General features: G+C 40.7%; 5 protein-coding genes across 15 annotated transcripts; 3 read left to right on the plus strand and 2 right to left on the minus strand.

The window, feature by feature from the left end:
- Positions 1–3,407: 3,407 nt before the first annotated feature.
- ankrd13a (ankyrin repeat domain 13A) lies at positions 3,408–13,045 on the minus strand. Its single transcript, XM_034200336.1, has 15 exons — positions 12,529–13,045; positions 11,334–11,469; positions 10,845–10,969; positions 10,694–10,739; positions 10,276–10,419; positions 10,003–10,192; positions 7,363–7,429; positions 7,170–7,251; positions 6,988–7,049; positions 6,773–6,903; positions 6,515–6,672; positions 5,915–6,046; positions 5,651–5,811; positions 5,458–5,522; positions 3,408–5,286 (listed from the first exon to the last, which is right to left on the minus strand). Exons 1-15 carry the CDS (start codon positions 12,628–12,630, stop codon positions 5,088–5,090), a joined length of 1,800 nt encoding a protein of 599 aa, XP_034056227.1. The 5' UTR covers positions 12,631–13,045; the 3' UTR covers positions 3,408–5,087.
- A 936-nt stretch (positions 13,046–13,981) lies between these two features.
- Positions 13,982–28,469, plus strand: git2a (G protein-coupled receptor kinase interacting ArfGAP 2a). 11 transcript variants are annotated; one of them, XM_034200325.1, is made up of 22 exons: positions 13,982–14,397; positions 17,061–17,194; positions 17,555–17,667; positions 17,816–17,921; positions 18,030–18,116; positions 18,938–19,068; positions 19,151–19,245; positions 19,586–19,631; positions 19,981–19,986; positions 20,070–20,121; positions 20,210–20,282; positions 20,383–20,480; positions 20,600–20,711; positions 20,805–20,947; positions 21,019–21,168; positions 22,821–23,063; positions 23,896–23,985; positions 25,456–25,538; positions 25,722–25,907; positions 26,149–26,280; positions 26,695–26,758; positions 27,110–28,469. In XM_034200325.1, the coding sequence occupies exons 1-22, from the start codon at positions 14,346–14,348 to the stop codon at positions 27,320–27,322; spliced, it is 2,409 nt and encodes an 802-aa protein (XP_034056216.1). In that variant the 5' UTR covers positions 13,982–14,345; the 3' UTR covers positions 27,323–28,469. The 11 variants fall into 11 exon arrangements, with proteins under 11 accessions (XP_034056216.1, XP_034056224.1, XP_034056218.1 ...); XM_034200333.1 differs by lacking the exon at positions 22,821–23,063; XM_034200327.1 differs by lacking the exon at positions 19,981–19,986 and having other exon boundaries at positions 20,073–20,121.
- Positions 28,470–28,483: 14 nt separating this feature from the next.
- On the minus strand, positions 28,484–35,393 carry tchp (trichoplein, keratin filament binding). The gene is made up of 13 exons (XM_034200337.1): positions 35,233–35,393; positions 34,880–35,041; positions 32,072–32,282; positions 31,915–31,971; positions 31,553–31,621; positions 30,973–31,146; positions 30,783–30,895; positions 30,622–30,688; positions 30,352–30,524; positions 30,186–30,267; positions 29,912–30,097; positions 29,603–29,746; positions 28,484–29,228 (listed from the first exon to the last, which is right to left on the minus strand). The coding sequence occupies exons 2-13, from the start codon at positions 35,035–35,037 to the stop codon at positions 29,196–29,198; spliced, it is 1,467 nt and encodes a 488-aa protein (XP_034056228.1). The 5' UTR covers positions 35,038–35,041; positions 35,233–35,393; the 3' UTR covers positions 28,484–29,195.
- Positions 34,939–43,805, plus strand: gltpa (glycolipid transfer protein a). Its single transcript, XM_034200338.1, has 6 exons — positions 34,939–35,086; positions 36,348–36,477; positions 41,907–41,965; positions 42,071–42,204; positions 42,574–42,724; positions 42,853–43,805. Exons 2-6 carry the CDS (start codon positions 36,375–36,377, stop codon positions 43,033–43,035), a joined length of 630 nt encoding a protein of 209 aa, XP_034056229.1. The 5' UTR covers positions 34,939–35,086; positions 36,348–36,374; the 3' UTR covers positions 43,036–43,805.
- Positions 43,806–44,583: 778 nt separating this feature from the next.
- Positions 44,584–57,039, plus strand: trpv4 (transient receptor potential cation channel, subfamily V, member 4). The gene is made up of 17 exons (XM_034200311.1): positions 44,584–44,797; positions 45,861–45,942; positions 46,550–46,998; positions 47,569–47,744; positions 48,753–48,905; positions 49,574–49,714; positions 51,120–51,418; positions 51,547–51,726; positions 51,921–52,079; positions 52,829–52,921; positions 53,057–53,130; positions 53,486–53,651; positions 53,811–53,877; positions 54,404–54,708; positions 55,141–55,268; positions 55,364–55,485; positions 55,608–57,039. The coding sequence occupies exons 2-17, from the start codon at positions 45,934–45,936 to the stop codon at positions 55,706–55,708; spliced, it is 2,622 nt and encodes an 873-aa protein (XP_034056202.1). The 5' UTR covers positions 44,584–44,797; positions 45,861–45,933; the 3' UTR covers positions 55,709–57,039.
- Positions 57,040–60,419: the final 3,380 nt, after the last annotated feature.

The raw sequence follows: 60,419 nt of genomic DNA on the forward strand, positions 1-60,419 counted from the left end.
GTAAAAGCAGAATGGATCTTTTCACAGTATCATGGTTATTATTATATCCTGTTTTTATTCATGAATAAGTATTTTATTGTTGTGGTTGATCAATGTAGAACAAATACTTGAAATAGGCCTACCTGTTAAAATAAATGTAGTGGAGTAAAAGGCGCCTCTGAAATGTAGTATAGCTTAAAATAAAAATACTCAAAGTACAAATATGTTTTCAAAAAGTACTTAAGTACAATACTTGAGTAAATATCCTTAGTTACTTTCCACCACTGCTGATACTAATCGTTTCCGCTCAGAGACTCGTCGGGCTGCTTCTCAGGTCGATTAAATGAAATCCTTGCTTCCCTCACTTGCGTCGTTTCCCTGCGTTTAGTCCCTCCCACCAGGGAAGCATGGAGGGACGCAAGGAAACCACGAGAAGCAGGGAAATTAGTTTTAAGAGCAATGGGACGTCCTTTCCTCCGGAGCGTCACGTGAAGCGACGTCCGTTTGTGATGACGCTGCACAGCTGTTCGTCTGACAGCAGCCAGCTATGTACCCGTTATTTCCACAAACACCCCCGCCTCTGTTAGTGCACATTTACTGACATAAACATTAGTATCATCTGTTGTAGATCCAAATACATGAAATAAAATAAGAAGTCATTCTCAAAAAAGATAAACGCCATTCTTAAAATGTAAGCGAACAATAGTTTGATTAATATTGATTAGAGTGCACAATAGAAATAAAATAATTGAGAGAAGAAAAAGAGATATGTTATCTATCAAAACCCAGTTAGATTAACATTCATTGGATTGCACACTTTGTGTGTTTGTGTGGATATGTAGCAAATTAACATTTTAATAGCACTTAATGACTGACTGAATGGAAATGACAATAAATGAAAATGTAAAACGAAAAAAGTGATCATGAAAATGTTTCCAAAAAATGAATAAAATGATTTTTGACCACTTTGTTGTTCAGATATATCACATATTTGTAACTAAATGAAACATGAATTGAAACAAAACACGGTATAAACTGAGGAGTGAGTCCCGTGAGGTTCATGTATTTTCTTCACTCTGCTCTCATGTCAAGAAGCATCAGATCAGTGCATGCACTGCCTCGTCCAATCAGTGAGCGATACACAGTAAGGGGGCGGGGTGAGTATCTGAGGATTTCATCGGAGGATGGTCTGGTGGTTCCTCGGTTATCGCTCCTCCATGATCGCTCCTCGCTCCTCGATCCTCGGTCCTCCGGCAGAAATAAGAGCCATGGGACGGTACTCAAGATGGCGCAGGCAAATCAACTTCCGGTGAGACCGAGGACCGAGGAGCGAGGAAATGAAAATAGTCGACCTGAGAAGCAGCCTCGGTAACAACTCTTGGGCTTTAGGACCCGGATGCTCCAGCGGAAGAGAAAAGCAGCACCATCTCCATCCTCCTCCTGCTGCCCCGCTATGATGCTGCACCTCATCCGTCAGGCTCTCGTCATGAGCTTCAGTGTGTTAGTTAACGCACAATCCGAGGACTCTAAACTCACCGAGAGAGCTTATGTTGTTTTGCAGAAGCAGGATTTAGGTGAGAGTTAGCATCAAACTGTGAAACTGATGTAAGGCCTACCGGGCAGTGGTGTTTACATACTGGCTCTGTTGTGGCGTGTGTCGTGTTTTGTCTCTAGATTGACAACTTCTTATAATGAAGCAGGACACTTGATACCAATGAAACCAGTAAATACTTCACCTTACGGCCTGGTTATCTGTTGTTATTGTCGGTTATTTTGTTCTTGTCCTCAGTCACGTGTGGGAGTGTCCTCGCAGTGCTGCTGGTGCTGATGATCATCATGGCTGTCTGTGTCTACAAACCGATCTCTCGCCGGTGAAACTAGCCCGGAACCTGGAGGAGATAAAGACCGAGAGACAGACTCTGTGCTCTCGGTGCACCGACCAGCTGAGCCCCGGTGCCCCGAGCGGCTGAGCCCCGGTGCCCCGGCATATGATGAATTGGAAATGGGGGACCCTGATGTAAACAAGACGAAAGTCTTTCTCTGGTCTGCATCCCCTTAACAATTGTATGTTTTGAGCTGTACTGTACCCAATATACAAGCTGTTAATAAACTTTTCAATCAATCAATCAACACCACCTCCCCGGGACGGAAGCAGACTTGAGGGGGAAGCCGAGCTCTGCAGCCACCGCTACCAGGAGACCCCCAGTGTGCACAATTATATCATTACTGGGGTTTCATTCGTCATGAAATCACGTTATTTTGGAGTAACTACAGGGGTGTAAAGTAACTAAGTACATTTACTCAAGTACTGAACTTAAGTACCATTTTGAGGTATTTGAACCTTACTTCAATTGGTTTGCTACTTTGTACTTCTACCCCACTACAATACAGAGGTTAATTGTGTAATTTTACTCCACTGCATTTATTTAATACCTTCAATTACTTTGCAGATTTTGATTAATGACACTTAAATAAGACTTTAGTTACACCTGGAGTAAATTCACAAGTTTACTTTGTATTACCTATACAAAGTAATTAAAACTAGCTGCACCTTTACCAGCTTTAATAACATCAATAATGCATCAATATTTATAATCAAAACACATATATTATTCTGACATTGCATAATGAGTACTTGAAAAACTATATATTTGATGCTAATACTTTTTAAGTAAGATTTTGAATGCAGGACTTTTACTTGTAACAGACTATTCCTAAACTCTGGTACTTGTACTTTTACTTAAGTACAAGATCTGAGTACTACTCCCATCTCTGAGTTACTGTTTGTTTGGATGCCTCATCAATCACATTTGCCTAATTTGATATGCTGAATATTCTTTATTTAATTTAACACTGTATATTATAAGCATCACATTTAATTTATTCTAATGTATACATGTTGATACATTTTAAATAAAATGCTGTACTAATACTGTAGTGTGTTTGCTTCCTATGTGTTTGAACATACATCTGGTCAGTAAACTCGAGAACTTGGACCATTCATAACATTTAAGTGGGACTATAATGTGAGATGTTGATATTTTCTACATTTGCAGAAAATGAAGTTTTAATTGTGACACGTAAAAAAAAAAAAATGTGTTTGATTTTGTGATAAAGGATCTCTAAAATTTAGATACCGAGAAACATATTGACCGAAAAAACACATCGAGGCAAAACATTTAGAAATCTTGTCTTCAAAACGTACTCGCAATAAAAATATCACTGATGATTTCTATTAATGTGATTCTTCCTACTGCATAATAGATTTGTATCCCGTAAACAGTATGTGTTTGATGCTGAGTTCATTTATACTCAACATTAAATATACTGTATGTACATACCTCTAGTGCATTCAGTATATATATGGATGGAAACATATAAGGTTGTGGTGTCAGCAGTGTTTTTGATAATCAAACACATGAACAAGGTCAATTTAATCCTTATGGAAATAAAGTGCTTTTTATTTTAGAAACATTTTTAAATCGAGACAATGTCTTAACATTTTAAACATTAAAAAAAAGAAATTGCAGCTGAAACGGTGCATTACAAAGACCTGCAGTAAATGAACAAAAGCTAGCCTTTTTAAAGTCGACTGTTCAGCAGTTTGGAAACTTGTTTGTTACATAAGTCGTTTTTCAGCTGCAGCCCCTGAACGTGAGATGCAGCTTCACAGAGAGAGCGCTGATAAGTGGTTGGCTGTCAGTGGAAACAACTATAGTGGTTAATGCATGTTACTCAGCATCACCCTGGTACAACGGAAAACTCTTAATCTGGTTTTAAAAGGTACAAAAAAAGAAATATAACTGTTCAAAAGTTTAGTCTAAGTGGCACCAAATACATTTTCACCACCTCTTTCCCCCACCAAGCATTGTCCTAACAAAGCAGTCCCTTGGCACATGCTGAAGAAACGTATCCTGCACATGGCGGGCATCTCAAGCGTCCGTGCCGTCTCTTCTTTGGCTCAGAGGTCAAGAGTTGTTCGTGGCTACAAAAGGCTAACGGTATGCCTTGAGGAATCGGAATAATCTCTGCAGCATTGGTTTTTAACTGCATGACGGCTATTGAGGTTTTAAACTGAGGTGCTTGAAGCTGCTCAGTGAGTTAACAAAAATATTTCCATTCTCACCATGAAATCTGAGAACAAATTCAATAAAAACCAGGCCGGGAAAGTTAAACCCCCATCTTTTTTGCAGCAGAGATGTTACATTACCATGCAGCTGATTTGACGTTTCTTATAGAAACCCATCTGCAGAGTGTGACTTAACAGAGTACAAGAAAATGCATTTACTTAACAGCCTCCATGAACCCAACCTCTATGTTTATAATGATATGGCAGATATGCATGAGCTTTTTGATTTAGCACCAAAGACAGATTTACCAAGCGGCAACTTCCAATAGATGTACAAACTAACTCCAGAGTGAAGGGAAAATGTGTAAAACTGGAATCCTGAGATTTCCGTTCTTCAGTGAGCTCACGGTCCTCTTCAAAGTGACTCTGTAGGAAGGCTTCACAGCGAGGACACTCAAATCTGTCCCGTTAGGTCCAGAGTAGTAGACGCTTTCTACTGTGTTAGGATTTCATTCTAGCCATTTAAAAACCAGGGACTGAGGCAACATGTACCATCGACATGTACACAGAGCTCTGGATCTGAGTGCCAGCACAACATGAAGACAACTTAGGTAGTCACTTTGTTCACCGGACCTTAATTACACTGATTTGACCCCCCTCGGACAACAATGTGATCTACACACGCACGTTGCTGCTGTTACTCTGATTTAGATAGAAAATAAATAATTAGAAGAACCAACCCAAAATGATCTGAAAGAGTCCATGAATTAACCTTGAGGGTGGAGATGCAATATGCTGAGATAGAAATATATAAAAGATTATGTTCTTACCAAAAATACCTTTTGGAAAATATTAGATAGCGAGAGTCTGACATTGCCTATGCAAGAACGATTAGCTACAGAAAGGAACCTGCACTTGCATAGATGACTACAGTGGTTAGGGAGGAATTCTGAGGTGTGGTAGTTGCTTCAGGATCTGGAAAAGTTGTGTTATTATTATTATTATTATTATTATTATTATTATTCCCTCTTTTTTCCTTTTACTTTTCAGTAAGTGATAGCTGCAAGATCATGGCCAGCTCCTCTTCCTCCTGCTTCCTGAGCCGCTGCTCTTCCTCCTGGGCCCGTGCAGAGAGCTCCATGGCAAGGCGGAGCTCTGAGTCAGCGCTGGAGGCCGAGGGCGAGCTGACGGGGCTCGGGGTGTCTCCAAACTCCACTAGCACCCCCTCTGGGATACTCCTAGAACAGCAGGAGAAAGTCAGATCCAGATATGTTATGTGGCTTTTACTGGGAAATAGAAGAGGTGGATAGATATGTGTCGTCTAAATCCCTGTACGACAAACAACTATCAAGGACTGTTCCTTTTACCACATGTAATTAAGTCATTGCAATGTTACCCTGTGTTCCTACCTGTCACTCTGGCTACTGGGCATGACGTCAGTAAATTCCGCATCAGCATCCTCCGAGTTTCCATCCTTCAAAGACACACACATCATGATCATTAAAAGGATGCAGAGAGATGCAAGTAGAACATAGGAAAATGGTAAGACAGATCTGTGTTTTCTAGGTTTTGGCCAGAGGGTCGAGTGAAGACTGTTCTGACCTCGCCAGGGACCATGCGAGACTCCAGGAGACTCTGATGGATGGCGTACTGCAACAGCTCCTCGTCGTTGTTGGACACGGGTGCATGTCGAGTTCCTCCTCTGCGGTGGTAGGTGGCGGGAACGTCAAACACTGAAGGACACACCTGAAAGGGAGGCATTGCTGCACGGATAACAACAAAAAGAAAAGCGGTTTAGGAATCCTAGACGTGAGATTATTTAAAAAACACGTTCACATTAAATAGTTCAACCTTCTAGATTCCTACCTGCAGCTTCTTCCTCTTCTCCTGAGGATGTTGGCGTGGCTGCTGGTGTAGCGATGGCCTCCTCTTCAGTACTGCATTTATTGACGTTACCAAATGTAATCCTGGCATTCAGCACATGAAACAAGGGAATCTCTGCAGCAGAGGAAGACACAACAAATCACGTTAAAACAGACTTAAGAGAGGGAAAGACTACAAACAAGAGCTTTGGTTGAAAAGGAAAAATAAGTCGCATTTCTTTAACTGACCATCTTAACCTCGAAGAAACAGGTTGTGTAGATATCACACTGCATAAAGACTTGGCTGGGAATGTTGGGTTTTGAAAGCAATTTTTTACAACACAGAAAATGAGTACAGTAACACATTACATGCTGTACAATCCAAGAAAGGATTCCTGTCAGAAACTGATGGCCAAATGGTGCGTTACTTTAAATGTTGCTGCCTTAGGCGTGAAATTGACTTAGATAATTCCTCAAGAACTTATCATGGTTGCCACTTAGACATTTAGACTTACTGAGCAAAAAAGACAATTTGACCACTGACTTGCTCTATGTACTTGAATAATGTGTAGTTTCGAGTAAACTTCATAGGGAGGTCACATACCTATTTTAACAGGAAATCCAGGAGGAAAATTCAGGGTGACGAAGTCTCGCAGACGTGCAAAATGGGAACTGGTCCGAGCCATTAGGTCGATAATGGGGGTCACCTGCTCCACCAGGGACAGGGGATGTTCCTCGCTCATCCATAATGTACCTTTGAACCTGCGTGAGACAACAAATAAAGAAAGATTAATGTGCCGAATGTTCAATGTGCACACAACTTGAGACTTGATGTTTGTTGCCATGAGGCAGTGTTTCTTACTTCTGTGTTCGAATGCTCAGCTCAATGGGTCGGCCGATGTCTCTGTTCCCAAGGTCAAAGTCAGGGTCAAAGTATTCCTCTGGAGTGATGGCAGTGGGATTGGTGGCAGTTGCATACTCAAGCGTCAAGTCCTATAAAGTGGAGCATTCGTATTCTATCAGCGAACAGGTGGGAGAACACATCACCTTTATGTAACTACTGAATACACGGCTTACCCCTTGTGCACTTATGTGCTGCTCCACAGTCCCAAGCAGAGACTCCAATATGTTCCTTTCACCTTCAAACAGAAAACGATGACTTTAGTACTCTCCTTCACGCTCCGTAGATGTAGCTTTGTTATTCTTATGGACAAAAGCCAACTTTAACATCTTAATATAGAAGCATATTTTCCACCTACTTTTTATCCTGGCCTTCTCCTCGTCTGTGAGATGCTCTGTCCTTGTCCGGATTACCACGTTTACATTGTTCACACTGAAAACCTGACAAAACAACCAGAATATAAAGTAATACATCACAAAAGGGCTACACAGTTTAAAGTGGCATTAATCTTTAGTTGTAATGAAAATAAAAAGTATAAAACTTCTGTGAACCTTTGAATCAAATCCATTGACCATTTCAGTTTTGTCAGCTCTCCAGCCCCACATTCCAGACTTGTTCCTGTAAAAGCAAAAGCATTACTACAGGTCAAACACACCATCCTTCAGTTAGGAGGAATAACTTCCATGACAAAGAGAATGCAAATTATTAGACCCCCCATTTCAAATTCGGACCATAACACCGTCCAGCTAATCCCCACCTTGTCAACCTCTTTAACCTGGGACCCAATACACAATAGAAGAATAATAATTGATGATAGTGCTGTGGCCAGGGTTTTCAAACAACTGCATACTAAGAAGGCCAGTGGGCCAGATGGTATTGCGGCACTCCTGCTGAAAACGTTTGCAGACGAGCTCACCCCTGCCTGGAGTCAATTATTCGAGCTCTCTGCTGACTCGGGAAGCATCCCTCAAATATGGAAGAAAGCTGTCATCATACCAGTTGCAAAAAAAACATGCCCACATGACAACAACGACTTCAGACCAGTGGCTTTGACCTCAATAGTTATGAAGTCACTAGAACGGATTATTGTAGGGAACTTGCGAACTGAGGTGCAACACCTCTTAGACCCCTACCAGTTTGTGTACAGCGATGGTAGAGGTACAGATGATGCTCTGACCTCTACAACTCACTTTATTCTAAAACACCTGAAAAATCCTTCCGCTTATGCTAGATTAATGTTCATGGACTTTAGCTCAGCTTTTAATACTATTCTTCCCCAAATGATGTTAAAAAGCTCAAACAGATGGATGTGAACCCTTACTTAATCAGATGGTATCACTCCTTCCTAACTGAAAGACAGCAGCAGGTGAAAGTAAACTCGACCCTCTCTGACACACAGGTCATAAGCACAGGGGCACCACAAGGCTGCGAGGTTAGCTCTCCTCTTCTCTTCACACTCTACACAAATGAGTGTATGAGTCACACAACCACATTATAAAGTTTTCTGATGACACAGCCATACTTAGTCTACTGACTAGAGACTCAGACATTTCTATTTATAAACTTGAGATCGAAGAGGTCGTGAAGTGGTGTGAGGCGCACAACCTGGTGTTAAATGTTAAAAAAACAAAGGAAATGATCTTTGACCCCAAGTCAGTAGGTGATCACAGCCCAGTCCTTATCAACAGGGAGGGAGTTGAGCAGGTTTCACGTTTTAAATATTTGGGGATTTCTTTTGATGCTCAGTTAGGCTGGGCCCATCAGGTGGATCAGGTATGCTCAAAGATAAGCCAGCGCCTGCATTTTCTGCGTCGGCTCAGGGTTCATGGAGTGGATACATGTATCATGTTGATGTTCTACGGGGCAGCAATTGAGTCTATTATTCGTTATGGCATCACAACATGGTTTGGTAACTTGTCAGTTAAATCTAAATCACAACTCCAGAGCTTGATAAAAAGGGCTGGAAAAATAATTGGCGTGCTTCCACCATCCTCTCTTCAGGAGATATTTGAGCAGATGGTGAGAAAGCAAGGCCGTAATCACATGCGACCCCAAACACATCCTGTATAGAGAGTTTGAGTTGCTGCCAGTTGTTGCCTGTTCAATTTACAGTTTGGTAATCTATACCTTCTGCTGAACAGTTAGAAACAATTGTGATTATGCTGTTAGGAGTTGTTGGGAGGTGCAATGTTTACAGTGTAGTTTGTACAATCGAGAAGGTTAAATAGGGGAAGTGCATTATGTGTAAATAGGTATGGACATAATAGGGATATGTGCAATTTGACGGACACTATGCATAGGTGCAATAGGGAAAGTGCTGTACCTGTATGTTTCTTTGCCTTGTGATATGTGATCTCTGTTCTGTGTCTATGACTGATTGACCTGAATGTTTTATGTGTATTATCTCGATGCCCAAGACACATTTCTCCTAAGGGAGACAATACAGCTCTATCTTATCTTATCAAATAAAGATTTGGGAATTTGAAGTAGCCTGTTAATGGATTAAAATGTGGCATTTAAAAAGGTGTTTGCACCAATCTGTGATAGTTCTCTTATCTTAGTCTTTAGCTGTGTTGCATTGTTAAGTTTTGTTTTAAATGAGATATGTTCCTCCTAGCCTCAATAAACTACTATCAGCTTCAATAAGAAAGAAGTTATCTTATCAGCAATGTTAAAAGGTCAACATGTGGAGCAGTTTAAGCACAGCTGTAGTTATTAACAATGGCATCCAATAAGTGGCTGAGACACTTTTTGAATATCAAGGCTGTGGCACGTCATATCTTAAGTTCAGGGTTCACTAATGCCCAACTCTGTTGAAGGTCAATTGTCCACTTGAAGAAAGGCCTATTAAACGTAACTAACATTATTTGCTCACATTCATAATATATATTTGTTTAAGTTGTTATTTTGTAGGGTTACCTCACTTGCGTAAGTGAAGTCAGACAAGATACAAACAATTCATGTCAGATAACATTTGATCAGATAAGTGTGAATGATGCGTGTCAGACAATTAGATGCAAGCTCGATACTGGAAAGTCAAACGATAACACTGCTTGCACAGTAACAACACACGTGACATGGCAACGCTTATGAAAAACTGTCAGAGTGGAGTTTGTTCTTGGCTGATCAAAGGAAGTATGATCTATGCATGTTATGAGAAAAATGACAACATAAAAAGATGTGACTCTTGCCTCTCAAAAGCCATTTCCTTGGTGTCCAAGTAGGTGTTGACAATAGGAGTGGTCAGCCTTTTGGCAACTTCCTGTTCAGCTGGCTGCATTGACTCTAGTGTGACTTCCTCGATTTCTTGAGATATGTTGAAGCGTTCAGTGTCCACAACCTCATCGTCATGGTTCACCTCCATCAACTCTGCATATGAATCTGTAAAGATACATTCAGGGATAAATGAAATAGCACAAATCATAAGAACTCTTCTTTTAGTGCAGGCGACTTAAAGCACAAACCATCTCCTCTGAAGATGTAGCTCCTGCGCCCTCTGATCCAAGTCATGTTTTCAAAGCCCAGAAGAGTGGCATCCACTCGCAGGCTGGCGCCACTTTTCCAAATGCGACAAACATCACTTGGACAAACCCGGGACAGAAGAGGGACTGTGAAGCAACAGCAAATGAATGTCTCACACATGAAAAACGTTATCAATCATTAATAAACAAAAACAAATGCTACCCTGACAAATGCGCAGATATGTGGTATTTCCTGTATGACCTGATATAACCTCTGCAAAGTAGAAATTATGTAGAGATACTTTCCTCTCTTGAATAGTTGATTGATGATAACTAGCATGTACTGCAGGAAAATACTACTCTGTACACACAGTATACACTTTAATGATATATAGCCACACATAGACATAAAATAACTTACTCCAACTGTTGAACTCCCACTTCATTTCCATATAGAAGTCTGGAGACTGTAGATGACAATAAAGACAGTGAAATGAGTTCATGCAGTAGGAAATGTTTTCCAGGAACACTTAGAGAAAGCTGACAAGACAACTGTAAAAATGAAGTAAGACCTCTCTGATCTTTGCCAGCAGCTCAGGCACTCCTCCCAGAGCAGTGGAGGCTTTGAGGTAGTCTCTGCGTTGCAGCACTAACTGAACCATCTCTGGGTCTCCGGTGCTGACTGCCTCCTGCAGAGCTACACAGAGACAGACAATTATAAACAAACCACTAAACCTTTTAAGAGAACAGCATCTGTTCCCTGGGAGCAACACATACCCATTAGAAAACCTCAGCCACAATTACAGTAATAGCAAGGGAACGTGAAACTGTTTCACTGCAGTTAGAGGAGTGGATATGGATTTGGACCAGAAACCCCATTAACAGCAGATGCTTTGTAGGTTAATGTGATAAGGGCTTTAAGTGATCAAACAAGCCGTAAATCCCCCAAAAAGCATTTCTGTAAGACAAGTGAACGAAACATGCACGGCCTCACATCACGCTTTCATGCTACACTCTTACTGTATAATCTATTATGCTGCCAGTTCAGTTGTGGGACTAACCTGTCCAATTCATGCTGTTTTCTTTAGTCACTTCAGCACCGTGTCTCAGAAGGACTCTCACTGACTCCAGGTGCCCGAGCGACACAGCCAGGTGGAGAGGGGTCCGACCTCTGGGATCCACAGCCTCAATGTCATTCTGAGAAAAATCAAAAAGAGACAAACATTTTAGCTTGTTCTATATCCATATTTGTGTAATAAACTCTAAACCTGGTTCAACAATCCAGCAGCATTAACACATGCTGATAAGACTGCATATTGAGTCATGAGCTAAATGTGTTATTGATTAGCATTGTTGGGTATTCAAAGTTATACGGATTGGATCATAATAATGATATTGCACCAATATACAATACTAAACCGAGAGGAGATTAGAGATCATTTTTATTAAAATATTAATACCTAGGGGTAACTATATATTAGATGTTTGACAAGAATGAATCTGAGAAGGTGGCAAGACATAATACACAACAACAAAGCTATATGTTATCATATCTAACGTTAACACAAAATATGAATTATGTAAGAAACTGAGTACAGTCAAATATAACAAAATAGGACAAATACTATATTCAAAGTTGAGAACTGTGCAGATTTAAATAGAGATAGTGTGGAGCAGAAATGTGCAATTATGTTCAAACGGTTGTTCAGGATTTACACTTTTAATACTGTACATTTTAAAGTATTAAAAATAACAATATACAACCCGGGAAACAGGCTTTTTAATGTGTAAGATAAGATAAGATGGACCTTTATTGATACCCAATAGCCATAGGGAAATTCTGGTGTCATAGCAACAACAGCACAAGACAGAAACACAGATAATACACATAGGATAATACGAATACAAAAATAAAATAAGAATAAACATGTAATAATAGTATGAATAGAAATAACAGACATGAAATTAGTTAAAGTCTAAACAGGTCTAGTACATACAGATAGGTTAAATGTATATACATCTAAATATGTGTAGTGGAATATATATATATTTGAAAGTAAACTTTGTTGATCTGTAAATAGAAATGTCATCATAGACATTTCAAGCGCTATATGTGTGGCACATTAGAGCATCCGTCAACACGACTGGCCTACTTTGACTGAAAGGCTACGGATGTGTTAACAGCTAACTCCTGGCCTTTTCTAGCTAGAATGCATTTGTGTTAAGCTTTGAAACATACTCCGTGTTTTAACCAACCTGTGGTAAAGTAATGTGTTCCTCCAGTGTCCTGTAGTCATTCTCCCACACGGCTGAGTGCAGGGGGAACCTCTCTCGGATCTCTTCGTTAGCCGTGGACATCTTTCTCTTTATGGAGCCGCTCAGTGCAACGCTAGCCCGCTTCTAACAATCACAGCCATGGGAAAACCGCGATAGCTACACGCTAGTCATGCCAACAAGTACACTTAATATGATCCATGCCCTCAATATTTGACGTCGAAATATCTAAACCGGTGTCCAACTTTTCACCAAGCCTTCCCCTAAAATAAAACTTTTGAACAAGGAAGTGCCAGGAGCTGTTCCCAATAATGACAGGGGTGTCCTACAAAGAAATAGACTCACAAGCTAAACAATACAATCCAATTAAGGCCGCTGTCCTTACCCTTAACAATGGAAATGAATGCATATGTAATAGCAATTATTTATTTGGTAAACACACGAAAGAAACAAGGTTTGTAAATAAAACCATCGCCTTGAGGGAAAAAAGAAAAATAGTCAGTCCCACTTGGACGAAACTATTAAGGGTCTCTGAATGGGGGATACCATCGGACTAACTAAACGTACTAATCCTATAAACGTCCCGTGTCAAACTTTTAGGCCTTCAAGATGCTAAATACTTGAATTTCAAAGCATTTCTACTTGAAAAGATTAACAAAATAAACATTGCTAAAGCTGTTTCCAGGCAATAGCTTGACTGAGTTCACCTATTATTTAGAAATGAGATCGGCGCTTTTACGTGTCGGGGAGGTTGAAAACACTTCACCGCCAGCGTACCACGGTGTGATGGATGTGCATATCGGCCCTTTGAGGTTTTACACTATATTAACCACAGCCACAGGTTATTCCTAAAACCGGATGCAGTTGCTCTATTAACGTATGCATATTAAGTAGTTATTAAACTTTTCTGCTGATACATATTTGTTAACACAACCACACAATTGTGATTCGTCCTGGCTGAACTCAGTTGTGAAATGTTGTACATTTTTTAGAAATAAAGTTATTATTAAGTAAAATAAATATGGTGATATATTATGCGAATTGTGCTCCAAAAGATGACCTCCAGTAAATATATATCCAATAGGAGTCACCCTATTTTATGTTTTTAAAATTACTCTTTTTGTACCGTGTCACGAAGGTGCTTAGATCAAACTCACCTACTCTGACTTGTGTTTTTGCCCTCAGTTTTTTCTATCAGGTTGTGTACCGAGCGGTACCGCCCAAAGGCCACTGCAAACTCATCCAAGCATTATGATTTGTATTTATGTATCATTATTAACGGTATTTCTAAAGAAATCAGGTCCACAATTATGATATACTTTTCCAGGCAAAATAGTCCAGGAGGCGTTATTTCCGGGAAGAAGTTTGTTTCCTGAGAGACCGAACTCTGGGCACAATAACATACAACATTAGCAGCTGCCACTGGGAACGCTAGAGATCTGTAGTCCTTCATCTGTAGTCCTTCATTTGTAGTCCTGCTGTCTACCAGAGACCGACTGAAGAGTAAACTACCAAACGGGGACAGGCGAGTTAGCTAATCAGGTGCTAAGTCAGCCTACTTTGCAAACAAGTAACATTGTACCTTATTCTCGATAGGTAACGTTATAATGGTTGTAACTCAGACGCTGGACAAAGCGAAATGGTTAGCAACAGTTAAATGAAGTAGCAGGTCGTTGTTTGGGGTTGTTTTTTAATTAGCTAGCTAACACGGAAGGCATCCCCCCAAGAGTGATCAATGGTTAGCCAAACGCACCGGACATAATACTCTGTTTCAAAGGAGGTTTGTTGCTGAGCAAAGGATGTCTAAACGCATACGAAACACTGAGCTCTGCGCTGATTGCAGTGTTCCAGGTAAGACAATTCACACCATCCCTGAAGCTGTTACCCGTTATTTATTAAGTACCAAGTAACCTTAAGCCAGAGCCTTGCAGTGCACTCTTTACATCAGATTATAACTACCGGTACATGCTGCTTTCCAACATATGCAGTGTTTTGAGGGGACAAGTTCTTAGTGCTGTTGACAGGTCCCTGGCTGGGGATGCAATTAGACCTGAAGCAGCTGTCTGTTTTAACTGTTTCCATCCGGTGTTACTTGCTTTCAATAATCAGGCTGACATTTTTGATGCATGTCAATGTAATTGCACAGTTGTTTCGTCAAAGGAAAATTATTAAATAATGTCTGTGGCATGCAAGTCTCCATCTAATTGGAAATGTAATCATCCATTATAACATCTGATCCTACATAAGCAGGAAACTGCTCTGTATCTATCACTAGGATGATTGCAATAATTGACAGTCAATGGGTACAGTGCTCTCCTTTCAGGGTGAGTTTTGTGCAAAAGAGACCCCAGTCCCATGTTGAGAGTGTCACTGAAAATATTCTGAATGGCATGACTTTTCCTCCTCTGAATCTAACTGTGTAAAGTCTTTCGTAAAACATTTTTTGTGAAAAGATATGGCCCCCCCCTAAAAGCCCCTCCCAAAAAAAAAATCCTTATTCCACCTCAAAAATGTTTGTCACATTGAAACAATCACTGCACTCTGGTATCTGTAGTTATTGTCAGGGGATTCATTATTTAAGATGAAGAGAGTTTAACCTGTGTTTGTGACATTATGGCAATAGTATTAGCCGTTGGAGACATTTGAATCAAGCCCTTACAGTCAAACATACTGTTTGTCAGCTGAACAAGTTATAGTGGCATTGTGTGTGAGGAACCTTCAGGAGTCCCAGCTATAATGACATGACGTGATGTTTTCGGCAGGCACAGGAAGCAAAACAGGATGCTGAGTGAATTGACTGCGTGCTTTCGATGCAGACGATATTTTTCTATTGTCTAACCACAATACATTGCAATTAGGATTTACAGTAACAGTAGGCTGAGAATTAGTTTTAGAACTTTTATGTTGGGTGCTTTCATATTTCACAAGAAAAACAACAAATGTGCTTAAAATGTATCAATACTCAAGTTTCAGTACATTGTCCATCATCATGTCACTCAGACTAGTTAAACCCAGCAGGTCTTCACAGCAGCTGGCCTGGATTGCCCCTCCATACGGCTGCTACCAGTTGTTGGCTGAGAATATTTTTAGAGTTTCAAGATGTGGTATTAAATTTAGCAGCACAGAGGAACGGGTAAAAGAGGCATGTCAGCACCAACTCCCAGGTCTTGGTCTGAGAGTAAGGAGGAGGATAGTCTGAACACTGGGGACCAGGTGCCAGTTTCTGACCAAAACCCCTGCAGCTGTTCCTCCTACACCTCAGCTGCTGCTGCTCACACACTCACACACTTCACTGTCTTGTCCCAGTGCCAGCCACTCAATCTGCTTAACAGTTTATCGGCTGTCGCAGTATCGTATGAATTGACAGTATTTTTGGTCTTCAGATGTTCGCTCTCAGAGGAGTCTCTGTATAAATTGCAGACGGCACAACTATGTGGCATTTGTGAAGTGTAATAAATAGGTCAAGGTTAAGTAAACATATTTATTTCAGTCACACAGTATACTGTATCTTATACTATGTCTATATTTCTCTAACTATGCATTTACAGAATTTACAGCACCAAAAGTATTGATAGCATTTGTGTGTTTTTGTTTTAAAGGAGGAAGCTGCTCTCTTACTTAACATTTAGGTCGAGGTGCTTCAACCTACAACTGCTAGTCACTTCCTCGTTACACAATGCATGGCTTCACCTAAGGCTGAGGTTTAGCAGGCTTTAATTAAATGTCTCTTATAGCCAGCTGGGGGTTGCACTCTTATTCTTGTAGTTATTAGAATGTGTTTGTGTCTACATGTTAAAACCTTCTCAAGTCAAAGTGTTACCATGTAATAGCCACTGTTTGACTGTTTGTAATATTAGTGCCCTATGTAGTGTTAACTGTTCTTCTTATATATTAGTAGAAATTAACAATACAGTAGTCTAAACTGGGAAGTCAAAACCAGATGCAAAAAATTGGCTTTCTAATAATATTATAATATAATATAGAAAATGCATTTTCCTGGATTATTTTCATCCATAAAATAAAACAGTTTTGTTGACATCCTGACTATTTCAAGCAACTTTACTCAAAAGTATCTATTGATAGTACACCTAGTACACAAGTGTGGGTCGCACAATAAGTTGTCTCAGGCTTTGGCTACACAGACAATACCTGTTAGAAGGATCGTTTACGTTTTGGATTTGGTCTTTTTTTCCTAGCTTTATCCTTTATACATGTGTCTCTCATTGTTTTGACACTATAAGTGTCTCTGAGTGCAGTCAGTGAGGAACAGAAAAGGAGAAGTGCTACAACCTAGCATGTCGGTTATTTGAATAACGGTACTGAATGTGAAGAGAGGGCATTTCCTATGACACATTTATAACTCATCTAAGACTACCTACAATTAAAGCTAGAGCAGATCAAACCTGTTAGAACTGAAGGATCCCATATTGTACCCTAAAGCCCCTCCTTTAATTAGAAAACAATCAATTAGATTGCAGAAAGTGTGATTTTCCCTGTTGTCTCTTCCCTGTCAGAGCCTCGCTGGGCCTCGGTGAACAGAGGGGTGTTCATTTGTGACGAGTGCTGCAGCGTTCATCGGAGTCTCGGAAGACACAGCTCGCAAGTCCGCCACCTGATACACACACCATGGCCTTCTACACAGCTACAGGTAATTATTTAATTCAGGAGACATTGATATTAATATTCACCTGTGCGAACCTACATATCTTTAGGACTTTCACAGTGTGCTCATGAGTGCTTTGAGGCCGATTCCCCTCTCCTACCATGCCTTGAGATCCTGTTATCCTTGCACAAAATCTGTTTCAGTGTCGTTTAAAATTCATCAGACCTCTATCTTTGCTCACAATCTGTTGACAACAGTTGTACATCAGATCCCACTGGGGTTTATTGATTGTGTCCAAATATAGAAAGGGTTTGTTCGGGAAGTGAACTGTTAGAGGCCAGTCAGCCTTCTGCAGTATAAATCATTGGGATATATTATACAGGTTCCGTCTATATTTCATCCTAGATGGTTCAGACATTATACGGCAATGGTGCCAATTCAATATGGGAGCACTCTCTTCTGGACCCGGCCTCTGTGATGAGTGGAAAACGCAAGGCCAACCCTCAGGACAAACTGCAGTGAGTTTTTATTGTTGTCAAATGTTCATGTAGATGTTAATGAAATAACCCAAATAAATGATTGTTGAACTTCCATCTTTAGTCTGTTCCACTGCCTCACTAACGGCCTCTTTCTTTCTGTTTGAATATGTTTCATGTTGTCCTAAAGCCCAAACAAATCCGAGTTTATAAGAGCCAAATATCAAATGCTGGCATTTGTTCATCGCATGCCTTGCCGGGAGGACGACAGCTCCACAGCCAAGGATTTAAGCAAGGTGAGGAGAAGTGGGTCCCCATGAGTTGAGCCGAAATCTGATATTTGGCACAATGTTTTATTATTACGCTTCATTCATTCATATTAATAGTTGTTTTGTTTTTTTCAGCAACTTCACTCAAGTGTACGCACCGGGAATCTGGAGACTTGTTTGCGGTTGCTATCCCTGGGAGCACAAGCTAACTTCTTTCACCCGGTAAGATTCATCTGCTGCATTTAAAACCATAAATACACGAGGGCGACACTGTGCGTATCATCAGGGCAGAATGTGCTCCTGACACATGCCCTGAAGCACTAACTGCCACAGAGGCCGTGTTGAGTAGTGTCTTCATCAAAATGATGAACTGCTACGAAACTGGATTTGTTTCAAGAAATAGAGGCCACACTCTTTACGCCTCTGGCCAGATTTGGCATCACAAAACATGCCAGGTGTGTAGTTGAAATCAGATTGAAGGTTTTGAGATGGGTGTGGTCTGAGCAAGGGAGCCAAGAGGAGGGAGGGAGAAAGCTGGGATTCAAGATTCAACGGTTTGATTGTCATATGCACAAAGCTCTAGTGTAGAAATGGCAATGCAATTATTCTGACCTGAGCTCCTCCAACAATGCAACATATATAATAAAATACAAAATAAAAAGTGTAGATACATGTCAATAGAATATGGGATATGTACAAGAACAGAATATGAAATTAAAGAATGTAAATTTGGACAAAATTAAATACGGTTTATTGTGGTGATAACTATTTATATAAATTAGTATATTGCAAGATGACAACAGGAATGTTTATCGGGGCACTTAGCAGAGCTCAGGTGTTTAGCAGTCTTAAAGTTAAAACTGTCCCTGAGTCTGGTGGTTTTTGTGCGGATGGGGGTTGTTGGCCCCCCGACTTAAGGCCCCTGACCAGATTTGTCTTTGCATGTCAGAGTGATCCCAGAGCAAGATGGTCTCTAATTGTAATCTTTGCAATAACGTTTCTATTACATCTAAATCACAATGGTGTTTCCTCCTCTCCTCCAGGAGAAAGGGAACACTCCCTTGCATGTCGCTGCAAAAGCAGGACAAGTATCTCAGGCTGAACTGTTAACTGTTTACGGAGCAGACCCCGGAGCCCCCGACAGCAATGGCAAAACTCCCATTGACTATGCAAGGTTAGCTATTTTCAATTATCCTTAATAACTCAAACTCAATTTATTATCAGTGGTATAATGTTTTTTGATGTGCCTTTTGTAGGGAAGCTGGCCACCATGAGCTGGCAGACAGACTGGTGGAGATTCAGTATGAACTAACTGATCGGCTGGCCTTCTACCTGTGTGGGAGAAAGCCAGGTACGCAGTGAGAGAGATTTGATATTGAAATACCTTAAAAGATACGGATCAAAGAATATGTGCAGAGGTGTTGGTTGGAGCTAAAGAAAATATTAACTTGGCAAATAAGCCACAACAATGAGTAAGTTAGTGTTTAAGCTTAAACACTAACTTACTCATTGTTGTGGCTTATTTGCCAAGTCAGGTAGAGACGCAGATAAGAACTAGTGTTTATAATTTTCCCTATGAAACCAAGTATGTACTATATTTAAAACACACTTCATCTAGAACGTTTACATTTCCGATAAGTATTGATTATGTTGTTGGCAATCCTACAGAGCACTTTTGTTGTTGCTTTCAGATCATAAAAACAGCCAGCACTTCATTGTTCCACAAATGGCTGACAGGTAAGAAAGCACACTGTAAGTCAACATGATGCGTGTCAATATGAAGTGAATGAACCTACATCTAAGTGAATGGGCTTAACTTGAAACCAGCCAACAAAGAGAGTTCTGAGAGGCAGCTTTTGAGGGTTGTCTTTTGGCTCTGAGGCCTGTCCTAACACGCTGCTGAGAAAGCTGCAGCATCTACTATCTGTGTTTTAAGGAAATGGAAGTATCTGACATACCAACCACTATTGCTGCAAATAAATCAAAACGTTTCTCCAAGCAACTGTAATTCATCACAGGCAACACAATCTTTTCAATTTAATAACACATTGAATCTCCTTTTAATTGCCCTCTTTTGATGGATAAGGAACATGTAAGTATTGCTCAGAATGAAAGAGGCATTATGTATACCTATCATTTCACCAGCATGTTTTGAAAGCTATGCTCTGTGTGTAGCAGTTTAGATTTGTCAGAGCTGGCCAAGGCGGCAAAGAAGAAACTGCAGTCTGTAAGTATTTTAGCAACATTTCCCTGAAATTAGCTATATGTTCTTCCCTTACTTAAGTCTTAAGTGTCATTCTCTAATTTCCATGCAGCTGAGTAATCATTTATTTGAAGAGCTGGCCATGGATGTTTACGATGAGGTGGACAGACGAGAGACTGATGCAGGTACGGGAGAATGATCCAGTACAAGATTTGTTGTGAATACATTTCTTGGAGTCCCGCTCTTGTGTAATATGTGCTCATTGTTATCCTTTATATTTGGTAGTGTGGTTAGCAACACAGAATCACAGCACTCTGGTGACAGAGACGACTGTGGTGCCTTTTCTTCCTGTGAATCCAGAGTATTCATCAACACGAAATCAGGCAAGCTCGATTTACAGACAGCATACCTGCACATGTTTACTATCACCCCTTTGCACACTTATCCTGTGAAGTAACATCGCATACTTCTGGGCTGATGTGTCTTTGTTTTTCTTATTTAGGGACGACAAAAGCTTGCAAGATTCAATGCACATGAATTTGCAACTCTTGTCATTGACATATTAAGTGATGCTAAGCGCAGACAACAAGGGAGTTCGATAGCTAGCCCCAAAGGTCAGCATCTTATTGTGTCTTCATTCCAACATGTAACTGATACTAAAATGTAGCGCAGATATAACTTTTCCACCTTGCGCCCCTTCATTCCAGATAATGTTGAATTCATCCTGAAGAACGTGGCAGTCAGGCACTGCAGTGACAGCCAGGACAACGACCAGCCTGACTACGACAGCGTGGCGTCGGACGAGGACACAGACCAGGATTCCCCCACCAACAAAGGAGATAGGACCAAGGTATGGTGGCATCACTTTCACAAATGAAACCCTGACATCCGTTCTGTGTCTAACCCCTCTCTCTCCCACAGAGCCTGGATTCTGACCTCTCCGACAGCCCCATCACTGTGCATGAATACATGGAGGTGAAACACGCGCTCTCTGCCTCTGAGGCCAAGATCCAGAACCTCATGAAAGCCAACAACAACCTGAGCGATGAGCTGAGGCTGATGCAGAAAAAGGTATCCCCCGCGCTCCACCAATAAAATCACTAACACCGGGGGCCGCACTGAGGGGGGGCCACAGCGGTCAGCAGAGCTCTTCTCCTGCCCAGTGTGGAGGCCGATATCTGAACAGGAATGCTGAGTTGCACGATAAGGCTGCTGTGACACCCTGCTGGTCCACCCTCTGTTTCGGCCAGCATGTTCGGTTTCATTTCAAAGCTTCGATTCAAACCGGAGAGTTTCTTTTTTTTTCATTTGTTTTCTGGATTTGAGAAGAACAAAATTCCTACTTTCTCCAGTTAATAACAGAAACATTTTACAAGTAGGTTTCTCTTTTTGGTACAAACCCATTCTGTCTAATGTGACTAACAAGCATGTTTTAAGAAAAAGCATGAAGTAATCAACAGTGTTTTTTAATCCCTTCATAGTGACTTACCATTGTATGTGTGTGCATTGCTTCATCACATATACTGTTTTTACTGCATAGAATGTTTTTGGATAATTGACTGCTCTTGTTTTGGGTAAAAGCCTTTTATTATGTATGGATTTATTGTTTGACATGTTTTCTAAGTGGTCCCATTTCATAGATATTTAAAAGCTGATACAAACCTGGAACTCTGATACTGTTACATCGACTATGTTAACTTTGAGATTCTGCACATTTGTATGCACTGTGCTTCAGTTATCAATCCGTGTCCTGCTAAATCCTGAACATTGTAATTGTTGGCAACAGATGTCCTATGCATGTTACATCTTTTTATTTTGTTAAAATAAAACCTGTCATTGAGGTTATATTCCTGTTAAAATGGCTTAATCTGGCAGTTTTGAAGGAAAATGCAGATCGTTTGTCTCTTAACTTTGACGTACAGCACTGTAGAGTACGGCATTGCTTTTGATGATGTGACCTGGCTTCGTGTTGGCTCGTGGGTGAACAGATTCCCCAAATAAAGATGAGTAAATAGATAAAGAAAAGGATTGGCAGAGGTTGGACACTAAACCATAATGCCCCCATTTCAGACCAGTACTCTCAATTTACTTTGTATATAAATACAAGTAGTTGCAATAATTAGCCAGTATTTCTTCCTCTAAAAATCATCATGACATTGTTTTTTTAATGGCTCTTATCTTCCTATATTCCTCCATACTGCACCTCTGTTGCTAACCTACAAAACAATCTGTCGCTTGCTTGTTACTTGCTTTGCCTTTTTTTTCTTGCTTTTTTTTGTTGACAAAATGTACGTTATTCCTATGATCTTCAGGAGGTAACAGTAAATCTTGAAATTATATTTATGGGAAAAGATTCATGTTTCTAACCTGAAAGCTATACGTTTCCACATGACATTATCATTGAATCAGCTCAAAGTCATATATATATAATAATAATATGACATGTTATTTATATAGCGCTTTTCCTGGTGCTCAAAACGCTTAAATAGATTGACAATGAGTGATAATCAAATATTTACTGTTAACTTTCTGTCATTGGAACAACAAGAACAAATGAAGACCTTTGCACAGTAGCAGTAGCAGTCTGTCGAATCCCAATATCATATGTTAGGGAAACATTGGAATCAACTCTGAAATGTAATGCTGTAGAGTGGATCAGAACAGGAAACACAGCTTGCTTTGCCGACAGCACCTCTTAGTTTATTACTAAACGTCTCTTCCAGCTGCAATCTCTGCAAAGCGAGAACATCTCTCTCAGGCGGCACGGCCCAGCCAATATCTATCAGACCCCCAGCGCCTCCCCCAGCCCCTCCAGCCCCTCGGCCCTGAAGCGCCGACAGTCTGCGCGGGCCAGCCGCCCCATGTCTATGTATGAGACCGGCTCAGGCCTGAAGCCCTATCTCCCTAAAGGAGAGAGCCACTACCCAGAGGAGTGTGTCCCCACCCTGCAACCCTTCCCACCTCATGTAAGTAAGACCCTGCTCTCCTTTGCCATTTCCTCTCCTGCCCTGTTTCCACTACTTTCCCTCATGTTTCCACCCTGTCTGAAAAACCTTTATCTCTACCTTCTTTTATTTTGTTATGGCTTTCCTTAATCATTTGCCACTGGGGAGTTTTTTTTTTTGCAGCATGAAAGAGTCATCAAAACCACAATGACATGTATTTAGACACAGCCAGTCTCATCTTGTCCAGATCCATTTTCAAAACCACTATCTGCAAAAAAGCTGTTATTCTCTGGAGTGCTGCTTGTTTGTCAGACAAGCTGTTACCAAAAGAAGATGCTGTTATTATGATATCATTTCAAGGTTTGTACTGTGTTTATGTTGATGAAGCATTAAAACTACCATACAAATACTCTGTGTTTTTGTAATGCATGATCATTTCATAAACTCACTTTATCTTGTCATCTGTTTTGATTCTCTCTTTTGTTTCAGTAATTTGCATTTACATTTGAGCATGTGAATCATGGTTTTCTGCAAATGTTCTCTTGATGGATGAACTCCTTTGCTCTTTATATTTTTCCAGCACAAATTCATTAATAAATAGAGGAGCATAATCCGAACAACAAAGCTCCTTTAAAACTGTCTACGTAGCATTTTCTTAATCTCACCCCTCACTTTTTCTCCTCCTGATTTTAAGGGTTAAATTCTTCCATCAATTCCATTTTCAGTATACAGTATCCGACCGAGACGCATCTGGCTTGAAGAGGCTTCTGGGACATGATCTGGTCTTATTCACGTTTGTTTCTTAATTCAAGACATTTGTGTCCTTAAAATGTGATTTGAACCCTGTCTTTAGACGGAAAGGGGCGCTTTTGTGACCACCTCTTCATCCCTCCCCTCATTTCCATCCACCCTGTCTTGGTCGAAGGACGAGAGTGCTCAAAAGGTTAAGTACATCCACACTCGCTCCACATCTCGTGGGACGCAGCCAATCCACTTGGAGCCATTCTTGTCTCCCCCCCTCGCCTCCCTCTGTCCTCCATATGCTGCTCCATCTCTGCTGCATGAGCCTCCACCAGCTGCCCCCACCTTCACATATCCTCAGCATCATCCTCACAGCTAAACAATTGGAATTGTGTGGTTTTGTGCAGGCAAAACCTCTGAGCGCTGAACGAGGAGCAAAAAGTCGCAATTGTGATGCAAACACCTGCTCATTTAATGCTTCCTGTCTTTGCTCCAGAAACCTGTTTAGCAGATGATGTTGAAAACAATTGTTTGTGCAAAGTCTGTATTTACTGATTGTCATTATTTTTTTAAAACAACCACCAGTCTATAAAACGAAAGGGGAACAAATTGATTAAAGCTGATATTTTAAATGTATATTTTATACTTCAGTTGGTCCGAAAAAAGACACCGTCTCTAACAACTGCCTGGCTCTTTTGCACAGTGAGCTTCCAACAGCATGCTCTCACTTCCTCCAGTAACACAAGCAATGTTGTGTTTCAGGATTAGTTTACAGTCTAAAGAGATAGACTTTCTGTTCAGTCAGAACTCGGATATATCTAGACATGTAAGAGCTAATTGCATTTGCTGAAGCTAGCTTATGTGTCCTGCATTGCATTTTGTACTGCATACAAATAGAGGATTTAGTTTAGATTCTATCGGACGTGGATTGAGAATGAACGTGTTGTACAATCGGTGCGGTGTGGATCGATTGTACCTGTTTGTCTCGGCTTCCTGTTTATACATTTAGATTTGAGTTTGATAGTCTTCAAGTATAGTAAAAGTCTCAGATCACAGTTAACATGTCAGGAAGATAAGGCATTCCTATGTTCTGCAATTCACCTAATAGTTGTGTTGCATTTGATTTAGTTTAAAATATGAACTTATCTGAAACTTGACTTCCTGTTATCAACAATGATGTCTACTTCCCTTAGTTACGGGTTCGGTTTCTGTTCTGATTTCAAGTCTCTAGCATAGCAGCACATTTCCCAATGATTACAATTGGCTTTCTGTTCATTATCATCCATGTATTTATCGCTTTTTCAACATTATCCATTTGATAATGATCCTAGTCAGTCGAATGACCGAATTCTATTTGTGCTTGGAAAAGACCACGGCCATTATCACTCAGCAGTAATAATATGTCACAGTGACATGAGTGAACTCTGCATTATCTGTTTGACTGCTTTAAATGAATGATGTGCTCTTGCTTCACAGATCTGTTGGCTTGTTTCAGTCAGACCACCTGCATCGCTTTCACTTCTCTATATTCCAATTTGACATACAACAAACACAGGGATACAGTTATTGATTTCACCACAGCTGTTGTGTTTTTATTATCAACGACATGGGAGTCTTGCAAGGTATTGCAATCCATGAAGCATCTTTTTTTTGTCTCCTCTGTTTCTTCTAGGCCTCGAATTTAGAGAAGCAAATCAGCATGCCGGAAAGTGACTATGACAACACATTCAATGACTCTGAGATGGATGATTCGGGGTAAGAGCCCACAATGATGGTTTGTACAAAGTGATGAGTGAGAAAGAATATTATGAGTTTTACACAACAAACTATTTGAAGGGTTTCCAAACGTAATGTGATGAGTTGTTTTGTCTTTAGATTAAAAACAACACGCAGGCATTCTGGCTGTAGACATGATCTCTTCTGAACTCCCCTGTGCAGGTACTGCAGGAGAGGCAGGCTGAGGAGCTGGCTGGGGGAGGGCAGCTCCATCCCTGAGCTGGACGATGTGATGATGGAGGCAGACCCCACGCTGCCCAGCACTGAGGACGTCATCCGCAAAACAGAGCAGATCACCAAGAATATCCAAGAGCTGCTGAGAGCTGCTCAGGAAAACAAACACGACAGGTCAGAATCTGAAGAGAAAATACATTTATCACTTTAGGATTTATTTTTTAGCTCTCATTATCTTGCTTCATTTTAGTTCCTCTTCGTTATTGTTTCTGTTATTTGTAGATGCGTTTATGTCCTATCATTTCCCTTTTTTGTTTGGTATCTTCACTGTTCCCCTTCATTCAACTTCCACTCTGCCCCGCTGTTATGATGTTGCTTTGGTGTCGTGGTGCCCCGCCCCTTACCCTGAGAGCAGACCCTCTGAGCGGGAAGGTGTGCGTCGGCTCAGGCACAGCCTGGGATGTTTCAGCACTCTGGTGCCCTGGGCCGAGAAGGCCCCGCCCCCCCTTCAGCCGCTCAGCCTGCGGTCCCCTGACCCCTCATCCTGGTACTCTGGCCTCTGTCCCTGCCTCCCAGGCACACTTTCATTTTCCTCTCCCGCACTGTTTCTGCCTCACCCTTTACCTTCGGCCTCACCTGCTAACAAACTGTCTCCTTTTCTTTGTTTTGCTGATTTTGAATTTGCTTTATGTTATTTAGGAGAAATATGCATTGTTTGGCTGTTGTTTGGTTCATGTGTCAAGCAACATTTATTTGGAATAAAACTGCCTTTTACTTACAATGCTAAAAAAAAAAGTCGGCAATTAATGGAAAGACGGTTAAATAGCATGATCTGAACATGTTAACCTAATGTTAGATATCATAATGCACGGTGTGGTGTGAATTATATATTGTGGCTTATGAAATCATATAATATGACATCAATATGTTGAACTCAACCACAACTCTCTTCTCTTCACAGCTTCATACCCTGTTCAGAAAGAATACATGTGGCTGTGAAAGAAATGGCTGCCCTCTTCCCAAAGGTATAAAGATTGTTGTGTTTGCTTTGAGAGCACGGATCAATCTGGCATTTGCTCTTATATGTTATTCTAGAGGTATCATAAGGCACAAATACCAGAGATTCAAGGTCCAACTACAGCACTATTTCAAGTTGTGCCAATTCCTGATGTATTATTTGTTTCACTTGATTCTTTACTGAAATAAAAATGTAATCCTAGTAGTTTATATTCCTGTGTATTAATTATATGTAGTCTTAACATTTGATTAAAAAAAAGACAGTTTGCAAAGTTTATTTCACCACCTCTCTTTGCACAAATCTGCTTTTCAACAATCTCAGTCTATCAGTATTAATCTATGTAATCCTTCCTCTGCAGAAGCCGCGCTCGGAGACCGTTCGAGGCTCTCTGCGCTTGTTGACCTCCAGTGCGTTCCGGCTTCAGGGCGAGTGCAGGAAGGCGCTGCCGTCGGAGGGCTGCGCGGCGCCGGACATGCAGCTGGTCACCCAGCAGGTCATCCAATGTGCTTATGACATTGCCAAGGCCGCCAAGCAGCTTGTGACCATCACCACAAAGGAGAATACCAACTAGCAGCACTTACAGGGCTGCAAGCATCTCAGTTTCCTCATTTTTTTTAATGATTCTTTTGGTTTTTTGTATTTGTGGTATATGCATGCATTGTTTTTTAATTTATGAATACATATTTAAAGCAAACTATGAACAAAATCTGAGTGTAAAAGGGAGAACAACTTTATTTAGGCATCCTCAGCTGTTATAATAGCACAATTTATCTTGAGGTGAAACAACAACTTCCACAAATCATGTTAAATCAAGCAGCAGCTAGCAGGTCTGGGACTGTTATGGTTTAAAGATTACAATTTGAGTAAACTCGCCCATACTTACAAGTAACCTTAAATCAGCTTTTTGATTGAGAGAACAAATGAAGCACAGCATAGTAGATCCGGATTTTGACATTGGTTCATGTTAACAGCCCAGAGCAAGACATGATGCTGAAAGCCTTAAATGAGTCTGCTGTCGTTGAATGCTATTGCTAACACCCTGTAGCTAAAGGAGCGTCAGTCACTAACTGCAATGTGCAAGAATCATCATACTGTCTAATCTCCTAAAAGAAATGGACCATTACACGTTGGAAACTTCATTAATGCACACTTTGGGGCTCTGCAATGCTCTTGTTTGTTGCAATGAAAAAGCTTTTTATGTTGTTTGTACCCTTTCCAAGAAAAATCCAGTCTGCAGTGCACTTACATTTATCCGTGCCCATTTGTCTAATCAGTAAATGCAGAAAAAGCGCTTGTTCAGGGGCTAAGCTGTATGCTTCACCAGCACGCTGATGTATTTTGTTCAAACTATCCGGTGTGTCTTCACGCTGCACTGTATTGTGCGATCTTGTGTGCCATTGCAGTGTTGGTGATGTGACAATATATTTAGAGCTAATACTGTATGTATGTCCATGTGTTTGGTGCTCTGTTACCATGCTGCTTGTTTTGTATTTAATGTGCGTCATATGGGATAGAAGTCTAGATGTCTCCTGTATAATTGTGAAACCTCACATTCATCCTCACAAAGTGTTTCAGAGTTCATCGTGGTTTGGACATCTGATCAAGTAATGTCCCTCTCTGTACCTGACAGAGTGCAGGGATGATGTGATGCAGCTGTTAAGTTGCACTTGGGAAAAATAATTATTTTCTAAATAAACTTAATTTATAAATATATCAAATGTGTGTTTCATGTATGCGTTGCCTTCATTCAGAGTGCTTACATTATTTGGTGGCAAAATGTTTATTATAAAAAATCTACAAGTTCAGGATAGAAAAAATACAGCTCTAAAAGTGCAAAAACTCAATAATGTTCTACATATGCAAACAACAAGAATTAAATAATTAACATCAAGATGGCACAATATTTGACCTCATAACTGACACAAATGCTTCATTCTATAAATAGGCATTAAAGGATCACATGTTCACAATATGTCTCAAAACAAGAGCTATTGATTTGCTTAACAGTTCATCCTCTCCAGATTTCAATGTACAGGGTGGGATGACAACATTCACAGTCCTTGATCTGAACAAAAAAGGCATGTTAAAGTAAACCAAAGATCATTTTAAGCTTCAGGAGTGACACAAGGAATAAATCACCACCACTGAATGGAGCAAAAAGACAATAAGCACAAAAAGAAACAATCCTTACTGATTGGATTAAGTTTTAAATGCTTAAATTGAATAAGGACTGGATTGTGTCCCCCCGTCCCATCACATCTCCTCATGGCCATTAGGAACAAAAGGAACCATTACAGTGCCCGCTAACTATTTAGATTCACATATAGTCACGGGAGCATTGTTTCAAGACACACTTGAAGAAAGAAAAATGTATCCTTTAAAGCTCATTTCAGGTACAAATATACATCTCACAATATTTGTTTGACTTCAGTCTTGTCGGTGGCTCATGTCCACGCTGATCGAGGTCTGCTTCGAGTCTGAAAGGCACAAGCATATTTTAATATTGAACAGCATTTTGAAACTTGAAATAGGAACATTCAGCGGGACTTTCATCTTTTCTCCTGCCTTCTGGGAGGAGCTTCAAGGCACGGACAAACGGACTAAAAAACCACCACTTAATGCAATAACTGTAACCATCTCCACACATATACACACTTTGAATGCACTTCTAAACTATTTTTATATCAATATTTTTAACTATTTATCCCCCCGTATGATTTCTTATGTTGTCTGTCCTACTGCCGTGTTTTTAATGTTATGTATGTCTAGTTTTTGCACACTGGGACAGGGTTGCACTCTGAATCTCGTTGAATCTGTAATGACAATAAATAAAAAAGGCTTTATCTTTTACCTTTTCCTGGTACCCTTTATCGGCCATCCTCTGTATCTCTAGCCTCAGCTCCTCCTCCTGGATTTGAAGAGCCTCCTTGTCCTCCTCCTCTTCCTCCTCTAATCTGCACCGCTCCTCCCACTGCTGTTGGTGCCGCTGCTCCACCTAGAGTATAAATACAGAAACAACTTCATATCTGTTTTTATGATAAAAAAACCCCACATCCAATCCTGTGTTGTTGGCTGGAATGAATGGTAATATATATTTATTTTTGATTTTTTCTTTATGTTGAAAAAACAGTGCTATGAAATCCCAAACCACTGTGCCCACCTGAGCATTTATCTCTTCCATCCGTGCCGTCTTATGCCCCTCTTCCTGCTCCTTCTCCTGCTGCCTGGTCTCCTTCTCCAGCTCCAGATCCTGGATCAGCTGTTCTCGTCTCTTTAGGGACTCCTCCTGAGCTTCTCTGTTCTTCTGCAACTTAAGCTCAAGCTGCTGCTGTCTCCCAGCAAGTACCTTTACAAGAAAAAGAACAAGAAGGAAAGTTTAGCAGTCATACCATTTGAAAAGCATTAAAATAAGGATTCATTTAAAAACAATTCACCTCTAGCATGAGTCGTTCTCTGGCTTTCCTCTCCTTCTCCCACTGTGCTTCTCGCTTCTCCCACATACGTTGAGCCTCTTCTCTAAAATGGATGAGATACATAGGTTGGTGTTGGAGGAGAAGTCCTTTCCTGCAGAGTCAGAGCTTATTGAATCCTGGTGCTCACCTGCGTAGGATGTCAAACTCAGCCTCCCTCTCCCGCTCCAACTCAAGCTGCTCTTCAATCACGTGTTTCATCCAGGCAGCATCAGCGATGGCCCTTTCCCTCCGCGTGGTCTCTATTCTCGTGTCGTCCTGCTGTCCTTCCAGCAAGGCTGCCAGGATCTTACGGTCGGCCTCCTGGTGGGCACAGGGGGATTTGAATAAGGTGTGAAAACCAGGGCAAGTTGGATTATGTAGAACTATATTGTATCAAAAGAGGGTGGAGTTGACCAACCAGTTCCTCCTGCACCTGCTGGGCTCTCCTCTTGAGCTGAGCACGATACTGACGGATTAAGAATTGCCTGGTGGAACACACATCCAATGAACCCCATGCCTCACCAGAATAAGGCATCATATAACGTGTGATTCGTTATCTGCAGGAAGAGATCCCCTTACCCCATCTCACACTTCTTTCTCTTTTCCTCAACCGTCTTTCTTTCCCCCTCTGCCTTCTCCAGCTCCCATTGTTTGACCAGCAGAGCCTCTTGCTCCTTCTTCAGGCGAGTTGCCTTACAGAAAAAACAAGATTAGCTTTCACATCTGCAATGTTTACCCAGCAGAAACACGTTGTCCAAGTTCTGATTACCTCCTCTTCCCTCAGCTTCAGTTCTTCCATTTGTTTGCAAAGTTCCTCTGCCCTCTTCCGCTCCTCTGCGTTCCTTTTCTGCTCGGCTTGCTTTATCCTCTCCAGAGCCTCTTTTCTGGTCCTCTCGTACTCATTTTCAAAGCGTTTTTTCTCCTTCTTCTCGGCCACTTCTTCCTACATGTTTGAAGAGCAGGGTCACTTACAGTAGGTGTTTACACTTTCTTAAGTATCTACCATTCTCAGGGGATCAATGTAAGTAGATTTCAGACTTGATACTGTGTTCACAGATGAGCCCAGTTTAATTAAATATTGATTTGTAACATAAATAATTAGTCACGTAAAAGGATAACGGCAGAGTTTAACGCCTTGTGGGTCCGATGTGTCATCACTGACTTAAGGGAGGGGATGCTTAAAAGTGGTAAACAGCCATTTTTACACAATTTGGTCTAGGTAAAATTCAGTAATAACGAATAAGTGTTTTTGACCTGTAGGTGATTTGGAGATTACTGTATGTCCAACAAGGACTTACAGTTATTTTACAGAGACAGTTATAAAAACATTATTGTGATAAATGTCTCACCTGTTTCCTCTCAGATATCTGCTCCTGCCATTGGCCGACAACATGATCTTTATGTAATGCTGACTCGACCTGTGGACAGATTAAAGGTAAGGACATACACGAGACAGGGATACTGATTAACTTGACCCTTAGCGGAAGGGATACCAGAACATTTTATTCCCTGGAGTCTACACTGGACTCAGGTTAACAGAAAGTCATGGAATATCTGCATCACAAGGCCTATTAGTTTCCAGATCAAGTGAACATCCTGACAAAAAGTGTCTGTTTTCTCCTCTCGCAGAGCTTTTCAGACGCACAGAACGGTTACTAGAGTCCTGAGGCCATTTATCACTTCATCGACAGTGAGACTTAAACTTAGCTACCTCTCGCAACTCTGTGTTGTTTGTCTTCCAGTGCTCCCTTAGCAGCTCTTGTGCAAGCTAGGGATAAAACAGAAAGGAAAGAACAGGATTTATACACTTATGGCAGAGTACTACCATGATCAGCACTGACAAATACGTTTTGTTTAAATGCAACTACCTTTTTTCTCCTTTCCTCTCTTGCTGTACGGAGTTCCTCAGTCTTTTGCACCAGCTGACCTGCCGCTGAGCTCCTGTCAGGAACGACACCTCGGAGCTCCGCCTCCAGACGCTCTCGCTCCTCTTGAAGCATGGTCCTCAGTCGGTTCCTGCGCTGCTCCAGGCTGGCCATCTTTTCCTCTTTTAACCTTTGTCTATGGTATGCTGACATACTGACAAAACAGAGGAAGAAAGAAATAAGTTGTTTTTCACTGGCTTCTCTTTCTGTCATTTTCCTGTGGAAAACATAAGGGTTTCAGGGTCGTACTCGATAATACCACATTTCTTTACGCCCTTTATGTTCACACATGTTGTACACACATTATATATCACAGTATTTAGACATTTGTAGATGAAACACATTAGGTATCTCTCATTGAAAAATATAGACAAACTGATTTGTGTTGTGCCAAACTAACAGCTAATGTGTTTCGCATATAAGTAAAAGTTCACTGGGAGCAATAGTTTGTAGAATACTGTCTCTTTTGATATATTGGTATCATAAAGACACCTATATTTTACAAGGGTTATTTACTTACAGAGCCATCTAAGTGAGGACAGGGAAAGAGAAATGGTGTAAAACAGGTCAAATAGCTTGCAATCCTTTTAATAATGAACATTAACATGGAATCACAGGTGAAGTTTGTACTTGGCTAAATCTACTTAAGGAAAATTAGAATGAAATAACAGTATTTTATTGTTACAAGGAAGAGACCTGAAATCAAGTGGACCTATCATGCTATATTTGAAACATATATTGTAGGGTCATACCTATATAAAACATGTCTGGGAAGTTTTTTTTTCAAGATACCAAACAGATCATGCATTTTAGCCATGCCTCATTTCGCTCTATAGAGAGGCGAAGTCCCGCCCATCTACTTCCGACCCATGGGACCTTATTTCGGAAAAAGTATGTATTGAAGTCAATGGAGAGAGAAAGATTATCTTTCGATCCCGTTTGAATTGTGCCACGAATTACACATAGATGTTTGTCAATCTTAAAAAATAATTTCCATGTACAAAAAGTCACAGTTTGTCGTAAAACTGTTGAAATATAAGACTATGAAAAATACGCAACTAGAAAGACTACAAATCCCAGAATCCCGGTCCCGCATGCTGGCTCTTGCGGAACCGACTAACTCCCCTTGTGTGTATGCACAGCTCTCAACGTGCCCAGACTTGGAGTGATGTTCACCTCTTTTAATACTTTTCGCCTCATTCTGAAAGAAAGAGGTGAAATGTGCCAACGTGGTGACGGCCGTCTTGGTGTGTGGTGCGAGACGGGAGATGTAGTTCATTGAGCGGTTTCACACAAAAAAAAGTGTTACTTCACAGTTTTACGACACATTTAGATTTTTTTGACTTGCAAAACTATCTTTTAAATTGACAAACATCATATGTGTAATTTGTGGCACAATTCAAACGGGATCAAAAGATAATCTTTCTCTCTCCATTGACTTCAATACATACTTTTTCCGAAATAAGGTCCCATGGAGCCCCCCCGGAAAGGGAGGGACTTCGCCTCTCTATTTGCTCTTTTCCAGCCCTGTTTTTTCAAAGGCTGATTCTGCTTTTGTGGCAGACTACATCGCCACTTACAGGCCTGGCATATGTACTACAGCGTCTCCAGCGCTTTCGAGCGGTCTCTCATTCCCCTGATAGGTGGAGAGTTGCCCATATAGGCAGAGCACCCCTTTTCTGACGTCAGACAAATTCAAATAATAATCAGCTCCGTTGCAGCCCCGTTTTTAGAGATTTGGGTATGGAGGAAAAGAGAGAGGGTTGTGTTTTCTGCCACTTGTACCTCATTCACACCAACGCAACTCCGGTTCAAGCTCCGTGCTAGAGCTTTTCAGGTTCAGAACCGGTTCTTCGGTTTAGCTCCGGCTCTTTTCACACTGCCCAGAGTCCGACTGGTGCTGCGTCATTGCGTCATCGTTTGCGTCATGACGTAACCGTTTGCGTGCCTGCTTCATAAAGCCAAACCGCGCGGAAACCCCTCACAGCTGACACCGACAACAATGGCCGATTGTGCTCCAGCTTCCTCTGTACCTCTTCGGAAGACCAGATTCCCAGTAGGTAGCTGGTCTCTTCAGTGGACCACTGCTGCTTCTGAAGTTTCTCCATCGTTGTGTACAAGCTGGATAAAACGCCGGCTTTTTGTTGTTGTTCAGGAGTTGATCCCGCCCCTGCTCCTGCCTCCGCCTCGACTGCTCTAGCCGGACAATTTTTTGGTGCTTGAAACGAACCGGATTCCGGAGCTAAGAGGCTGCTCCGCTGCGGTGTGAACAGGAAAATCCGGTGCTTTTCAAGCTCCAGCTCCGAACCGGCCCTGAAACACCGTTGGTGTGAATTAGGTAAGGGTGAGTTCCCTGATACACCGGGGACACATATTCATGCATAAAAGACGTACAAAAGTGCATTTTGCATGATAGGTCCCCTTTAAAATTACAAGCGATGTCTTTAATTAAATGATGAGAGTGAGCATTACTTGTTAACTGATGTGGATCCAAGAGTGATGTGAAGTAACTACTACAATTTTGGGTTACTTGTACTTTTTAAAAGTTGTGCTACTTTGTACTTCTACCCCCCTACAAATCAGAGGTCAATTTAATATCTTTACTTACTTTGCAGATTTGGATTATTGACACAAATAATAATCAACACTTAAATAAGACTTAAGAGAGTAATCCTACACTCTAGTACTTCTACTTTTACTCAAGTAGAAGATTTGTTTATAGATCCAGCTGTGGTGCAGGAAGTGACCCACCTCTGCTGGTAGGAGTGTCTGGAGCTCCAGGCCTCCTGCTTCTGGCTGCGGACCTCCTGCTCTCTGTAGTACCGGGCGTGCAGCTCGCACTGCTGCCGCTGCCGGGCCTCCTGCTCCCGCTGCCGGGCCATCTGACCGGCCAGCCTCGGCAACGCCATAGACCTGAATCATAATGAACACACAACATAAGAAGAAATCACTTTAAAGGTATCCTCGCTTACATTAACTTTGGGTGATGTATTGTTTACTAGTGAGCTAACGTCAGTTTGTCCTGGCCAATCTAAAAGCTCTCACTACCAAGCAACACATGCGCACTTATGACCATTTCAGCTCGATAACTAATACCTACTCACCCTTCCGGTAGCACACTGAATTGCTTTCTATTGATGTTTGTTAAAACTAGTCCAGGTTTTGTATTTTGTAACAGACAAATCCTTATTCAAACCATGGATCCGCCAGTTTTCCTTAGTTACCGCGTCACACTCTCTGGTTACTCTCACGCTACGGGGTGTAGTAAAGTTCAAAATGGTCTACTGGAGGAAATTGCGAAACGCACCTTCGTAAAAAATATATGTGGCAATATTGTATATTAAAAATAATAATTCATACAAAGTTTATAGTTCTGTTTATTTATTTATTTTCTACTATGATCTAGAACAATCACGAATATTGTATTAAACCGCTGTTTTGGTATTGTTATTATTATTGTTATTATAAAATACAATATTTTGTGTCTTATTATTTAAAAATAAACTTTATATTTTTTTAATTGTCTGAATTGTGTGAAAGCAACTGTTTTGTATAGTCAAATTGCATATGATACAAATAAAACAAGAAAAGGCCATGCACTGACTTGCACTACAATTTCTACAGTTACCTTTTAAGCTTCTGTGTTGTTCAATAATTATTGTTCCGTAGAAATACTGAATTAATTGAGTGTAACGAAATGGCAAATGCAGATACTTTAAGATATTCCACAAAGCCCCATTCGTTGGCAGTAAAGCACCACATGCGATTAAAAGCAGAGGAAGAATATGTGTTGGGTCAGCTGATCAGACACATCATCTGACTTTATTGTGTGTGTTGTACACTAAACGCCAGGAGCGATGACCCAGTTAGCAAGTTGACCACTGGAGGAGCCTGTGTAAGACACAACCTGGGTTCAACGTGTGTGTGTGTGTGTGTGTGTGTGTGTGTGTGTGTGTGTGTGTGTGTGTGTGTGTGTGTGTGTGTGTGTGTGTGTGTGTGTGTGTGTGTGTGTGGTGTGTGTGTGTGTGTGTGTGTGTGTGTGTGTGTGTGTGTGTGTGTGTGTGTGTGTGTGTGTGTGTGTGTGTGTGTGTGTGTGTGTGTGTGTGTGTGTGTGTGTGTGTCAGTCAGGCTGGGGGTATGGCACACAGCTTCTTCTGGTGTCACTGTTTTGCTGCGCAGTGGAGGGTTGACAGCCTGTTGCTATATATCATCATTTCAGAGGTTAGAGTGTGTCCGGACTGAAGAGATGGCTCTGCTAATGGAGCACCAGTTCAGACAGATGCCTGCTGACAGACAGGTGGAAACAAGACCGTTTCTGGAGGCTGTGTCATACCTTCCACCATTCTTCGGTAAGTGAAATGTCCACAGAGTGACACAGTTAGAGGCCATATACGTACAACTGTACAGGATATACTGTTGGGTGCAGCGAGTAGAGGCATTTAATACACTAATGATTGAGTTGTTAGAGTTATTCAGTGATTGTACAGTTTAGGAAAGATTGATGTAGGGTTGCAACGAATTATTATTTTCATTATGGTAATCTGCAAATCAATTTCTAGGTTTTTTTCATTGAATCATTTGGTCTATAAGAGGTCAGGAAATAGAGAAATGTCCAAGGCAATGTCTTTAATTATCTTTTTTTGACAATCCAAAACCCACATTTATTAAGTTAAATATGATTTTTAAAAAAGAAAGCAGTAAATCTCCACATTTTGGCCATTTTTGGTTGGAAGAAATCCACAAATGATTGATCTATTTTCAAAATAATAAACTATTAATTGATTATTGTTCCATCTACCGACTTAGCATTGCAGCTGTAGATTGGTGACACAGTCTAAGTGTTATAAGTATATTTCAATCATGTAGATTCATAGTGCTGTATGATTTGAGCTGAATATTGTTAACTTGTCTAAACATGCACACAAATGCAGGATTTTATCCGACAGAAGTCCCTACAATGAACTTTTTATCAGACGTCATGCATCATTCATGTGGGATTTGTTCAACTTTGATTAATAAACCCATAAATTGTTGTGAGGACAATCTGTCACAACACTTCCATCAAACCCAATAAAATGATCTTGCTCTTTCCAAATGATAATCTTTTTTTGGTATCGTGTTTCTCACCATCAAGCTGTCCACAATCCTTTATCATGCATAATTTAACCCACTGGCCTGGATTTTGAGTTGTGAAAATTGATTAGTACGGTGTTGAGTTCCCCTCGCCCATTCACCGGCGGCATGGTGCACCGGAGCATCTTTGTGCTGCTTCATTCTGTATTAATATGCCAAAGGTATTCTATTGAATTTGCCATGTGAAACCCTAGAGAAGAACCAAGTCTGATGTCCATATTAAACTCTTCCCTCCTTGTCGCCATTGTTTTTTCCTGACCTAGAAATTGCTCAGCCAACTTTCCTACAAGCCATTAAAGTCCTGCACACTGGTAGAGTTCATTCACACAGGTGTTTTAAATTAGTCTGCCTAATTAGACCTCTTATTTGAGGCTGCATGGACAGTGGATCCCCTGTTAGTTTTGCACCTGTTTTAAATGCTGGACAATTAATGTTTTTATGATTCTTATTGACCTTAGTAAACTACTTGCATGGGTCTGTCAAGCTTAAGAATAATATACAGAATAATTACCTGTGTTGCAATGCAGGATCTAAAACAAGTGGAGAACTGAATGGTGTTTGTTAACAGAAACATATTTATTTAGTTTGTTTAAATTCTATTTTTTCTAATTACATTTTACTGATGTTTAATTGTACGTTTTTTTAAGATGCACTGTGTCTATGTAACAAAAAGAGAGTGGAACATATTGAGAGAGCCTTACAAGTGAAGGACATCCAAGAAACAAGATATGTTCAGTGTTGTGGATAGCATCGGCACAAAAGAGCAGACTTTTTCACGAGTAGTTTCGACTAACTAGCTCAGGAGATAAAAGCTGTCTGTTTTGTCAGCGGGTTGTCCAGGAGCCGCGTGGGGTCGGGACTCGAGATGTCATTGTTCACCATCCTGTCACCAAATACTCCTGTAGCCTAATTAAAGGACACCTAATGATAATACTGTAATGATGTGTCTGTTGAAACAGCAGACCATGAAAGCCTAATCCTGTACTGTGGAGCTATTGTAGGCCACATGAGTGCTTTAAAAATTGGAATATTTCCCCATTTTTTCATTTAAAGGTCACCTATTATGCAAAATCCTCTTCTTCATGTCTTTTATACATAAACATGTGTCCCCTCTGTGTAAAGACATTCTGAAAATTTCAGGAAAAAAGATTCTCTCTCTTTTTGTCCTGATCCATTTATATAAAAACCTGTCTGAAAATGAGCTGATCAGATTTTGGCCACTTTATGATGTCATAACGATGTTTTGGCTTGTGTAACCATAGCCAATCACCAACCAAGGTAACCCCCCCCCACCACCACCTTATTACCTGAATCTCCTCCTAGAGCACCACTGTGTTTTTTTTAACCAAATATCTCTCAGAGGGGCGTGGGGAGGGGCTCCTCATTTCCATCTAAAGTAACAGACAGAGAATCAGCACTTTTGAAGCAGGGCTAAAACAGAGGGGATTATGGGATGCTGCAATGACCTGTTTGGTATTTCAGACAAACACTTCAGAGACATGTCTTGCATATATCTGAGACCTATAATATATTGATGAAAAACAGTATAATAGGGGACCTTTAAAGAGTAACTCCTCCTGATCATGTTTCCACCAAGATTCAGTGGTTTAGTTTCTCACCTCACTGCCATGACGTACAGGTGTACTCCAGCATCCTGTCACTACTGATGTTATAAACTACAGGCCTGTCTCTCTCCTCCCGTTCCTGTCTAAAACACTTGAACGCGCTGTCTTTAGACAACTCTCCTGCTATCTCCATCAGAACAACCTTCTGGATCCGCACCAGTCTGGTTTCAAGGCAGGTCACTCCACAGAAACTGCCCTCCTTGCTGTCACTGAGGAACTGCACACTGCTAAAGCAGCCTCCCTCTCCTCTGTCATCATCCTTTTGGACCTGTCTGCTGCATTCGACACGGTGAATCATCAGATCCTCCTTCGCACTCTCCAAGCACTTGGAGTTTCAGGCTCTGCACTTTCCCTCCTCACCTCATACCTCAAAGACCACACCTACAGGGTTACTTGGAGAGGGTCCGAGTCCGACCCTTGTCAATTAACTACAGGGGTCCCTCAGGGCTCTGTTCTTGGTCCCCTCCTCTTCTCCTTGTACACAAACTCGCTCGGATCAGTCATTAGCCCGCATGGTTTTTCATACCACTGCTACGCTGACGACACCCAATTAATTCTGTCCTTTCCCCGCTCAGAGACCCAGGTCGTCGCACGCATCTCTGCTTGTCTAGCTGACATCTCTCAGTGGATGTCTGATCATCACCTCAAGCTCAACCTTGACAAGACTGAGCTGCTCTTCCTTCCGGGAAAAGATTGTCCCACTCTTGACCTAACAATCAACATTGGCACCTCTGTTGTTTCCCCGACTCAGACTGCAAGGAATCTGGGTGTGACCCTAGATAACAACCTGTCCTTCACTGCAAACATCGCTGCTACAACCCGCTGCTGCAGATACACGCTTTACAACATCAGGAGGATACGTCCCCAGCTGACACAGAAAGCAACGCAGGTTCTGGTCCAGGCTCTCGTCATCTCACGCCTAGACTACTGTAACTCCCTCCTGGCTGGTCTACCTGCATGTGCCATCCGACCTCTGCAGCTCATCCAGAATGCAGCTGCTCGCCTGGTCTTCAACCTTCCTAAATTCTCCCACACCACGCCGCTCCTCCGCTCCCTTCACTGGCTTCCGATAACTGCTAGAATCCACTTCAAGACAATGGTACTTGCGTACCATGCTGCGAATGGATCTGGCCCTTCCTACATCCAGGACATGGTTAAACCGTACACCCCAGCACGTGCACTCCGCTCTGCATCAACCAAACGGCTCGCTGCACCCTCGCTGCGAAGGGGACCCAAGTTCCCATCAGCAAAAACACGTGGGTTTGCTATCCTGGCTCCTAAATGGTGGAATGAGCTCCCCATTGACATCAGGACAGCAGATAGCTTACACACCTTCCGGCGCAGACTGAAAACTCATCTCTTTCGACTCCACTTCGAGCGATAGAACTATTAACAAAGCACTTATATACTAATAAAGGGCTGGCTTATCTAAAGCCAGTTGAGTAGCACTTGAAATGTTTTTGCTCTATGAAGCCTGATGTACTTATATGATTCTGTTTTATTCAAGTTTGTATTTTGTTGGTCGATAAGTGCTATTGTAAGTCGCTTTGGATAAAAGCGTCAGCTAAATGCAATGTAATGTAATGTCACATTACTGCTGGGTGTTACAGGTGCAACAGACTAGAGCACACTTCCCATTACAGGCAGCAAAACACAATTGTAAGCCTGGTGTTAAGTGTTTTACTTTAGGTCTGCTTGATTTACAACTTAACAGTTAAAATAATCACATCCGGTGTTGAAATTGAATATCTGTACAGGTTTCACAATTTGAATAATTCCAAATGTCTTGTGCGTCCTTTTTATACATAATATTCCTTTAAAGGGGACCTATCATGCAAAATGCACTTTGTGATGTCTTTTATACATAAATATGTGTCCCCGGTGTGTCTGGGAACTCACACAGCGTCAGAAAATAAAACCCTCTCTCTTTTCCTCCGTACCCAAATCTTTTAAAAACGGATGTACAACGAGCGGAAACAGATTCCATCCGAACTGACGTCAGCCCGGAATAATTGGTGGCGGACCCACAGAAAGTTGCTATCAGAAACAATGCCTGACGTGTTTTGGACGTAATCTCATTTTTGTTTACATTAGCAAGCCTCGCTAACACTTAGAGCTAACCTGTACTGTAGAGCACATGTGTTTAAAAAGCAGGAAATAAAAAAAGAACTCACCTTGTGATAAACCTGCAAGAGGAAAAGCATTTGAGCTCCATACTATTTCAGAAATAATCCTTGACGTGGATGGCGTTTTATCACAGCAGAATGTAACTTTATCTCCGGTAGAATTCTGATCAGGCATTAGCTCCGCCTCCTCTTCTTTCTTTTTTTCAAGCTAAGGACCCAAAATCTGCCTTTCTCTAACAGGGCTTAAAAACAGGGGTTTGAGCAGTATGAGGGATGGCTACAAGGTGATCTGTTTGGTATTTTGAAAAAAAAACTTCACAGACATGTTTTGTATAGGTATGGCCCTACAATATATTTGTCAAATATAGCATGATAGGTCCACTTTAATTAAGCCTGACATGAGATTTCTTCTGGTGCAACAGGAGTTTTAAAGACAGAGCCACCAAAGAGTCTGTGTTGTTAAAAGGTCAAAGGTCAGGTTTTGTGTCACAGTTTTAATGTATTTACTAACATCAATATATTATTGGAAGTGTATTTTCTTTTTAAATTATGTTGTTTGCATGTGACTTGTGTAACTATGTGAATTATAACTATAGCCACTTAACTTGATATGCATGTCAGTGGTGCTTTAAACTATTTGCACGTGCCATTTAAAAGTTTGAATATTAAGAATTGTTCATGATTTCAAATAAAACAAAAAAGCCATGCATACAGACCTACATTACAGTTATTACAGTAACCCTTTTAGCTTCTATAATGATAGAGGTTGGTGGTCTCCATGGGAGGGAGAATAATGCTGGTATTCTTATATAGGCTAAATATTTTGTTTTGTTTACATATACGTTTTAACTCACAAGATTCTCAGTCACTCTCTGTGTAAACATTCCTCCACAGACTGCCTTGGTTCTACTATCTTTGCACCATTAAAGGTGGACTTAGCTAGTAACATCACAGTAAGTATGTTTATTCTTTCATGTCACCTGAGTTTAATCTGAGGCTTTATTTATCAATTTTTCAGATTTGTTATAGAATAATACATGTTCTGTTTTACCTAATAGAAAATCAAGGCAGTTTACGATACCAACCCGGTGCGATTCAAGACACTGCAGCAGATTCTTGAGGCAGAGAAGGAAATACACGGCGCAGAATGGCCCAAAACTGGAGCTACATTGGCACTTCTGTGGCTGAAAAGGTTTGAGAAACTTTACATTTCAGGTTTTGTAGATTATTGAATTGCACGTGTTCATTTACTTTTGGGCAAAGTCAAATCAAGGCAGGTTTACTTTATTTAGTCCAATCTCACAAATCATGAATATGGACTTTTCTCTATGTGCAACATATGACAGCATACTGTCCTTTCTGACCCACAGGCATATAGGAGATGTTGTGTGACAGTATAGGCCAGCAAGATACAATTACAATATATACATCCTTATGACAAAATGATATAACAAATGTGAACAGCATCTTACAGGTGACCCAAACATCCACACAACCTCCTCTCCACCATGTAACCGTTTAGTCTGCACCCAATCACTGTGCGTGTCTTTTTTATCGACAGGGGTCTACGATTTATTCAAGTCTTCCTACAGAGCCTGGTGGATGGTGAAAAGGATGATAGCAACCCAAACCTCATTCGAGTCAATGTTGCCAAGGCCTATGAAATAGCCCTGAAAAGGTACCATGGCTGGTTCGTGCAGCAGCTCTTCAAGGTGAGTCTTTTATGAGGCGTTCATGCTTAAGAGAGCTGATGTTTGACCTTGCCTGTTTTAATTGTGTAACATTAGCATACAAAATGCACGGAGTTGTGTATGTGACATTTTTATATTTGCTCTTCCAGGCAGTTCTTTTTGGTTCTCCATATAAGACAGATTTTATGAAGGCCCTTTCCAAGGGTCGGGATGTCAAGGAAGAGGAATGCTTGGAAAAAATCAGAAAGTTCCTCGTCAACTTCACTGCCACTGTTGATGCTATTTATGATATATACACTAAGCTGAACGCTGAACTTGACTACACAATGTGACCGCAGGAAGTCCCTCCACTGGTCTTAGTTTACAAAGCCTTTCACAGTCTGCAGCCTGTAGTCTAAATCTTGACTTCATGTCTCCCTTCAGCTCCTCTGGAGTGTATGAATAATACTCAAACACATCAAATATCTGTGCACTTTTAAGCATCTGTGTTCCTGTTCTGATTCTCTCTTTATGAATTCTTCATTGTTGTTTGACTCTGTCTCCATAAGCAGCTGCAGATTATTATTACAACAAGTCCATATTATTTTTTAATCAACAAATGTAACATTATATTGTCCAAAGTTATTTGTTTTTTCCAGGCACCTATTCTGAAAAGATAACTTTTTTACAAGATGCTGCACGAATACTGTTATAAACAGTTTCTTTCAAACATGCTTGTGCCTTAAGATGTAGCCACAGAGCACTTTAGTGACCTTTTCTGCCTTAAAAAAAGTATCTGTATCACTTTGTGTAAAGCAGGCATGCTCATTAAGCACCAGATGTTAATTATTACTGCCTCTTTCTTCCATGCTATGCAGGATGTACATATGTATTCTAACTATAAAGCAATACTCTGTCCCCTCTTCTCTCAGGTTCTCACATTACACTGAATGTGTATATTCTTTAAACTTCTTCGGTCAATGTGATGTAAAGTGTTGCATTAAAACTGTGTTACCTTCAACACAGTGATTAGACAGAATTGAAATGCTTGATGAAGCACATTACATTTCAAATGGGACAAATTGAGAGCAATCCAACCTCAAATTAAGGTTTTGTCGGTGTCCTTTCGTTAGTCAGTATTCTTTTAAGTTTATGTGCTGAAATGCTCAGCTAATGTCTCTTGTGGCTGAGATTATGTTGCAGTGCAAATATATAATGCAAAAAAACAAACCTTTTATTTTCAATGTATGTAAACTATAATTTACAATAAAAAATATTTAATAATTTATGTAATTTTCTTAAGTTTTTGGTGAAGTTATACAATTTTCCACAATCTTTTTAACTGATTAACTCTGCTCAGATCTTCAATGGCGGAAAGTAAATACCATACGTAAATACGTATGTTTATTCTAATTCCTATTCTGATAACGTACGTTCTAATTCTAATGCATTTTATTGGATTGCATTGCTAATAATAATAATCCAGTAATACAATATTACAATTTATGTTTATATAAAATCATGAACGCTGGATTTGTACTCATAATAATGTTTATTACTAGTATATTACGTTATAATAACATATGTTTTGCATTTACTCATGTGATGGACCTTTGTCTTGCAGTACAAATAATACTTTCTCACAACCATGTAGAAAGAAGTTAATATTTTACCATACAAACGCTTTAAAAGTTATGAATGCTGAAAACAAAAGGTCTTGACATGACATGACTGATAACTGACATGACTGAAACAACTTTCCAGGATGAAGAGAGAGGCTCAGAGTTACCTTTAGTGTTTTGTTTGAGTAAGCGCCTAGCGGCCGTCTCTGGTACTGCAGCGGTGGTCCCTGCCCCTGCACGCAGCAGTCACTTGTCCCACCCAAAACCTGTGAAAGCATCCGTTGTTCTGGCGGACTTTACCGGCACTCCGACGCTCGAGTCAGAGGGATAATAACTGTGATTTAGTTGGAGTCAAAGCGTTTTGTGTCACATTAAACTCGCAAGGACAGCAAAGGAGCCTCTTACACGAGACTGAGAGGGAGAAATAAAGTTTCAAACTTTTGGAAAAAGCTTCGGACTAGTTTACCAAATAAAACCAAGAGATAAGATCAAGGTAAGTAACACTCCTGATCCCTTTTGTTAATTAAATGCCTTCAGAAAAGTACGATTGAGGTCGTATTAGTGTATGAGTTATAAAGAAGTTTCTATTATTTAACACAGTGTTCATACTCAGTTCTAGAAATGTCTTTTAAGTTGATATTTTTGCCCAGTTAATCCATATGAATTTTTGTGTTTTTTTTTATAAATGGTGAGATCTTTCAAATCTAATAGCGCTGTATGAATGAGTTGTTTTTGTTGTTACTGTTATTCCCAGTAGCCATTATATATATATTAGGCTCCAGGCAGAGCGTCCAGCCTCTCTGGCTCTGGATAGTGTCACATCAGCAGCAGTGACTTTGGGCAGGAAGTCTTATATCTGTGAGGCTACATCACCCACATTTAGTTACAAGAGGATGTACACTTTTCTGACCCAATAAGTGGATAAGATCTGAGCTTTTGGTCCTCTTTCTTTTTGTATTTTATGATCCTATTTTATCACTGTGACAGGTTTAATACTCAGCGGGTCCTCTCTGCCTGACATCTTCCCCTAATAACTAACTCTCTGTGTTCCTCTGTATTTTTCCCATCAAATGCCCATTGAGGTGTAAAGGCATGATAATCCCTGTGTGTCAGGAAGGGTTGTGAGTCATTCCTCCCCCTTAGTGGGACCCCTGCGCCCTGTTTGTGTTGCTCCTCTGCAGCAAAGTCTGGCTTAGATAACTTGTCAATGTCATGAACAATCCAGGAAGGCATATGATTTGTAAGGAAGCTTCAGGGGGAACTTGTGACTACATAGGATAATGTAGCAGTAACCTGTGTGTTCGTGTGTGCAGAAAAGCAGTCGTATTGAGGTGTTAAACATACAGGTGGTGCGATTCTGCCTGCAAGAGGAAACGGTAACTTCTGACCAATGAGAGGCCGGAGTCAGAGACATGTTATTAGTGTTGGCATCAGACCTGTCCTTTTCCTTAAATCCCAACCCCAAACGTCAGAGCTCCTTTATTTCACCCAGGACCTACAGATTTTATATTTCTCTCTCGTGTGTCAGTTGATGGTGACTCTTTTTGTTTCTACAGGACGCCCACATGCTTCAGCATCCTTTCCAGTTTCCCCTGAAGAGGAATTTGGCACACCATTGTGATAAAAGGGATGAATGAGGTACGGTGGGGTTGAAAGCCAAATGTCTAGTCTACCTTAAATTGTAAACTTCCGGGGATTTGCGGGGTTCATTTGATAATTTGATAATTGTAGACTCAATGCAATTTTAGTTAAATCAAATTTGTTGGCCCATTTTTCTCTCTTTAAAGTGGCTTGTGTTTTTTGGATTGTTTATTTGGTTCTCCTTATGTTTATCTTTTGTATCTCACAAGGTAAGTGACTTGATATACAATTATTTCGCAAAATGATGTGCTGTAACTTGCCAGCAAAGGCAGGGAAGAAGAAGAAAGGAATGTAAGATATTGACTACTCATATACGACTAAGTAATCTCCAACCTAAGAAATTAGATACAAATAAGAAAACATGGGTGAGTCCCAGAAATGAATGGGTACCAAAAAAGTGGAATAACAACTAGTTAGTTTATTGAATCCTGCATGAGTCCAAATGCTTTAGCCTTGGTAACACTGAATGAATAGGCTACATAACTTTTGTGTGTTAACAAAGAAACTCCAACGGCACCTTTAAGACTTATTTTTCCATATGTACAAGATTTCTTGTCTTTTTTTAAGGCGGTGCAGCTCACCCAGAACATTTTGTTTATTCCAGGGCCGCTCTGCTCTCTTTAGAAGGTGCCACCCCGTCCTGTCCAAGGCCGACACCCTCTCACCAGCTGCCCTCTCTGTGGACACAGGCGATGGCGGGGCCGCTAAGCCTGAGAGCGATGCAGCGCTCGCCCTGTCTGAGTTCTCCCACCTGTTTGAGAACGGGGACGGTTCCCCGTCAACTCAGGACACGAGTCAGGACACGAGTCAGGACTCAGCCCTGGAGCTGGTTCAGCCCGGCCAGCCCGCAGAAAGCAGGCAGAACCTGCGGATGAAGTTCCAGGGTGCTTTCAAAAAGGGCATTTCCACCCATATGGACCTATTGGAATCCACCATATATGATTCAAATGTGGTGCAAGGCCCCAAGAAAGCACCAATGGACTCGCTCTTTGACTACGGGACATACAGGAACACCAGCAACCAGAAGAGACGCAGGAAGAAACTCCCAAGAGGGTGTGTTTCCCAAATGTCATAATATGTGTCCTTTTAGAATTGATAGTTTAGGGGTTCCTGACTTAGTGAAACTAGACTGAAAAGAGCTGGTTGGAAAAATGGTATCATAAAAAAGGAAAAAACTCCTACCAATTCCACTCTGTAAACAGAGGTGTGCCACATAAGAAAGTATGCGCACGCACGCACACACACACACAAACACACACAGAAAAACACATCCTCACACACACACACATCCTCACACACACACACATTCAGGCCATTCACTGGTCGAACAGAGAGCATGTTGTTGGTCTCTCTTCAGCCATTGAGGTAATATTTGGGCTGCTCTACCTGTCCCATAAACAAAGAGGTCTTTCTTCTGGAACACTCAAGGGTGTGGATTTTTGCTTAATAGATGGTTTGTTGTTCATTAAACATCCATTCAAGTCTAAATGTTATATCAATGACATGTGATCAGAATCCATGGATTCAAATGAAAAACACGACAAGTAACGATTTTGTTTTAATAACTTATATGCATTTTACCATGAATGTATGAAAACATGTCTTGTTTTTGTTTCTCCTCAGTAAATCTGAGACAACCTGTGATGATGTTCAAAGCTCTGACCCACCGAGAGTAATGAAAATATTCAACCGCTCGCTCCTGTTCGACTGCGTGTCACGCGCAGACGCAGAGGCCCTTGAAGGCCTCTTGGAGTACCTGCAAAGTCAGGAAAAGAGGTTAACTGATGAAGAGTTTAAAGGTGAGTCTAAAATGTGTAGGTTGTCACTTGCATCACATAATCAACACAGTTGTGTTTGGATAGGAGGCAGTTTTTTTTACACAGATTCATTTGACACAGTTTCTGTCCAAATTCCCTGTCTTGAATGTTTATTCTGCCTTTGCTCGGCAACAGAAACTCAGTTTATCTGGGGCCGACTTCTACCTTTGGCCTTTTTTGTTCCCCTGCTCCCCTCTTTGCTTGTTTTGGCTCAAAGGATATGAGAGGGAAAAGGTGGAGTTGTGTTTGTGTCCTGCTAGAGGCAGGCCTATAGGAAGGCTTCCTGTGTGTCTAAGCACTTTTTACAGGCTTATAACAAGCAGCAGAGAGAAATCACAGCAAACTGCCATCTCCTTCATGGAGTTAAACAGGGCACACTGTTTTTCTTCTTTTGAAACTAAGAAACTAAAAATAGTGAAGGGCTTTCTTGACCTCTGTCATTAACAGTTTGATCTATTTCATTATTTGCGTACGACATTTCCCAAAATTATAATTCACTACTACTATATTCCCAGCAGGAACACACACGAGTACTGCTGTCATTTCCAGGGGAACAGAGGAAAGATTGTGGAATAGTGGAATTAGTTAAAAAATGGCAATGATTCTATTATTAAGAGCTTATATTCAGCCAGCTGAATACCTGACCATACCTGAATATAAGTGTTGCAAAGATTGTGTAAACATTAATTAAAAAAGCTTTAAACGCAAAGGAATAAATAATCTGCTTTTTTTAGTTACATGTAATTCATAAACAATTGAAATAATAGATACAAGTAAAGAAAAATCGATTGAAATGTGCTGCTTTTGCAATTAGTAGAACATATGTAAACTTAACCAAACCAACCTAAGCGACACTGACATTCATATGAATGATTTGAAACTATATACATTCTAATAAAACATTATTGGTAGTGTTAATGAAATTATACAAAATGAAAAGGTGCACTTAAACTAAATCTGTTCTTGTTTCTAATTTCATTTTTCCATCAGAGCCATCCACAGGTAAGACATGTCTGCCCAAAGCCCTGCTGAACCTTTACGACGGGCAGAACGTCACCATCCCTCTGCTGGTGGACATCGCAGAGAAGACCGGAAACCTCCGAGAGTTCATCAACACGCCCTTCAGGGACGTCTACTACAGAGGTATGGACACAACCCAATAATGACTACAGTTTTATACAAGATGGTCCCTTCATCTTCCACTGAGCTGAAGCTGAGAGTTATTGAAGCTTGTCTGGCTGGAGGTTGAGGCCCTGGGGAAAGCTAAGGACTGTATTTACGTTATGTATGTGTATGTACAGCTACTATTACAGCTCTGTATGATAATGAGAAGATTCAGGCCTCGTTTGTTTGGCTTAAATCCCTTACATTATTTTTGACCAAACAGTGAAGAAATACTTTTCACCTTTAAAAAAATAGGTTTTAAAAACAGCTTTTTCACACATGTTATGGTGTCTCTCTTTTTCCTGATTTAGATTAGCCCTACATTCTGTAATTTTCATTAGATTTTTATGATAGCATACGTAATACGTTCTACATAAGTATGACTGCTCATAAATAGCTCTAACCTCTCATGGCTCTTAGCGAGTTTCTTTGATGACCTCAACGCTCAAGCCTATGATTGGTCATCAGAGGCCCCCCTTTCTCTTTTATAATGCTTACAGAATTACTTTCAACATGTCATTTTCTTAACTACTTCTGCGAAAATGGATTCTTTTCACTGATATGTATTCTATTGAAAACAGCACACAAAACATCACTTTGGAAAACTAATGATATTTAAAGTGTTTCTTTATAATTGTATTTTTCAGGTCAGACAGCGCTCCACATCGCTATAGAGCGGCGCTCTAAGCAGTATGTGGAGCTGCTGGTGGAGCAGGACGCTGATGTCCATGCCCAGGCGAGGGGACGCTTTTTCCAGCCCAGAGACGAGGGGGGCTACTTCTACTTCGGTAACGACCTTTGCAGCTCATAAATCTAATGTGGAAACTAAAGACTTTATTCAGCTTCTGTTATTCCCCTTTCCGCAGACCTTTTACTCCATCTTTATGTGACAAAACACTATAGACAAACGTTTATAGGGAGACAACTAGAAAACTGTTTATCTGTTTTCTGCCTTTTCTTTTCATATGGTAGTAATGATGTTGTGTGGATGTGGTTTCTATGACTTCACTTGTCACTCTTTTAGTTTCCTTCCTGGCTCTGAGTTCCCGCTTCACTCACAAGTGGTATTCTGTCTTCTAAGATACAGAGTTGCCTCATAGCAGCTGCCAAGAGGAAAATTGCTGGTACATGTTCCTGGTAAAGAAAACTAGCCAAATGAGGTGACATGATACCCCACCCTTTTTCCTTTAACGTGGCAGAAAGTTGGCCGAGCAAACACAGTCAGGATACTGCTGTGGTCCAGAGGTGAAGGCCACCTCATAGGCAAATGTTTTCTGAAGTATCGTACGAGAAACTGTCATCATAGGCGCTCCAAAAACACATGAAAAGACAAGCATTATGTCATAGGAGATTGTCCAATGAAAGGTGTCAAGTGTGCTGCCATGAGGAAAAGTAAACCTCCTCTGGCTCTAACAGTAAGAGAGGAAAATACATCATACCTGTAAAGTCAACACTGCCCTTTGTGGTGTCTGTTAGGGCACAACTTACGACATAACTATGTGTTATATTAATAACACTATTTCCTTTAAAGCCTTCTGAAGATAATAATTGAAGGTATAATTGATGTTGATGTTAGTCTTCAACATCACTGAAAGAAAGGTAGCTTGTTGGGGACTCTGTTTAATATTTGTACCTAACCCCATTTTAAAAATTGTTTATTTGATTACATTCATGCATTATATTTCTCAATCATCACAGAGGACATGATTTCTATTTGCACTTAGCACGGTTGTCATTCCCAAATCCCAGCGTGTCCGGGCGCAGTGTGAGTAATTTGCTGCGGAGCTTTGCACTGAGGTGAACAGGAACCTGGCAGTGCTGATGGCTAATGGGATTTAGACTCACGCTAACACTCTGCATGCACCCGTGCAAATCCATGAAGAGGAGCGTTTCTATGTGAGGTGACAAAGTAATCTGTCACCCATGGCAACGGCTCATTTTCAGCAGCTGCTTTTGGCACTCTGGCCCCATTGAGCCCCGCCCTCAAACAACTGCTAATTGTGCTGTTTTCATAGCGGGGATTTAAGTCAAATCTTTGATCCAAGTTTAGTAAGCTTTGCAAAAACATGCAGAGGCCAGCTACAGTTCTTAATTAACCCTCCTGTTGATTTGCCTTTTTTAAATCTGAAATACAATTCATTTAATCTCCTGTAAATTCAGTATGAAGTTATATCTCTGTGTCTGTTTTCCTAGGTGAGCTGCCTCTCTCACTGGCTGCATGCACTAACCAGCCTGACATAGTGCACTACCTGACTGAGAATCCACACAAAAAGGCCGACCTGCGGCGCCAGGACTCACGTGGAAACACAGTGCTGCACGCCCTAGTGCACATTGCGGACAACACCAAGGACAACACACGTTTCCTCACAAAGATGTATGACCTGCTGCTAATCAAGAGCGCCAAACTCTACCCAGACTGCAGCCTGGAGACGGTGTTTAACAACGATGGCATGTCACCCCTCATGATGGCCGCCAAGCTGGGCAAGATCGGGGTAGGGATAATGATACAGCAGTGTGTGAAGCAGCATCATTATAATAAGAGAAATGTGGAGCACATCACCACAGGTCATAATGTTGTTAGGTGAAAGCTCAGTAGGTCATTTTCTCCATATTCCTCCAGGTTTTTCAGCACATTATCAGACGGGAAATCAAAGATGAGGAAGTTCGTCATCTGTCACGGAAGTTTAAGGACTGGGCCTATGGACCAGTGTATTCCTCCCTCTATGATCTGTCTTCACTGGACACATGTGGAGAGGAACCGTCTGTGCTGGAAATCCTGGTCTACAACAGCCGCAATGAGGTGAATAAGAGGTTTATTAATTCAATCAAACTATGAAAAGAAACAGCACAGTGTCTCTCAAGATCATAGCATTAAGAGCAACAAGACACCTAGCATGACACATTTAACATAAAACTGCTGTGCGATAAAAGATTGTGTTTATTATTTTATTTCCAGTACATTATATCAATGTTTATTTCTGGTATTCTTGTCAGAACCGCCATGAGATGCTGGCAGTGGAGCCCATCAACGAGCTGCTGAGGGCCAAATGGCAGAAGTTCGGTGCCGTCACCTTTTACATCAGCGTGGTTTCCTACCTCATCACCATGATCATCTTCACCATAGTGGCTTATTACCAACCTTCACAGGGAGAGGTGGGTGTGAAAATGTTTCCACATCAGATCTCATAGCAGCAGATTGATCTGAAATTTAAATATGACCATGCAGTATCGAATTGTCAGGATGCCACGTGAACACATTTTATTTGACCATAAATGCTATTTCTTTCTCATTTAGTCAATATGTATATACAGTAGCCTGTACTGTATGTATGATTTATCTGAAGACCACATTTGTTGTAGGCTACATCTGATAGCTTCAAAGTGTTTTTCTAAGTGTTTATGTAACAGAGCAGAACACGTGCATTCTCAATGTTAACAATTTTGTATTAAATGAATGTTTCAATGTTTTGAGTTACTTTCATCTGCTTTCTTGCCCGAAAGTAAATAGAAGATTGATACAGCTTGCATATCTATACATACATATGAATCTACAGCCCTCAGCTGCCTATCTGAGCTTAAAACAGCTAGCATTGTTCTGTCGAGGTTTCTCTTGTTAACATATGATATCTTATTTGTTTAACCTTTTCTTTACACATATGCACACAGTTATTTTTAATGGGGGGTTACGTGATCATCCTATGCATTGTTCTTAATTCACATAGCCCTTATTGACAATCTTTTCATCTAAGTCTCGGCAAGACCGTAAATAGGCGTCGTTCCCAAAATGTTGAACTCATTCTTGAACTCACCATTATAAACTGATATGGTGTACTTTAATATGTTTTAACGCTATAATGTTTATATTGACTATATCTAAATGTCTCCTCCTCCTTTCCTTCCAGCCTCCATACCCTTACACAAAATCCTCTGACTACCTGCGCATGGCGGGGGAGATCATCACCTTGGCATCAGGAATATTCTTCTTCCTCACCAACGTGAGTCAATTTGCTCTGATGCCTCTCTGGTTTGATCATTTGTTGCTCACTAATGTCTCCAAGTCTCTTGCATCAAACTCAAACCTGTAAAAGATGTCGGTGTCATTATGGAAATGTCTCTCCTGCTCTTTGCAGATTAAGGACCTCTTTTTGAAGAAGTGCCCTGGGGTGAAGTCTTTATTTATGGATGGATCTTTTCAACTGCTGTAGTAAGTCTCCATCCTCTGTCCTTGCTCCTTCTCTTCTTCCCCTCGAGCACAGATTTTGCTGACTTTTACTCAAGGCACATTTTGCAATCTCTAAATTGAGTAAGGAATTAATTTCTTAACCTCATAACCTGGCATGTTTCACAGTTTACATATTTAATGATCCAAACAAAGAGTAGAGAGTATTGAGCCCCTCTATGAACTGTGTTGATGTACATTAATAGCAATATGGCTGCCTTTATTCTGTTAACAATCTTTAATCTTTTAACACATATTCCCGTCTTCAGTAATTCATTCAGTATCACAGATTTCACCATTGGAGTTGGTTCAAGACAAACTCTTCCTCTGTCCCCTCTAGCTTCATCTACTCGGTGCTGATTGTAGTCACAGCTGCTCTCTACCTCTCTGGCATTAAGGCCTATGTGGCTGTGATGGTGTTTGCACTTGTCCTTGGCTGGATGAACACGCTTTACTTCACCAGAGGCCTGAAGCTCACTGGCACCTACAGCATCATGATCCAGAAGGTTAGCTAAAGGAAAAAGTTAGCAAATGAAAATGAATTAACCTTACATTTCACCATTGCTGTGGAAATTCAGCAATAATTGAGTGACAACGTTCCGTCTGTTCTCTTGATAATCATAATTTCCATGTGTCTTAATGCTGATTTTATTTTTGGTTCACAGATTCTTTTCAAAGACCTTTTCAGATTCCTGCTGGTATACGTGCTCTTCATGATTGGTTATGCATCAGGTAGGATTGGTCACCTAACTTTAGAGATCAGCATTGCTGAAATGGGATAGTTTAATATTCTCGGAAAGGAGAGATAGCACTAATACTCTAATTGATGTCCACTAACATTATAAATATAAAGCTACAGCCAGGAGCCATTGAGCTTAGCTTAGAGCATACAGCCAGCATGGTGTTTGCAGTTTAGCTAAGCTAAATGTCTCCTGGATGTAGCATCATATTAAACAGAAAGAAAAGAGTGCTATCTCCTCAAATGTACTTGTATTTATATTGTATACATCTGTATTTGATCTATGTGAAAGGCATTATGAAATATTTGTAATGTTTGTTGATTATGACAATCAACAAACATTACAAATATTTCATGTCCAGGGACTGCAGATGGAAATGAGCTTTTAGCTATAATCTGGCATATAGCATCTCTATCTATATAGTATCTTTATGCATGGTCCTTGTTCATAATAATAATAATATGTGTCTCTCCCAAAATGTTGGACAGACACATAACCCAGCTCCTCTGTTCCCTCAGCCCTGGTGGCCCTGCTGACGGTGTGTCCTCCCCCGGGGACAGAGTGTGAGGGGGGCTGCCCCACCTACCCCGACTGCAGGGACCAAGACACCTTCAGCGCTTTCCTGCTGGACCTCTTTAAGCTGACCATTGGGATGGGAGAACTGGACATGATTCACAGTGCGCAGTATCCTGCAGTCTTTCTCATCCTGTTGGTTACCTACATCATCCTCACGTTTGTCCTGCTGCTTAACATGTTGATCGCTTTGATGGGGGAGACAGTGTCACAGGTGTCCAAACAGAGCAAGAAGATCTGGAAGCTTCAGGTGAGCAACGAGTACATATTTGTTTTAGGCATTAATTAAAGAGTCAGTTTCACGAAAACATGTACATCTTTTTAACTCTCCATGCTAAAGTGTTGGTTTATTTTTGGAGGGTTGTAAAGTATTTATCTCTGAGAATTCTGCGTCCACTCCAACACATTATTACCATCCGTGCTGCTCCGTAAGGCTGAACTGTAACACCAGTATGTTAACACGGTGATGTTTACAGGTTTAAGATGAACCATTTCTTTTCACTTTTCCAGTTTTTCAGTGAAGGCAGAAATAACCCTAACCCTAAAAAACGATATATCACAATTGATAATACAAAATTCAAAATCCATCTGCATTACTAGTTACCAGGAGTTGAGTAATAAAACATATTTTAGATTTTTGAGTGTCTTAGATACCCTTACTAATCATGACCCATACTCACAGTGGGCAACAACCATATTGGACATCGAGCGCTCTTTCCCAGTCTGCCTTCGCAAGTCTTTTCGAGCCGGGGAGATGGTGACTGTTGGGAAAAACTGGGACGGCACACCTGATCGACGCTGGTGCTTCAGGTATAATGCATGATGACTCATATCACACTCACTCAGCAGCGCCTATAGCACATTAAAGGAAACTGTTCAACCGAATGTTGTCTTGTTTTTATCAGGGTGGATGAGGTGAATTGGTGCCACTGGAATCAGAACCTGGCAATAATCAACGAGGATCCAGGCAAGAATGAGACCTGCCAAGCCAATGGGTTGCAGCAGAGCGTCAAAGCCTTGCGGAGAGGTGAGATTTTCACTGTGCTCTCATGAATAAATGCATTGACAAATAAGTATATATTCATGTGGAGCGCACACTAACTTATTCATACAGATCAAACCAAAATCCTTCTTCTTATCCCCCTCTAGACCGCTGGTCCACAGTGGTTCCGCGGGCAGTGGAGTTTAGTAAGGCTCCACGGCCTCGCGATCTGGTGGTGGAGATGGAGCCGCTGACGCCCAGATACTGAGGCCTGCAGGAGGCTGACTGTCTTTATTTAAAATAGAGACAGCAGAGAGCCATCAGCACCAGTGAGAGGGAACCATTTGATCAATAGGTGGACTCATTAGCCAGATTTCATGTGCCTTTTGTTGAAAAGAAAGTATTACAAATATATTAATGTAATCAGGGTGATAGGACTGATCACACAAAGACACTGGATTTGTAATGGCTTAGAGAATCACTGATCTGGAAAACACCAAATACAGGTAAAACACCAAAGCTGAGATAAAAGAATGAAGACAATTCAGCATTAAGGACACAGAGAGCTATATCCTGCTTTTTATTTATCATAAAAGATAGAAAAACATATTGTAAAAATGTACTGTGCCTCTGTAGTTCAGACATCAGTGGCTGATCACTCAGGGATTCAAGAGAATCAAACATATTTCCAGTAGTAATATAATGTCACAGAATATAGAAAGATGGGTTTGATATGATTTAACAGAAGCATAATCTCTGCATTATTTTCTCAGAAGTGTAAACAAAGGATTTGATAGAAATGTCATCTACTGATAAAATCCCAATGAGAGATATTTCTACCTGAAAAATGCTTAAAGACTTATAGACAGATTCTGCTTGCTATATATTTAAGAGGTCCTTGTATGATGTATCATAAAGATTATATTGTATATGTTAATTTGTATTGTTCAGGCTATGGTAGTTAAGTGCATAGCAACAGTATATATGTTTTATACAAAGTGTATTTTCTCCCCAATTTGTATACCCTATTAATCAAATAGTTACAAAGTCTCAGGCTCAGGCAGTGCAGCTTTCATTTGAACTGAGACAATGCACAATGCCAATTTCTAATGTGTGCATTATTATATGAACACAAAGACATTGTTCTGAACAAGATGGGCATGATGAGCAGGTTATAGTTGTCAAGCACATATGCAAATGCAAGACAATAGCCTCCCGTGTTATGGGTTGTCTTTGAATATCCAGAGTTATTGTTCCTTTGCAGCTGGGGTATTTGCATAATCAACTCTCAGGCCTTACCATTATGTGCTTCCCTCTATTTGCTGCAGTGTTTTCATTGCGATTGGCTCCTTGCCTTATAGAGCATCTTGTTTATGCGCAACTAATGCTTGTATACACATATTTGTGTTTTTGTTCTTCATGACAGGGTTTGATTAAGAGCAGATACACCATCCCATACATTTTCACTAATTCATTACTGTTGAGGGTCACAGGTCATTGTTCACTATGTTTACATTGTTTTTGGAAAGAGACATGTCTACGCATTTTTTTATGTATTGCTGCACAGAACAATAAACACTGAATTTATTTTATGAACCACACAGTAGTCCGTCTTCCCATTCTTGTATAAAACTATGACCTTTTTTTTCTAAAGATTTTTTGCAATCCCTACTCACGATAAATGATTGATTTGATTTATCCTAGTATAGTTGCTACTAACGAGCACCAGCAATATATATATATATATATGATCCAATGAACTGTATGAAATTGTGAGGAAAGATTAAATACATTCGGGAAAAGACTAATAACAATAGCCACAAAAAGAAAGCAAGAAAGGAATATTTTTTAATTGTGTTTTTGTAATGTGTTTGCATTTGTATTTTTACCAAGAAAAACTATTGTTTCACAAACCTTTAAATATATACATTTAGGTTTGTATCAATGTTGACACAAAATTGTTCTAATTGTTGCTTAAAAAATGAAATGTTATATTACTGTATTTTCAAATTGTTGTGGCCACACATTTATATAATCTTTCTCAGAAGTTTTTGTTCGTCTATAATATGTGTTATTGATTTTTATTATATTTTTTACAAAATGCACATACATTTGACTACACATTACACTTTATTCTCAAACAGTCACTACAGGATTTTGAGTCCTGTAGTAATAATTACTTGCAGTACCTCCTCTGGCCTGCTGATGGCTGCAGAGGGCTGAACTCCTGTCTGTGCTGCATGTGGAGATCCCTGTTAGCTGAGTCTACTCCTGCAGAAACTGTAGGGCACATATATTCTGTAATTATAGCTGTAAATATTACATTGTCAGTGCTAACTGTTATTAGCACTATAACCTTTAATAGGCTATAGTTTGTGGAATGCACTGAAGAAATGCCTTTTCGCAGTGGATCTCAGGTCTCATTGACCTCGCTGTTACACCTGGCCAGTAATTATGGGCTTTTTCCTTCCTAATGAAACCACAAGCTGGCAACAATTTATGAACTGTTTCACTGCTTTTCACCTTTCATCATTACCCCTCACCTTTCTTTTCCCTTTTAAAACGCTACAGTGGTGATTCTCACTTATGATAACCAGGCTCTCACCTCTCATCCTCCTCCTCCTCTCTCCCCTGTCTGAGGCCAGCAGTGCTGAAGGACACAGGGAATCTCTCACCACCTCAGAGAAGAGGCTAATCCTCTTTACCCCAACTTTAACTGGGCCACTAATCCTCCAGGTTTATCTAAGCAGTGAGCACCTAGCGCTGCTGACAACTTGGCCTGCCCTCCTCCCCGCAGCCTGCTAAGTAGGGCAGGGCTCGGTCCTGCAAGTGTCACTGTCAGCAACTCTGGAACCGCACACTTGAACAGGAAGTGTGAGCTGTTAACAAAATGGCTCACTTGCTTGCAGCATGTGTGTGCTCGCTGCCACAAATGTGTCTCAACAAACCAAATTGACAGCCAAGCAGGATCATGTTGTAACTAACGGCCCTCAGTTAGCAACCACACATGGGGGAAAGTTGACAGACTCAGCCAAAGGTCCTTAGTAAACTAACTAGCTTAGATATTGGCAGTACAAATTGTTCAGCTATTGTCCAGCCAGGTAAGCTTTAAGATGTTAAGGCTGATGAGTCTCAAGCAGATACCAGACTGGACTTCGGCCAACTCGTTCTTCATTCACTAACTAACGCTTCAGACTGTCTGATGGATTCAATGTGTTGTCTGCCTGAGGTCCAGCAGCTGGACACAGAGGGAAACATCCTATATATTGGTCACACTCTTACTAAATATTTCACTAATATCCAAAAAAGATGGACGGATAACAACTGAAAAACAGGGTCAATAAACTAAAAGCAGGTTCCACATAGATTCAATGGGTGCTAATTTCCTTTCTTATAATAATTCCCTGTATAATATCCAGTGAAATATCTCACCAAGGCGTGGGAGATGAGGAGACGGACATATTTGTTAGGTAGCGTGTGAGATGACCTTTCAGTTCATCTCAGATGAAATGAGGCTGCTGAACCTGAAATGATTCAGTGTCTAAACTGACAGGCGAGGGCACGGCCACGGCTCAGCATCAGCCTGCTGCCCGGCCTCCATAGACATCTCTCATGATTTATTGTGAAATTGCCAGGGACTCAATGTGGCGTGCAGGTGAATGAGTTTTGCTAATAAGAGAAGCATTTCTGCTCCACAGAGCTCTTTTTCTGTCTGAGCGAGCGTGTATGAAATCAGTGTGCAGTCTCCCACTACCACACGCTCTGGTGGAGGCGACCGGCTCATCAGTCTGCAGCTTATCTGATGTTTCAGGTGGGTGGAGAGGTTGGGAGTAAGGAGAGAAAGGAGGAAAAAGCATCACTTTTCAGCTCTTGAAGCTACTTGTGAGGCTAAATATCAGAATGCAACACTACATGGTGTACCATATCTTCTGGAAGTACATTTGTAGTGAGTTTATGAAATCTTAAGGAAAAATACAAAAAGTACAAAGCATTTCTAATAGCTTGACATTGAAATATAGACTGCTAATGATCAAATTTAAATAAAATGCGGAAAGAAATCACAGGGAACTTTCGGAGTATAACAAATATCAGTGGCTGTCCTTTTCTTTGGTAACAAAATAGGTTTAGATAAACGTTTTTTGAGACAGCTAATATTCCCTTATTTTATGACTCAATTGTCCAGGCCTCAGAAAAGGACATCTTGTCTTGGTCACTAAATTGCATTAGATACTTAGCTAGCCTTTGCCTCTGCTTAAGAGCAGTTTCTCCAAATCCTCATCCAGGAAAAATGTCAATCATCCGTGCAGTGCAGTCTGTGGGTTGTTTTCCAGCATACTTAGTGATGCCACAATACTCTGCTGTAAAGGTGGAAAAGGTCAAGTGAACAACAGGATTGTCGAGCCCGGCATATGGCAGTGCATGTGCAAAGTGAATCCTAAGACTTATATGCTTACCTGCATTACTGGTAGTCTTAAAAATTGTTACGAAGATGTTTACGGCACGAGAGAGAAGAAGTAAAGACAATGGATGGTTATAGCAACAAGACAGGCGTAGAAGTCATCTGCTTTATTTACTTATGTCAAACAATAATACATAAGAGAGGAGAGTTCAAATGAAAAACAACCATCTACATTGATATAAAGAAATTTCCGTCCTGAGATTGACAAAAAGCAGGGAACAGCAAAATATCTACTGTGGTTGTTGGGAGGGAGGAAGGGAGGGAGGGGAGACAGTGGCAGTTTGAGCAAATTGAAGATGATGGTTGTGGGGAGATTAGGGGGAGATTGCAGAACTGGAGAGAGGGTAAGGTAAGCAATCACTGGGATGCTTGGCTGTAGGCACATTCAAAAGTTGAAAACCCCACAACGAAAGGATTTTACAGCTTTTTTAATATTCAGACTTCTTCTTTCGAAATCTAAGACTCATATATTATCATTATCCAAAAGAAAGTAAGGTATTCTTTACATTTTTTCATCCTG

Source organism: Gymnodraco acuticeps, unplaced genomic scaffold (genome assembly GCF_902827175.1).
Source record: "Gymnodraco acuticeps unplaced genomic scaffold, fGymAcu1.1, whole genome shotgun sequence".
Lineage (NCBI taxonomy): Eukaryota > Metazoa > Chordata > Actinopteri > Perciformes > Bathydraconidae > Gymnodraco > Gymnodraco acuticeps.

Coding starts and splice junctions, on each gene's coding strand:
- ankrd13a (XM_034200336.1), bottom strand. CDS start 12,630: ATGTCCACGGCTAACGAAGAGATCCGAGAGAGGTTCCCCCTGCACTCA. Junction 10,193..10,275: donor CTACATCTTCAGAGGAGATG/GTTTGTGCTTTA, acceptor GTATCTTTACAG/ATTCATATGCAGAGTTGATG. Junction 6,904..6,987: donor AGCACATAAGTGCACAAGGG/GTAAGCCGTGTA, acceptor TCCACTTTATAG/GACTTGACGCTTGAGTATGC.
- tchp (XM_034200337.1), bottom strand. CDS start 35,037: ATGGCGTTGCCGAGGCTGGCCGGTCAGATGGCCCGGCAGCGGGAGCAG. Junction 31,972..32,071: donor GAGAGGAAAGGAGAAAAAAG/GTAGTTGCATTT, acceptor TTTTATCCCTAG/CTTGCACAAGAGCTGCTAAG. Junction 31,147..31,552: donor AGATATCTGAGAGGAAACAG/GTGAGACATTTA, acceptor TCAAACATGTAG/GAAGAAGTGGCCGAGAAGAA.
- gltpa (XM_034200338.1), top strand. CDS start 36,375: ATGGCTCTGCTAATGGAGCACCAGTTCAGACAGATGCCTGCTGACAGA. Junction 36,478..41,906: donor ATACCTTCCACCATTCTTCG/GTAAGTGAAATG, acceptor ATTCCTCCACAG/ACTGCCTTGGTTCTACTATC. Junction 42,725..42,852: donor TCGTGCAGCAGCTCTTCAAG/GTGAGTCTTTTA, acceptor TTGCTCTTCCAG/GCAGTTCTTTTTGGTTCTCC.
- git2a (XM_034200325.1), top strand. CDS start 14,346: ATGTCTAAACGCATACGAAACACTGAGCTCTGCGCTGATTGCAGTGTT. Junction 17,922..18,029: donor CAGCCAAGGATTTAAGCAAG/GTGAGGAGAAGT, acceptor TGTTTTTTTCAG/CAACTTCACTCAAGTGTACG. Junction 20,283..20,382: donor CAGACGAGAGACTGATGCAG/GTACGGGAGAAT, acceptor TATATTTGGTAG/TGTGGTTAGCAACACAGAAT.
- trpv4 (XM_034200311.1), top strand. Junction 51,727..51,920: donor TCTACAACAGCCGCAATGAG/GTGAATAAGAGG, acceptor TATTCTTGTCAG/AACCGCCATGAGATGCTGGC. Junction 53,878..54,403: donor CATGATTGGTTATGCATCAG/GTAGGATTGGTC, acceptor CTGTTCCCTCAG/CCCTGGTGGCCCTGCTGACG.